The following is a 72,089-nucleotide window of genomic DNA, read 5'->3' on the forward strand; positions in this document are numbered from 1 at the left end:
GCATTCAAAAAGTTTTATTGCAGACTACTGGAGGCCATATATCTACTAAATATATCTACTCAATATGATATATCTACCAAATATGATATATCTACTCAATGTGATTATATCTATTAAATATGATATATCTACTCACTATGATGTATCTACTCACAATGATATATCTACTCACTATGATATATCTACCAAATATGTATATCTACTCAATATGATATATCTATTAAATATGATATATCTACTCAATATGACATATCGTTTAAATATGATATATCTACTCAATATGATATATCATCTAAATATATATAGTCTCAATATGATATATCTACTCAATATGATATATCTACTTTATTTTGAACTTGTGCATGCTTTTTCAACTCTTTGGTACAACTTGCACATTTTTACCATCGTTTCAGATGGAGTGACGTACTTTAAAGTTGTGTTTGGCAGTAATAACGACTGATGACACAAGTAAGCAGGATAACCTCTTCTTTCGCGAACACCTGATATCATCACTGTTTTGACAGTGATTCATGAGTGCATGTCATTACAACTATATTTATTCTAATGAGCTCTGTCCTGTGCTAGTTTTGATTTAGTAAACTGGTCTGAGAGTGGCAGTCCTCTTTGTGGCGATGCAGGGCGGATGTATTGTCCAGTAAAGGATCTCGGGATACTTGACGATACCACTAGAGCACATTGATTTATTAATCATCAGCTATTGAATGTCAAACTGGTAATTTTGACATATAGTCTTAGGAAGAAAACCAGCTATATTTGTTTATTAGTAGCAAGGGGTCTTTTATATAAACCATCCCACAGACAGGATAGCACATACCACGGCCATTGATTTCAAAATGATCGTAGACCCGTCGCGTATTGGAGACCGGTGTTAAAGAAATGCAAGTCCCAGGAACAGTGGTCCCATAGGACCTCCATACCTAAGGATCATTAATTCTACCCGGACTTGCATTCCGGATTTAATGTTGCTATTTTAGTTTCTATATAGTACACCCAAGACTTATATTCCTACTGGATTTAGATTCCTGTCACAGTGGAAGGAACGCTTGTCCGCTAGTAATACTGGTCCGCCTGGGTATTAATAGGAATCAGTATGTTATAGGGTACACTTCTGCACGAGTTAGCAGAAAAAAATAACGTAAAACACCTCCAGATTTTGCTTGTCCCCCCTCGTAGTGTAATGGATAGGTGTAGTGTTCTAAATACTAGCAATGTGGGTTCGAATCTCAAAGCCACGCAATTAAAAAAAATTTTACTTTAATATTACTCTATTGATTTTTTTTTACCACAATAGGCACGAGAGATAATGTTTGTAATCGTATTACACTTTGATTGGAACTTGAATCCAGTGCATATATCTGATATATTTGGCAACAGAAATGTTTTGGAATCTTTTAAATTCCATCCAGAATTAATTGTAAAATTTGTAAAACACTTTGACTTCTATACAAAGTTTTAAAATATACTTACCTTGATTCTATGTATTGTATTATACTTTTCACCCACAGCTCCTTACACTGTCTTTTTTACAAAAATATATATAACTAATATTTTCATATACACCCAATAGCCGATGTGTATTTTTGTACTGGGGTGTCGTTAAGCATCCATTCATTCATTCATTCATTCATTGTTTTTTTTTCAAACGTATATAAACCAACGCCTTCATACAAACACGTTCGTGCATTCAACATGACTGAAAATACGACACAAAAATGTCTTAAACCAGAAATAGAAGAACTTGTTTTTTATTTGCAAGATGGAATTTATGAAAGGGTAACAACAAACTCGAGGAAACGGACCATTAGAAGGACAGCCAAAACAACCTTCAAAGTAAGATACTATAAGTCAGCATTAGGAAGTATAGGTTCATATTTATACTCTATCATAACGCGTGTAACTTGTGTTTCTCACAATATTTGTTCGCCAGACTTTCATTCCTAGTAATACAAGATACTATAAGTCACATTATGAAGCATAGGTTCATATTTATACTTTGTCGTAACGCGTGTAACTTGTGTTTCTCACAATATTTGTCCGCCAGACTTTCATTACTCGTACTACAAGATACTATAAGTCACATTATGAAGTATAGTTTCATATTTATACTCTGTCGTAACGCGTGTAACTTGTGTTTCTCACAATATTTGTCCGCCAGACTTTCATTCCTCGTACTACAAGATACTATAAGTCACATTATGAAGCATAGGTTCATATTTATACTCTATCATAACGCGTGTAACTTGTGTTTCTCACAATATTTGTTCGCCAGACTTTCATTCCTAGTAATACAAGATACTATAAGTCACATTATGAAGCATAGGTTCATATTTATACTTTGTCGTAACGCGTGTAACTTGTGTTTCTCACAATATTTGTTCGCCAGACTTTCATTCCTAGTAATACAAGATACTATAAGTCACATTATGAAGCATAGGTTCATATTTATACTTTGTCGTAACGCGTGTAACTTGTGTTTCTCACAATATTTGTCCGCCAGACTTTCATTCCTCGTACTACAAGATACTATAAGTCACATTATGAAGCATAGGTTCATATTTATACTCTATCATAACGCGTGTAACTTGTGTTTCTCACAATATTTGTTCGCCAGACTTTCATTCCTTGTAATACAAGATACTATAAGTCACATTATGAAGCATAGGTTCATATTTATACTTTGTCGTAACGCGTGTAACTTGTGTTTCTCACAATATTTGTCCGCCAGACTTTCATTCCTCGTACTACAAGATACTATAAGTCACATTATGAAGTATAGTTTCATATTTATACTCTGTCGTAACGCGTGTAACTTGTGTTTCTCACAATATTTGTCCGCCAGACTTTCATTCCTCGTACTACAAGATACTATAAGTCACATTATGAAGTATAGTTTCATATTTATACTCTGTCATAACTCGTGTAACTTGTGTTTATACTCGGTCATAACGCGTGTAACTTGTGTTTATACTCTGTCATAACGCGTGTAACTTGTGTTTATACTCTGTCATAACGCGTGTAACTTGTGTTTATACTCTGTCATAACGCGTGTAACTTGTGTTTATACTCTGTAATAGCGCTTGTGTTTATACTCTGTCATAACGCGTGTAACTTGTGTTTATACTCTGACATAACGCGTGTAACTTGTGTTTATACTCTGTCGTAACGTGTGTAACTTGTGTTTATACTCTGTCGTAACGCGTGTAACTTGTGTTTATACTCTGTAATAACGCGTGTCACTTGTGTTTATACTCTGTGATAACGCGTGTAACTTGTGTTTATACTCTGTAATAGCGCGTGTAACTTGTGTTTATACTCTGTGATAACGCGTGTAACTTATATTTATACTCTGTAATAGCGCGTGTAACTTGTGTTTATACTCTGTGATAACGCGTGTAACTTGTGTTTATACTCTGTGATAGCGCGTGTAACTTGTGTTTATACTCTGTGATAACGCGTGTAACTTGTGTTTATACTCTGTGATAACGCGTGTAACTTGTGTTTATACTCTGTCGTAACGCGTGTAACTTGTGTTTATACTCTGTGATAGCGCGTGTAACTTGTGTTTATACTCTGTAATAGCGCGTGTAACTTGTGTTTATACTCTGTGATAACGCGTGTAACTTGTGTTTATACTCTGTGATAACGCGTGTAACTTGTGTTTATACTCTGTAATAGCGCTTGTGTTTATACTCTGTCATAACGCGTGTAACTTGTGTTTATACTCTGTCGTAACGCGTGTAACTTGTGTTTATACTCTGTCGTAACGTGTGTAACTTGTGTTTATACTCTGTCGTAACGCGTGTAACTTGTGTTTATACTCTGTAATAACGCGTGTAACTTGTGTTTATACTCTGTAATAGCGCGTGTAACTTGTGTTTATACTCTGTGATAACGCGTGTAACTTATATTTATACTCTGTAATAGCGCGTGTAACTTGTGTTTATACTCTGTGATAACGCGTGTAACTTGTGTTTATACTCTGTGATAGCGCGTGTAACTTGTGTTTATACTCTGTGATAACGCGTGTAACTTGTGTTGATACTCTGTGATAACGCGTGTAACTTGTGTTTCTACTCTGTCGTAACGCGTGTAACTTGTGTTTATACTCTGTGATAGCGCGTGTAACTTGTGTTTATACTCTGTAATAGCGCGTGTAACTTGTGTTTATACTCTGTGATAACGCGTGTAACTTGTGTTTATACTCTGTGATAACGCGTGTAACTTGTGTTTATACTCTGTGATAACGCGTGTAACTTGTGTTTATACTCTGTCGTAACGCGTGTAACTTGTGTTTATACTCTGTGATAACGCGTGTAACTTGTGTTTATACTCTGTCATAACGCGTGTAACTTGTGTTTATACTCTGTCGTAACGCGTGTAACTTGTGTTTATACTCTGTGATAACGCGTGTAACTTCTGTTTATATTCTGTGATAACGCGTGTAACTTGTGTTTATACTCTGTAATAACGCGTGTAACTTGCGTTTCTCACAATATTTGTCCATCAGACGTATGTTCCTAGTACTACAAGTCCGCCAGACTTTCATTCCTAGTACTACAAGTCCGCCGGACTCTCATTCCTAGTACTACAAGTCCGCCAGACTTTCATTCCTAGTACTACAAGTCCGCCAGACTCTCATTCCTAGTACTACAAGTCCGCCAGACTTTCATTCCTAGTACTACAAATACGCCAATAAGTCTTTTAAATGTTGATTATAAAATTATATCCAAAGTTCTTGCAAATGTTTAAAATTGGTTATGTCAGCTATTATTTGTCCTGAACAAACGTGTTGTGTTCTGGGTAGGGATATAGATGATAATATTATGTCAGTTCGTGATGTTATTGATTTTGTAGATATGAATAACCAGGATTTTTTAATTATTAAAATAGATCAAGAGAAGGCGTTTGATAGGGTATCGCATAGATTTATAGTCAAAGTTTTTAATAAATTTAATTTTGGTAATAAATTTATTTCTTGGATTAAAGTACTATATAATGATATTAAAAGTAGTGTTAAAATTAATGGTCATTTAACGCCTTTCTTTCCAGTTACTAGAGGTGTTAGACAGGGATGTCCCATTTCGATGATGCTCTATGTAATTGTTGCTGAACCTTTAAATAGTTTGTTCAAAAGTCAACAACAAATTAATGGAATAAAAATTAAACAATGAATTTAAATTTTTGTTATTTCAACATGCTCAGTCTGTTGAGGTGTTTTTCACACTTTCAATAATTTTTGTCTTGCTACGGGTGCAAAAGTTAATGTGGCAGGCTTGTATTGGTTGTCCCCTGCGCGTGCTGTAACCTCACCGTGGTGCAGGGGTGTAACATTCTCTTTGAGAATGGCCAATACAGCACAAAATTGAAGTTTTGAGTAAAATTCAGTATCCGTAAAATTCTGTGATATTTGTGTTTTTGCACAGTTCTTTACACTGTTTTTGTTTAAACCTTGAATTTTTATATTGATGTTGATCATCACTTTATTTATTTGCATTACCATAGTTTGATACCCAATAGCCGATGTATTTTTCGTGCTGGGGTGTCGTTAAACATTCATTCATTCATTCTTGTATTGGTTGTATATTGAGGTTATGGTAGGTTTAGGTTTTAATATAGTTAATTTGATATAGTTTGATAAAGTCTAGGTTTTAATGTATTTATTGAAATTGATTTTAGGCAAGTCTAACTTAAATAAAGCACAAACCATGCATGAGCAAAGTTCGGCTTCATCCCTGTTACTCCACACGTCCGTGTCTGTCTGTCTCCCCCTCCCCCCCCCCCCCCCCCCTCTCTCTCTCTCGCTCTCTCTCATTCTCTCTCTCTCTCTCTCTCTCTCTCTCTCTCTCTCTCTCTCTCTCTCGCACACACACACATACACACATGCATATGTATACACATATTGTTTAATAAGTGCTCTATATACAAGTGTATAGCGTTAACTATGTATCGTTTATGTATATACAATAATACCATGTACATCAATGATTCAAGGCCCCAACCTTGACCTTGCTTATGTTTCTGGGGACAATAAATAAATAAAAAAGTTCACTGACACATGAACTCTTTCTTTTGTCTGAGTATGAGCTTTTCCTTTTTTCTTTCTGCCTTAAGTCAGTTGCTATGTTCAATTGACTTGCTGACTTCAGATGTGCTGGTTGTGTTATAGTTTTTTAACTATTATTTGATCTGAAGACATCGAAACCCGAGTTTTCATCTGGTTAATGTTGGACCCAGATCCCATATATTTGGTAAGTTATTTGCAGTTAATATATATTAATGTCCTTACAGTTAGAACGTGCTAAATGTGAATGTTAGATATAACAATCACTTAGGTAAAACTATTATATGTATGTAAGCGCGGGAGTGTGTTTAAAGTATTCACATGAGTTGTATTTATTGCGTACGCTATGTGCAGTTCAGATATTGCCACGTGTAAGTGTACATTGTGATACATTGTCATAATTGATGATTGGATATTAATAATATGGATGATGATATACACGACGTAATGGCCATGAACAATATGTATGTACATGTGTAATATGTCGTGTTAGTCGGGTATATGTTTATGTATTTTATTTTAATTATTTCAGGGTTTTTAATTATTATTTCGGACACCACCCGAACCTGGAATAAATATGAGTTTTGAACCCTGAGCAGCTTTTGCATTTCCTTCAACTCTCAAAACCCATGCTGCAACATTAATATTGAAAAATCAAAAGTACTTTGGGCCATGCGTACGAGATCTTGGACGACGGCGCAATTGCCCCCCCCCCCCCCCCCCCCCACCACACACACTAGTGCAGAAGGAAATCCTCAAATTCGGGCGAAAACGATAGAGATATCCAAAATGCGTAGTGATTCGTTTGCAAACCTATGTAGCTGTTTGGCAGTAATGCTAATCTAAAAAAACAAAATGTAATTATCCATATCCGGGCATTTTCGTTTAATTCGGGCTAAAAACCAGCATGCCCCCCCCCCCCCCCCCATACAAAAATGGTAGACCGTACGTCTATGGTACGAAATACAAATATTACCATGCTAGTAGTAAATTAAATTTGGTCTACAATTCCATGCATTCCATTATTTGTTTTTCATCAGTATAATAATAAAAATATAAATTAATTAAGTAAATCAATTACGTAAATGTTTTTCTACTATGGAACAGCCAATAACCGGGTTTTTTTTGGGTTTTTGTTTGGGGGAAAGGGGTTTTTGGTACGCCCGCGCATGTGTAGTGTGTATTCATTCCACATATCCATAAATAATAAGAGTAGATGCCAATTCAATTAGTCGACGATATCAACGTATTGCCGCTTTGGAGTAGTACTAAACCAAATAACTGTGTATGTGTATAACGATGTTCACAAATATGTACATGCATTAAATGTATTTTGTTATACACCTTGTTTTAATAGAATTTTATTTATTGGTCTATTTATATGCTTATTATCAACCATCCTGTCACGTGAATGTTATAAATTGTATATGTATATATTCCTCCCACGCCGTTGTGTAGCAGTCTGAGTGTAAATAAATTATTGTCTTGTCTTGTGGTTATTTGGCTCCGTTTGACAACGGTATAGGTAGTACTAAACAAAATAATTTCTGGCTGGGTCAAAGTTGGAGGTGCACCCAACTTTTGATAGAGAAGTGAACACCACAAGTCTTGAGATTGGTGATAAATGTAAGTTTGTTGGTTGTAAACAAAACTTAGTTTCATTTTGGGGAACAAAATATATAACACATTTTATTTCATCTAGTACCGCTGTGTCAAGTAGTCTTGTGTTTGAAACATGTATGGGATACCTGTAAAAAAAAAGTACTAAAATTTTGTGCGGAACTAGGGTAGTCATAGACGCTACCTGTTATCTCTGAAATGAGCAGGTTGACCCCCAATTTCGTTCTGGTTCACTTTATGGGTGAGGGTGGTAGTATTTATATCCGTGGTGTTTATGTCGATTGATACGCTGCAGATAGAAGTTTTAGCCACATATGTTACTATTGCCGTCTATAGGATTTGATTAAACCGAGTTTATCTGACCGCAGAAATCGAACATTGTGGGTGTGGGTCTTTTTTCGTGTTTTTTGGCATGCTTCCATCAAATAACTATTCAAGTACGTCTATCATGGGCACAACCTCTGATATCGCAAGAAGGTTCTGCCCAAGTCATAGAGTGACTAAATCGAACCTAATTAAGGCATCACTTACATATCTAGATCCCACTCAATGGTCATGACGTCTTTCAGGTAATCCACGATGGATTGGCTGTTTACGGTTACCAGGCGACCGCCAATACTCTGACACACGTGAGATGCCGTGTTCCACGACTGTGGCGTTGTGTAATATATGTACTCCAGAGACGTTTCTGAAACAAAACAGTATATTTAATAATGACGGATTGGCTGTTAGTTCTTTTCGGTCCATCCAGTAATAAACCAACCAACCAACCAACAAGCACACAAAACATACGCATCTGCATGAAGTAGCTACAAAAGTGTAATATACACAAGTGTAACATGTTTTTCTTTGTCTGTGTGTGCATTCCCCGATGTAACTAAAATAAATAAATATTTATTTATTTATTTATGAACAAAGATAATATTTTCAAAAAGCGAAAGAACACTATGAATAGAAAAGAAAATTCAAATTTTGTGATAGTGCTGGGTTTTTTAATTGTGTCAGCATTGACGACTTTTGTAATACCGGTAGTGACACGTTTAATTATAATGTTGTTTTCGTTGAGTAAACAAACGCAATATCTGTTTTAAAAATCGTAAGAGAGAGAGAGAGAGAGAGAGAGAGAGAGAGAGAGAGAGAGAGAGAGAGAGAGAGAGAGAGAGAGCGCGCTTAATATTAGTGTTTTTCGGTATCGTCAATATCATATATTAGGAATAAAATAAAAAACATATATATATATATATATATATATATATATATATGTGTGTGTGTGTGTGTGTGTATATGTATATGTATTATATATGTATGTCTTTGCAGTAATTTTGTATCTCACCTAATCACCACAACTGGTTAAAGGCCATTGTGTGTGCTTTCCTGTCTGTGGGTAAGTGCATATATAAAAGATCCCTTGCTGTATTAGGATAAAATTGTAGCGGGTTTCCTCTGATGACTACGTGTCAGAATTATCACGTTTGAAATCCAATAGCTGATGATTAATTAATCAATGAGCTCTAGCGGTTTCGTTAACAAAAAAGCAAAACAAAACTTGCATCTCACCAGACCGATCTCGACAATACATTAAAACATGTTTTATTTTATAAACTAAATAATTTGTAATGTAAAATTGAAGACTGATTCAGTTCTTCAAAAAATAAATTAAACACCTGCAGCTGAGCAGTCGCCTAACCCGTCCCGTACGTATTGGTATGGTTCGCGGTTCGGTGGCCGCATAAATAGTCTTGCCAGATAATTTTAGAATTTGTATGCTCCCAAGTAACGTTATAAAAGGCGAAGTGTGATTGGTAAATATTTAAATTATTATTTACAGACAAAATGTCACCTGGACATGGAAATCCACGCAATGCTGTTAGATCTACTGATAGACCAGTAGAGCTAATTTTAATCAGATTGCTACATTCTGAGCATGTGCTCTGCATGTCGACTCATCTTAAAATGACGTTGTCTGGCCCATGGGATTCCTTTTATAGTCTGTTTAGAAATGCTTTTGCCGTTTCGGGGCTTTCCAACCCGTACCACGTTGTTGTTGTTGTTGTTGTTGTTGTCTTGGCTTGCTGTACCACCTGTTGTGTGAGGGAGACTATGACGATACTGGGTGTCGAAGATTTGTTCTGTTCCTCTTCTGAGCTGGCTTTTCCTAGCCTCGCCGAATTTCGTAGTGAGACTAAATTTACTTTGTGTTTGCAGTCTTTAGAAACGGGTCCACTTATCCATGTTGGGTACATGCAACTTGTACTGATCTGACATGTTGCTTCTTGGAAGGTTCTACCTCAAATGACGATGTTGCCCATTACCAGTTTACTTATGTACCTTCTCTCGCATGTGAATAAAGATATAGTACAGGAGTGTCAGTTTGAATGTGTCTGATACGTATGACCAGTGTCCCTCCTCCCAAGCATAAATCTCATTGTGCCATCGCGCGAGCTCCCAAGAAACATCATGACTAATATATGTCCCATACCACGACTCAACACCCATAGGGAAACGTCCAGGCACTCACCCAGGGGTACAAGGGATAAACAAGAAAACAAAACAGTTTTATTTACAACATACATATACAACATATACTCATGCCAAGGTCAAGGTCACGGGACAGTAGGACATGACTCCATATAGGCCTCCCTACTTCTTATCGTACTTCCATAACTCTCAGTGTCATGCCTTATGGAAGTACTATAATCATGGTTTATATATATATAAATATATATATATATATATATATATATATATATATATATATATATATATATGACAAATCACTTTTTGTATCAGGATCGAACCACCTCAGTTGATCCGTTCAATTGATTAGGTTTTCTCTCGTTCCAACCAGTGCACCACAACTGGTCAAAGGCCGTGGTATGTGTTTTCCTGTCTGGGATAGTGCATGTAAAAGATATCTTGCAGCATTAAGAAAATGTAGCGGATTTCCTCTGTTGACTACGTGTCAGAATTATCAAATGTTTGACATCCAATAGCCCATGATTAATATATCAATGTGCTTTAGTTGTATCGTTATACAAAACAAACATTTTCTTGTATCAGTAGTGTATTTTCCAAGTACAACGCCGTTATCATTTTGGGATAGATATGAATACTGAATTAATCAGGCGACTAGTCAGTGCGATAATATAATCATTGTTGGTGGCCTAAATCAAGACTTATTGTTCAGAACAACATCACGTACTGCACGAACCCATCGTACGTTGAAACCTGCTTAAAGTTATTAACACACCAACACTAAAGTTATTAACACAATGACACAGATAGTTACAGAGGAATTATTCTAGTAAGCTGTTTGGGAAAATTAATTACCTGTATCCTAAATAACAGATTAATAGATTTCGATAGAAAGAATAATGTTATCTCTAACGCACAGTTTGGGTTTACAAAAGATCTGTTCACTATATACTTAATACAGAGAACACTGAAAAATCGAAATCGCTTTTATTGTTGTTTTGTAGATGATAGCAAAGCTTTCGATTTTGTTAATAGATAAAACCTGTGGTATAAAATAATTCGACAGGGCGTCGAGGGTAGAATGGTTACTATTATACGGTCTTTATATGACAATGTTAAATGTGTAAAATATAATAATGTACTTTCAGACTTGTTTATATGCAAGAACGATTTATTTCAGGGAGAGGTTTCGTCTTCAATATTATTGTCTATGTATGAAAATGATTGTGAAATGCAGTTGCTTTCAGATAATTGCCCTTATATTGAGATACAAATGCTAAACATATTTTTAATAATGTATGCTAATGACATGGTGCTGCTGGCTGAAACGCCAGAGGGACTGCAAAAAATACTTGATTCACTATCTGATTATACTATTAAATGGGATTTGACTGTAAATACAACTAAGACAAAGACTGTGGTGTTTAGAAATAAGAGAAAATGTGTGAAAAAATTAGGAATGATTTTATAACGGTTGCCATATAGACGTTGGGGGTACATTTAATTACCTAGGCATATTATTATTTTATTATGAAAAAGTTAGTCGTACACAGAAGAGAGTTGCAAAACAGGGTCAAAAAGCTTTATTTTCAGTACTGAAAGTGTGTAATAATAATTATTTTAATATTGAAACAATGCTATCTGTGTTTGACACGTATGTTAATAGTATTCTTAGTTACGGATCTGAAGTCAAGACATTGAAAACATTCACATACAGTTCTGTAAAAGACTATTGGAGTTACAAAAAGAACTTGTAATGATTTTGTTTATAGTCAATTAGGACGATTCCCAGTGCAAATTATAAGAAAGTTACGGATTTTTAAATATTGGCTACAGCTGCGTAACACTAATAACAGTATATATGAGGAAATTTCATAATTTCATATTACAAGATTATCTTAGAAAACCATTGGACGTTTGTCGTTTAAAAAGAAATAACTAAAATCAGAATATGTGCACATAAATTAAATATAGAATTTGGCAGGTATAGAAATATTGAAAGATCACAGAGACAATGTACACTATGTGACAAAAATTAAATAGAAGACGAGTATCATTTTATCCTCCAGTGCCCACGATATAATGATTTAAGAATGAAATTTATTAAAACATATTATCATAGACGTGCAAGCGTCTGACAATGCTAAAGAACTTAATACTCTCGGAAAATATTTATTTGGAGCAAATGCCGTTAGAGATCAGCTATTGGAGCAAATTGGTTAATATTAACATAATAAGTCAATAGAACCTTAATTAATTTATTATTATTATTATTATTATTATTATTATTATTATTATTTACTAAATCACTCTCCACCATAAGCCTGTACATATCCTGTATATATTTATTATTTTGTTTTACATTGTATTATGCTGATATGTTGTAAAAACTTAAAGCTATACAGAACTTGAACTTGAACACACCAACAAGAGGACTCGGAACTCTACACTAATCGATCCTATTTTGATTACAAATTCTTGTGAAGTAAATGATAGCGGATATATTCCTCTTTTGTTTATTATAAACATTAGCTACCATAATGGACCTTAATTCACATTAACTTACTTGCAAAGTAATTATTCATCATTTAAAGCGACATTCCTAAGTTTGCTGAATTGTAAGATGTTTCCGACTAATAAAATATTTCCACGATTAAACTTACATATTAAATATATTTTCTTGTTGTGTATATCAGTGTCTGCATATTCAATGTGTTTCTGATCGTCTTAATATTTATAAGAAGCCCAAACTGGATTTTGTTTTCAAATAATTGCAGTAAAAAAAATATTTTAGGAAATAAAATGAAATTTAACCTACACCGACCGCGCATCAGGCAAGCACATTAGCACTGGGGCTACGTCTCGTCCCAATTAACAACTAACCCACTGTCCTGGACAGACCGCTCAGATAGGTCAGATGTGTGCCCAGGACAGCGTGCTTGAACCTTAATTGGATTATAAGCATGAAACTAAGTTGAGTTAATGATGACAACAGCAGAGCTGCTCTCCTTGGGTCTCTCTTTCATGTATAGAAAACGAATATTTATAATTGTTATCACATAATTGCCATGGTTTATTTTTAGCTGTTAAGCTGGAGACAACAATTAAAATCCATCGTATCCTTGATTGCTGTGATGTAGTTTCACACTAATTGGTTTGATTGCTAGCCCCTAAATAACTAAAGACTAAGTTATTGCAGAAATGGCAGGTGACACAATAACAATTAATTGAATCGTAGAACAGAACAAAACTTTAGTAAAGTTTGTTTTATTTAACGACGCCACTAGAGCACATTGATTTTTTATCTTATCATCGGCTATTGGACGTCAAACATATGGTCATTCTGACACTGTTTTTAGAGGAAACCCGCTGTCGCCACATAGGCTACTCTTTTTACGACATGGAGCAAGGGATCTTTTATTTGCGCTTCCCACAGGCAGGATAGCACAAACCATAGCCTTTGTTGAACCAGTTATGGATCACTGGTCGGTGCAAGTGGTTTACACCTACCCATTGAGCCTTGTGGACCACTCACTCAGGGTTTGGAGTCGGTATCTGGATTAAAAATCCCATGCCTCGACTGGGATCCGAACCCAGTACCTACCAGCCTGTAGACCGATGGCCTGCCACGACGCCACCGAGGCCGGTCAAAACTTTAGTTACACTTCGATCACCATACGGTGATACATGGAGGTGATTCACAAACATTTTGCATAGCTGCAGTAAAACAAAAATAGTACAATAAACTACAGAACAGTAGAACATAATATCGGATATACTGTAGTATATACCGAGTCAAATTAAAAAATTCACAACAGTTTCATCTTGGCTAATTAGCATATATGACAGAAGAACGTGTTAAATAAGGTAGTTTTTGTATGACGTCCAAAGAAAGAATAGGAATAAATGTTGAGTCAAAAATCTGTTCGATGCGCCCACAACATTCGTTAAAACCACAAACAGTGAAAATGGTAATTCACAAACAGGGTCGTCTCATGAAATCACAGGTCCAGTAGCACGTATGCCCTCCATGTGTACCCACAACTGCATGGCAACGCCTCTCATTGACTACCTGATGCAAGTAAAGACTGCATTAGGGATACGACGCCATTGTTCCACTAATGAGGAACCAAGTTCCTGCAAAGTCTGTGGAAGGTTCTTGAGAGTGCGCAGGTGTCTTCCCAGCACATCCCAGACGTGCTCGATGGGATTCAGGTCGGGCGACCTTGAAGGCCAATCCATGACATCGATGCCAACGTTCCTCAGGTAATCCCTTGTCAAGATAGCCGTGTGGGGTCAGGCTTTGTCATGCTGAAAGATCAGACTTGGACCATGAGCTGTCATGAAGGGCACAAGTGCCAGGGCTAGCACCTGGTCGCGGTATGCAGCAGCGTTGAGGTTGCAACGGATGACAAGAAGTTGATAAAGTCCATTTCCACAGAAAGCACCCCAAACCATTACACTTCCGCCTCCGAATCTGTCAACTTCACTGACACAACACTGAGCATGACGTTCACAACGTCGTCTCCATACCCTCTGCCTGCCATCGGTAAATCACAGTGTGAATCTTGATTCATCACTAAACACGACTCTATTCCATTCCTTCTGAGTCCATCGCAAGTGGCGTTGTGCCCACAGTTGACGTTGTCGTCGGTGAAATTGGGTCAAAGTGGGTCCAACATATAGGCGCCGTGCGTGGAGGTGAGTGATTTGCAGCCGATTTCGGATCGTAAATTGCACGGACACCCGACGAAGGAAAAATTCATTACTGGTTGCTGTAGCCGCCGTAAAACGGTTGCGGAGGTGACGTAACACAATATGTCTATCATCTGCCTGAGACGTCACAGGTGGTCTACCCGGTCGGGGGCGATCAGCTGTGGTGCCCGTTTGTTGTACTCGTACACGCAGATCATAAATTGCCCCTCCACTGCAACCCAACGACCTAGCAACGTCAGCTACTGACGTTCCCGCGTGCAACATGCCGACGGCACGTTCACGCTGCACATTTGTGAGGCGTGGCATCGAAACGGGTCGTAACAAATATCTTTTTAATGTGTTTTTTCGTTGTCAGACTACTGTGAGCAAGGAACGATATACATACGTGTGCTACTGTAGTCACGTGACCAGTGGCACGCGCAAAACTACTTTTGCCTCAATGGTGCTGTGCACGTGCTATGGATCGGGCCACGTGGGCTGTGATGGGCTTCAAATGGGGTGTAGACATTGCCATTACAATATTTATTCCTGAAAAATACCTGCTTGCAACACTCATTGACTTTATTCAAATTTTGGATTGCGAAGTTTTTAATTTGACTCAGTATATATACAATAATTCGAAATATCTACTTTTCAAACATATGTTTAAATACAGTTAATATCTATAAAAAAAAATCTGATACAGATATAGTGTAATACATTGGCAACATGATATATTTTATAATGTAATACATATACAATAATTCGAAATATCTACTTTTAAAAAATATCTATAAATACAGAATTAATATTATCAATAAAAATACATAGTTTTTGTTTAATAACAAGAGACTTTTAGAGAAGTAAAGAGTTGTTTCCATTTGACGGTGTTTGGCCTAGTACTGTGGTATTTACCTATTTATAATTTCCTTTTATTGTCAAAACATGGACACCGAAAAAGATAATAAAATTCATCACCTAAATTAGTTTTACACAGAGAACATAGTCTGTCTTTTCGTTCAACATATTGCCATCTCCCAGTTTCGATGAGTAAAAAATGATTACGAGTCCGGAAGCGACTTAAAATAATTAACATTTTATGAGGTAAATAAAGAAGATGCTTTTCAAACTCTATAAGAAATGTATTTTGTAGAGGTATTCAAGTTATCACGCCAGACTTGCAGCTATTGGTCGTTTAACCTTTGAGATATTATATTTATACACACTTTTTCCATTAATTATGTTATGACTTAACCAATAGTTTCCCAATCCAAGTGTGTTGAGAGTTTTGTTAACCCTTTGAATTTACCAGTTTGTTCGGTTGTATTTGTTAGAATATATTTGTATAATACAGCTGAAATTTTGTTTGATTTACCTGTTATCAATGAAGCCAAACAAGCTAAACAATCTAATCATTCTAGTTTTTATTTTAATTCTTAAAGATTAAATATCGAATTCGCCATAATTCATGGGTAATGGAGTACTTTTTCTAACTCGCAAGGTATATCTCAGGCAAATTTCACGACAAATGCTGATAACCGTAAACAAAAAATATACATTGTGAAAAAAACATGTAAACTGTATTGCATGTGTCAACATTACTTTTTGTAACAATGAATTTTACTTGTTGAATACATTTCAAAGTATCTAGTATACAACATGTTTCAAGGCGAGCATGTGCCCGAACTCAAGTTAATACGACCATTTCAGCTACATTTTAAATGTTAAAAGTTTATTTTGTTTAACAAAACCACTAGAGCACATTGATTAATTAATCATCGTCTATTGGATGCTAACCAACGCAACGAACCACCCCCCCCCCCCCATAATATTTTTTACGTGGCAGTATTAGGCTTTTCATATGATCCCCGTCGGTGGGCCCATTGGGCTATTTCTCGTTCAAGACAGTTCTCCACAACTGGTATAACAAAGGCCGCGGTATGTACTATTCTGTCTGTGGAATGGTGCATAGAAAAGATCCCTTGCTGCTAATCGAAAAGATTAGCCAATAAAATGGGGACAGGGAGTTTTCTCTCTTAATATCTGTTCAAGACGTTGAAAAGATTCATTTACAATTTTGTAAAAAGTTACTGGGTGTACGGAAAGGGACATGTAATGATTTTGTATATAGTGAATTAGGAAGATTTCCATTGTATATTATTAGAAAACTAAGAATTTTTAAATACTGGATCAAACTACGTAATACTAATTACTGCATATTAATGGCTATATATGAGGAAATGGATCAGCTTGATAACAATTGGTTAATGGATGTTAAACAGGAACTAAATGCACTTGGTTTAAATTATGTATGGAGTCTAACGGAAGTTGATAATAATACTTACAGTGTAATTAAGCAAAGATTGTGTGATGTGTTCAAGCAACAATCTTACAATAGAATAACAGCAACGTCAAAATGTAATTTGTATAAATATTTATTAACTGAATTTAAATTGCAAAGTTATCTTACAAAACCGTTGGACGTTACACAATTGAAAGAAATTACAAAATTTAGACTCTGCGCCCATAAATTAAATATAGAATTTGGTAGATACAGAAACATTGAAAGATCAGAAAGATTATGTACAGTATGTAATACAAATGAAGTAGAAGATGAGTACCATTTCATTCTACAATGTCCAAGATACAATGATATAAGAACACAATTTATAAAACAATATTATTATAAACGTCCAAGTGTTTTCAAGCTTATACAACTTTTAAGAACTGACAATAATAAGGATCTTAATAACCTTGGGAAATATTTACAACGGGCAAATAAGGTAAGAAATGAACTAGTGGAATAAAGACGTAATGCTAATAGTGATGTACAATGTAGTGCATCATACATGTGTATCCCGATAGCACCTCAAGTATTTTAAATTTTCTCTTATGTAATAACGACCTATATCTTTATGTGATATAAGTCAGCAGTACTGTGATACTTTGTATTATATATGTCTATAATGTTAAATCACTCTCCACCATTATCCTGTACATTACTGTGTACATATCTGTATAATATATGCTATATTGTTTGTATGATGCTGATGAGTTGTAAAACTTAAGGCAATAAAAGGAACTTGAACTTGTGTGGTTCTGAACCATATGTCCGACGCCACATAACCGTAAACAAAATGTGTTGCGTGCGTCGTTAAATAAAACATTTCTTTCTTTCTTTCGAAGAAGGTGGCCCGATAGACCATCCTTTTTGTAGCCTATATACAGTAATGTTGAGTAGCATTTTTAAACATTATTATTTACACATGACGTTTCGTTTTATTAAGCTACATGTATCTATCCAAATAAGATTTTACCACCAATAGATTACACAATAACCAGTGTTTTCCTCGTATGTTTAATGTTCTATGATGTACACCAACAGACCACACAATAACCAGTGTTTTCCTCGTATGTTTAGTGTTCTGTGATGTACACCAACAGACCACACAATAACCAGTGTTTTCCTCGTATGTTTAATGTTCTCTGATGTACACCAACAGACCACACAATAACCAGTGTTTTCCTCGTATGTTTAGTGTTCTGTGATGTACACCAACAGATCACACAATAACCAGTGTTTTCCTCGTATGTTTAGTGTTCTATGATGTACACCAACAGACCACACAATAACCAGTGTTTTCCTCGTATGTTTAATGTTCTATGATGTACACCAACAGATCACACAATAACCAGTGTTTTCCTCGTATGTTTAGTGTTCTGTGATGTACACCAACAGACCACACAATAACCAGTGTTTTCCTCGTATGTTTAATGTTCTCTGATGTACACCAACAGACCACACAATAACCAGTGTTTTCCTCGTATGTTTAGTGTTCTGTGATGTACACCAACAGACCACACAATAACCAGTGTTTTCCTCGTATGTTTAATGTTCTCTGATGTACACCAACAGACCACACAATAACCAGTGTTTTCCTCGTATGTTTAGTGTTCTGTGATGTACACCAACAGATCACACAATAACCAGTGTTTTCCTCGTATGTTTAGTGTTCTATGATGTACACCAACAGACCACACAATAACCAGTGTTTTCCTCGTATGTTTAATGTTCTATGATGTACACCAACAGATCACACAATAACCAGTGTTTTCCTCGTATGTTTAGTGTTCTGTGATGTACACCAACAGACCACACAATAACCAGTGTTTTCCTCGTATGTTTAATGTTCTCTGATGTACACCAACAGACCACACAATAACCAGTGTTTTCCTCGTATGTTTAGTGTTCTGTGATGTACACCAACAGATCACACAATAACCAGTGTTTTCCTCGTATGTTTAGTGTTCTATGATGTACACCAACAGACCACACAATAACCAGTGTTTTCCTCGTATGTTTAATGTTCTATGATGTACACCATTTCCGTTAATCAGTTTCAAAAAGATAATTCATTTCAAATTATTTTTAGCTGATATCTAATTACGGTTCAAGCACGCTGTGCTGGGCACAAACCTCAGCTATCTGGGCTGTCTGTCCAGGACAGTGGGTTAGTGGTTTGTTGTTATTGGTTAGTGAGAGAGAAGTGAGTGACCCTTACCTCTACTCACCGAGTCGTTACATTCGCTTTAGGTAGGAGCCGGTACCGGGAGACGAACACAGTACTTACGTATGATTGTTTTACTATTAAATCACCAAGATTAATAACATTTAATTTAGCCAAACTGTCAAACTGGATAGAGATCTACGCGACTTTGAATTTCCTTTTTAGCGAGTTAATAATGAAATATATTCGTTAAATTCAACACATACGAGGAATGTGGTCAATCAGAAAATATATTTGACATATGTGGTTTGTTTAAAAATACAGGTTGCCACCTCCTCTCCCCTCCCCTCCCACCGCCTTTAAAAAAAAAAAAAAAAACCCAACAAATAAACAACCCCCCAACGTCCCCTACCCCCCCCCCCCCCCCCCCCCCCCCCCCCACCACACAAAACAAAATTAATGTACATCTTTGTACTGGTTAAATCATTAATAACTTGGATAGTATTTAAATGAGGACAATACTATTTTGTAACTGATATCAGTTGGGTTTTATTCATTTGTGGTAAACCGTTTCAAGTAATACCAATAAGATACCATTGTAATCCTAGCTTAAATATCTATTCCAAGTTATTAATCGGTAAATAGGGGTGGGGTACAGAGATTGTTTTAATCCATCCAATACTTTTTTTTTTTTAATCAGTTTGGGCCACGCGATATTTTTATTTGTTATATTAAATGAAACTAAACGAAATTTACAATAGAAAGTCTAACATTTTAGTATACAAACCTGAATCAACGTGACAAACACAGAAACACAGGCAGAACGCAACAATCTGTAGTTTGAAGCAAAACATAAGGTTGGATATTACCAGACGCATCCGTTAGTTAGAACAACTCGAAACGGCTGACGACAAAACTCGTTCCTGATAACGCTATGTTACGTTGACGACAAAATAATAAGTTCTGAGTATATATATATATATATATATATAGATATTATATATACACGTGTAAATCAATTAAGGACCGCTTGAGTTATATTGCAGACAGACAGTTGACTACATGTAATTGCCCTTATCGACAGAACAGAACAGAACTTTATTACGCTCATGCCGTTACACAACGGCATATGAGGAACATGATATATAAACTGTAGCGACACGATAGGGTTTACAGGAGACAGTAGAACAATGGTATTAATACAAATGCAATACAGTAATAGAGATAATAGTATAATACAAATACAATAGAATAATAAAGGCAATAATAAAATCCAATTAGAATAAAGTAATGTATTGTCACATTATTGTAATTACTACCAAAATGTGCTAATCAGACGCGCGCATATATATATATATATATATATATATATAGATATAGATATAGATATATAGATATGTATACTTGGGTAGTGATAGCCATTGTAAATAATTATAGGCCGTTGTTCTTTTAGGGTTTACTGCATTTATCAACAATTTCACCGGCCTCGGTGGCGTCGTGGCAGGCCATCGGTCTACAGGTTGGTAGGTACTGGGTTCGGATCCCAGTCGAGGCATGGGATTTTTAATCCAGATACCGACTCCAAACCCTGAGTGAGTGCTCCTCAAGGCTCAATGGGTAGGTGTAAACCACTTGCACCGACCAGTGATCCATAACTGGTACAACAAAGGCCATGGTTTGTGCTATTCTGGGAAGCGCAAATAAAAGATCCCTTGCTGCCAATCGGAAGAGTAGACCATGTAATGGCGACAGCGGGTTTCCTCTCAAAATCTGTGTGGTCCTTAACCATATGTCTGACGCCATATAACCGTAAATAAAATGTGTTGAGTGCGTCGTTAAATAAAACACTTTTTTTTTTTTTTATCAATGTCATTTATTAATTTACATAATTTCTTGAGAACACCTATTTTGCTATTCGTCATTAGTTGATTAAATTTTAACATACTTGGTTTATTATAATACTATGGCTTAAGCAAAAGTGTACGGGAGTTAAATAAGTACATGTGAATAAATAGTGAAATTCGTCTCCAATGTCATTATTGTTACATAATGTGCCCTTTCGATCTTCTACCGGGGTGTTGTTCCAGCGTCCTATTTCGAATGGTAAGTAGTGGTTAGATGTTCTAAATTTGAGTAATATAGCCCAAAATGTTTGTGGTAATATAATAAGATATTTTTCTAATCTAAGATTTTCTTTAAATATAGTGTACGTTTTACCTCTTGATGATAAAGCTATGTTACTATTCTATTGTTGTAAATACTAGTCGTTTTGTCTTAATTTTACTTGCTTAAGAAGTATTTTTATGGATGAAAAATTCTGTGACATCCAAACATTTGTCATGCCTAGATGGTTAAATATATCTTCAACCATTTTTATCCTCTTATAACTATATCCACTTACAGAAGAGTCGAGTAAAATTAATTCATGCAGTAAAAACGATGCTTTTGTTTGTTTACCAGATACGATACTGGCCAAAAAACTTATAATTATTTGTTGAATAATTAAATTAAGGGGTCGTCTTCCTAGTTTTTCATATAACATGAATAGCGGATTCCTTGTTTTACTGGTAGGGTGTGTCTTAAGAATTTTATATGAATATTTTCAATGTTTTTGTTTATGAAAATAAAATTAATGTTCACAGGTAAGTTTCCAACAGATAGATAGATATCTTCCTTTCAGCTACAGGTATATTAAACCAATGAGGATTGTATCTCCAATACATGTACAAATTACAGCTTGCAGTTGGTGATAAATATTACTTCCATAAAACAAGTTAATTAAATAGAGATGGTAAGTTAACAAAAATTTACTTTAAAAATACAAGTTAAAATTATTCCAGTGTCAATTTAAATGTATATAATGTAATAAAGTTAGAAAGTTAGACAAGGGGACATGCTTTTAATGTTTTCTTGTCAAACCGCGAACGAGCCACAGAACAACCGTTGACGTCAGGTCAGGTCAGAGGGTTTAACGTGCACATTCCGAGCAAGCTGTTGTAGCGCACGGCTATCCTGGGCTCCTCCGTCCAGGACAGGAACGGTGGGGGTGGTGGAAGGAAGGACCACCTGCACTAGAAGGTGCAAGGGTGCACCAGCAGTCCGTCCAGGACAGGAAAGGTGGGGGTGGTGGAAGGAAGGACCACCTGCACTAGAAGGTGCAAGGGAGCACCAGCAGTCCGGCCGGGGCCGTTGACGTCCATTGACGTCAGCCTTTTATAATTTTTCATAGTACCACGTGACGTCATAACAGCCAATCAGAAATTACGTCACGCTAGGAAGAGATCTACCTTTACAAAATAAATATCATTTCATTTAATAATTACGTTATGCACGCAATTGCTCAATAAATAAAGTAATTGCTTTTTGGTCCAGCTTCTGTTTGCAACTTACAGTTTGTAAATGCACACTCTAAATCCTGAGAAACTTCAACTTTTATAAATATTAGCCCACAGCAAAAGCATTACAAACTTGACATAATTAATACTGGAAATTTCTAAAGTGCATAAACATAAAACTAACATGTCTTAATTGCTTGTCTAAAATTAGCGTAAAACAATTTCACACAAAAAGCCTTTAGAATATTTATACAAACGACATTATTGACCAGGCACAGAAACACGCTATTGTGCATTGCAAATACATTGGGAATTCAGGCTAATAATAAAAACAAAGTCTAATGTGCATAAACATGATACTATCACTACACATTTGCTTTTTTTGTTAGTGTCTAATTTCAATATAAAATAGTTTTAATGAAAAAGCCTTTGGGAATATTGTAAAAACTGCATTTTTATACTGTTGTTTACAAACATTGTGTACCGATATATCAGACCTTAGCAACTAGTATGCGTAAACAGGTTCTCAGCGTACAAGGATATAGTTCCCACAAATACTAATATTACAGTAATCAGTTTTACAGTTATTACCTCACTTAATAAAATGATTTGCCATAATGTATAAACAATATTAGGATACGTTTAACTAAGAAAATACCTATCGATCGTACAAGTTTTGGAGGAAAATAAACTTTACTGAAGGGCAAGGTCAATCCAGGCAGCCATGTTAAAACAGTCGATCAAACGGCAATTTATCCCAGGTTTATTTATGAGCCAATGGGATGTTTTCAGTGTGTAAGTACACACACTTTGCAATTATGGAAATATTTACATCAATAATATTAATGTCAACGTTGTCATAGGTTTTATATGCACAGGAATTTGGGAATTAAATAAAGACCGCAAGACCAAAACATGGACTTCAAACATTAAATTAACACATTTAGCGATCGTAATATACTAAAATCCCATAAATAAATTACGGCAACTATTTACAAACATATTTTCATACACTATAAACATATTATTATGAAATACAAGTAAATGTAGCTCGCATTGTGTATCTAAACCAGGCGCGTACCTGCCTGTACGCAAGTACGCAGTGGCATCCACATAATTTTTCAAGAAAAAAAGAACATTTTACAAATTGCCGCATTAAAACTTGCGATTTCCAAGTTTATTTATAGGTGTAAAATTAGTTCTTAAAGTCGCCAGAGTGCACCATATGACGTCTAAGTTTCAAAAAAATTCTGGGGTGGGGCTGGGGGATGCCCCCAGACCCTCCTACAACACTCGCACATTCGGTGCTCGACTGTAAATTTGGAATCCACATCAAAAATGGCTGGGTACGCCCCTGCAAACGATCACTAATAACAATAGTTACGCAACTTCGATTTTGTCTATAGTGCGCGACACGACAAATTGCACTGCTAAGAATTTCATTAAACAATAACTATAATAAATGGCATAGTTCCAGACATTACAGAATACAAGCAAATATGCAAATAATTACTACTAAATGTAAAAATAAATATTCTGTTTTGTCCAATATTAGTGAAACTTGTTGGACAGCCATGACAATATATATGTATGTATATATATAATATTATTATACATGTGTGTACGTGTATGTGTCTGTGTGTACATGTGTGTGTAGGTGTAGGTGTATATAATATTACACGTATGTGTATTATACGCGTGCGTGTGTTATATGCACCATCCCACAATAGAAAAGCACATACCACGGCAATTGATATACCAGTCGTGGTGCACATGGCTGAAATTAGAAATAGCCCAAGGGCACACCGACGGGGAGCGATCGCAGAACATTATTAAATATACTATTAATAATAAAGGTGCATTCACTGTCGGTCTAATCATTCCTTGGTTAACGACATCTACGATTGAAACTTACTTCGTTCTTCGTTTACAACATGTCATAAAACAAGTAGACTTGATTGTTCAAAATTAATCCTTTAACTGAATCACTAAAGGCTTATTTTCAAAATTAATACACGTCTACAGATTTAGCCGACACCGGTAACTTGGGCATTATGTGACACTGTCGGCTTGCGACGAAATCAATGATGCCACCTGGCTATGTATTACGGCAACTGTGATTATGTAGTGTCGTTGTGAAGAAGAGTTTTCACACGTCGGATACATGTTTGTTCCTAATTTGCTTTGTTGGAGTCGGAAGGTGTAAATTCCGGGCTAATGAACAGAATAACATTACTGTACGTTTGTTCCCGACAATTTATGGTCGGATGGTGTAAATGTAGTAACGACTTCGTTGTAACGAAGTCTGGCTGTATATGTGTATACACGTATGTGTATATGTGTTTATATGTATATATATGTATTTATTACACCGCGGTGACGGAGATACCCGTGAGAGATTTTTCATATCCCACAATGTGAGATATGCTTTTTGAGAGGTCATGACCTCCGATCACATGATCCACGGAATTACTTTAACTCATTCATAAACAACATGCCATTAAAACTTTACGTTCGTGGCTAGATGCAATTAATCAAATAAAAAAAATAATAATACATTTTACATATAAAACTTTGTTTTTCGTTATGAAACAAGAATAGTTTACATTATTAAATAAATAAACAAAAATATTTGAAAAGAAATGTTTCACGTCTGCTGTGGCTTACGTGTCTTCGCAGCGTTAAAATGACACACTCTAGCCACATCTGTGTAAACGACTACGTTAAAATCGATGGTCAGGAGAGGGGACGGGTAACTTCAATTGTCCCCCCCCCCCCCCCCTCTCGCCACACACACACACACACAGAGAGACACATTGAAACCTCTCAAAACCGGACTCTCTGTAAACCGTACTTCCCTCAAAACCGTACGTTTTTCGCGGCCCCTTTTTAAATATCTGCACAGAAGAGAACCTCTCTAAACCGGATACCTCTATAACCAGACTTTTCACATGGTCACGAGGGTGTTAGAGGACTTTCACTGATTTTATTTATTAGCTCAAATTATAAATAAAATTGCTTTCTTTTAGGAATTTTCAGAATATTTTGAACATTAAAACTGTGTTGTTCTGGTTGATGCAAACACGGTGGCTCCACAGTGTTCGGTTGTCGACCTTAATGTTCACTTTGAATATTTTTTTTAATAACAATAATGATGACTGCTCCACCTCTGTAAGTTTCTATTGATATAAGTTTCTGATGTGATGGACAATCGCCGGTACGTCAGCTATGATCAACAATATGAATGGCAAACACATGAATACACCGGCCGTGTAACCCATTGTCGTCGATGATCGGCGATGATCGGGTGCACTCGTTTTTTTCCGTACAGTGGTAGAAAGCCTGTTCGTGTTCACTATTAATTTGTCGACGATTTCTTCGAGAACTTCGGTCAGTTCCGTCTGTGAAAGATTGGCGTTTGAAAACGACGTACAGAAAACGTCAGAAGCGTTAGGTGTTTGACTGACAGATGACGTCACATCTGGAGAAACCCCAGCGGTAGAAACTGGGATTGTTTTTACGTGAACTGTGTTCATAGAAGTTGTAATGACTGGCGTTGGTGTCACGGTGACGGTGTTGACAACAGTTGTTGTGACTGGAGTTGGTGTCAAGGTAACGGTGTTGACAGCAGTTGAAATGACGGGGGTGGTTGTGTTAACGGTGGTGGCAACAGTGGTTATGGATGGAGTTGGTGTCAAGGTAACGGTGTTGAAAACAGTTGAAATGACTGGGGTTACTGTGGTGACGGTGTTGACAACGGTTGTTGTGACTGGTGTTGGTGTTATGGTAACGATGTTAACAACAGTTGTAGTTACTGGTACTGGTGTCATGGTAACGGTGTTAACAACAGTTGTAGTTACTGGTACTGGTGTCATGGTAACGGTGTTAACAACAGTTGTAGTTACTGGTACTGGTGTCATGGTAACGGTAGCCTGGGTCGCACTAGGACAGACCGTACTCAGACCTGAAGAAAATATATGATTATAAACAAGTAAATAAATAAATAAATAAATAAATTGTTAATTTTAGCAGAAGTAAAGTTTTCTGTGAGTATCAATATAACAAACATTGCATATATAGGAATTAAACGTTTAAACTATTTTTTGGACGTGGCAAATATAACATGAATTTTTCTCGCACACCTGTTAAAGAGATTACCCGATGTAGCTAAACATCGTCTCTGGCACATGCTGGAGATAACTTGAATGTTATGACTGGTCACTCCACTGGTCACCACAGCCATGTTATTCGATGAAATAAGGATGACTGAAATTGATTTTTATGTGACGTATAAGTTAACTGCTGCATGAGTGTTGTAAATGCGTTTTAGATGGAAAATACGTATATATTTATTTCAAACCTGGTTTTTAAGGATATGTATGAAATATAATACTACATTCGTTATCGTTATATATCATTTATTTTACATCTTTCGCTCGGTACATACGTTTTAAAACAACTCGTTGTAAGATAAATGGTATCCATCAGCCACTCATGTAGTACTGTCTGTGGCGCCAAATGCCGTAAATTGAGAGCTAGATAACGCAAAATTCCGGAAAGTGACCGGCCTCGGTGGCGTCGTGGCAGGCCATCGGTCTACAGGCTGGTAGGTACTGGGTTCGGATCCCAGTCGAGGCATGGGATTTTTAATCCAGATACCGACTCCAAACCCTGAGTGAGTGCTCCGCAAGGCTCAATGAGTAGGTGTAAACCACTTGCACCGACCAGTGACCCATAACTGGTTCAACAAAGGCCATGGTTTGTGCTATCCTGCCTGTGGGAAGCGCAAATAAAAGATCCCTTGCTGCCAATCGGAAGAGTAGCCCATGTAGTGGCGACAGCGGGTTTCCTCTTAAAATCTGTGTGGTCCTTAACCATATGTCTGACGCCATATAACCGTAAATAAAATGTGTTGAGTGCGTCGTTAAATAAAACACTTCTTTCTTTCCGGAAAGTGTTTCAATTTTATTTTTAATTAATTAATTTCCTGGAAAGTTCTGGAATTTTATTATTTTATTATTTTATTTTGTTGTTGCTTCACTTAATAAGAATTATTTGCAAAATATATTTATAAATAATCGCGTTTGACGTCTGGTTCCAAACTATATCCTTCAAGTAACGGAAATTATAAGAGGTCGACAGCCATTGGTCAGCTTTTAAAATATATACAAAATGAGAAGGCGTGGACATATATGAACACAACTTATCACTGGTTGAATAAATTATGTAACTGTCAGCAGTCTTGTTTCTGACGTTTGTGAGTTGGAAACTACTGTCAAAGATAAACAATTCAGTAGATAGCTAAGACGACTCATTACACATCAAGACGGTATCAACATGTGAAGGCAATACACCGATACACCACCAAATATTTCATATTTGAGTAAAATTTAAAATAATCACAACCACAGATTTTACCAAATAATTGTCCCTCTCTTCTTGTTTTCCCCCATTCTTATCTTTACACGATAATCTATGATATTTTCATTTCATTTTTGTGCTTATATACAATTAAGTTTAAAGCACGCTGTCCTGGGCACACACCTCAGCTATCTGGGCTGTGGGATAGTTTTTAATTGTTAGTGGCTAGTGAGAGTGAAGAGGGTGTAGTGGTCTTACACCTACCCATTAAGTTGTTAAAACTCGCTCTGTTTGGGAGCCGGTACCGGGCTGCGAACCCTGTACCTACCAGCCTTAGGTTTAACCACGACACCACCGATATTAACCTGGGTTCCGTTCAACCAGCCGTTTGTCGCTGAATTTTAGCAAAACTATTTTGACTGGCTCTCAAAGTGGCCATATGGTTGAATGTGTAGCATACAAACTATCTAGCAAGAGTTGGCGACAAACGGCTGAGTGAACGCGCATTTGTTATTTACTGGGAGGGACGTAGCTCAGTGGTACAGCGCTCGCTCGATGCGCGGTCGGTCTGGGATTGATCGCCGTCGGTGGGCCCATTGGGCTATTTCTCGCCACAGCCAGTGCACCACGACTGGTATATCAAAGGCCGTGGTATGTGCTATCCTGTCTGTGGTATGGTGCATATAAAAGATCCCTTGCTGGTAATCGGAAAGAGTAGCCCATGAAGTGGCGACAGCGGGTTTCCTCTCTCAATATATGTGTGGTCCTTAACCATATGTCTGACGCCATATAACCGCAATTAAAATGTGTTGAGTGCGTCGTTAAATAAAACATTTTTCTTTCTGTTATTTTTTATTGCGTTGTAGAAGAGAAGTCTAGACGAGTTACCTCCCATGTTATGGTTTCCAAAACTAGAGAACGATTCCAAAGTATTGGTAGCTAAACATTTGGAAACTAGTTTCATTGGTTCCCAATGTATTTTACATGAATCCAAAAGTTCTCATAGTGAAAACGCATACGCACACGCTTATACACTAAACACACACACACACACACACACACACACACACACACACACACGTGCATAGACATTCACACACAAAGACACGCACACACATTCACACACTTATAAACTCGCTTATACACCCACACACATACCTGTAATTAGAACACACACACACATACACACACACACACACACACACACACACCTGTAATTAGAACACACACACACACACATACCTGTAATTAGAACACACACACACACACCTGTAATTAGAACACACACACCTGTAATTAGAACACACACACATACACACCTGTAATTAGAACACACACACACACACACACATACCTGTAATTAGAACACACACACACCTGTAATTAGAACACACACATACATGTAATTAGAACACCCCCACACACACATACCTGTAATTAGAACACACACACACACACACACACATACACACCTGTAATTAGAACACCCCCACACACACACATACCTGTAATTAGAACACACACACACCTGTAATTAGAACACACACATACATGTAATTAGAACACACACACACACACACACACATACCTGTAATTAGAACACACACACACACCTGTAATTAGAACACACACACACACACGTAATTAGAACACACACACATACATGTAATTAGAACACACACACACACATGTAATTAGAACACACACACACACCTGTAATTAGAACACACACACACACACACATATACACACACACATACCTGTAATTAGAACACACACACACATACCTGTAATTAGAACACACACACACACACACACATATACATGTAATTAGAACACACACACACACATACCTGTAATTAGAACACACACACACACATACCTGTAATTAGAACACACACACACACACACACACATACATGTAATTAGAACACACACACACACACACACACATACCTGTAATTAGAACACACACACACACCTGTAATTAGAACACACACACACACACGTAATTAGAACACACACACATACATGTAATTAGAACACACACACACACATGTAATTAGAACACACACACACACCTGTAATTAGAACACACACACACACACACATATACACACACACATACCTGTAATTAGAACACACACACACATACCTGTAATTAGAACACACACACACACACACATATACATGTAATTAGAACACACACACACACATACCTGTAATTAGAACACACACACACACATACCTGTAATTAGAACACACACACACACACATACACATACCTGTAATTAGAACACACACACGCACACACACATCTGTAATTAGAACACACACACACACACATACCTGTAATTAGAACACACACACACACACACACACACACACACACACACATACCTGTAATTAGAACACACACACACACACACACACCTGTAATTAGAACTAACACACACACACATACACACACACATACCTGTAATTAGAACACACACACGCGCACACATACCTGTAATTAGAACACACACACACACACCTGTAATTAGAACACACACACATACCTGTAATTAGAACACACACACACACATACCTGTAATTAGAACACACACACATACCTGTAATTAGAACACACACACACACACACACATATACCTGTAATTAGAACACACACACACACATACACACACACACACACACACACACATACACACACACACATACACACACACACACACACACACACACCTGTAATTAGAACACACACAATTTAAATAATTGAAATCAGTTGATACTTAATCAGTCCGGACGGATCGACAGAGGCTAATGTTAGTCTCATCATCAAAATCATCATTAACATCATCATTATCATAATCATCATTAACATCATCATCATCATTAATATAATCATCATTAACATCATCATTATCATCATAATCATCATTAATATCATCATTAATATCATCATCATCATTTCTCGTTCCAACCAGTGCACCACAACTGTTCAAAGTGGTATGTGCTTTCCTGTCTATGGGAAAGTGCGTATAAAAGATCCCTTGCTGCATTAAAAAAAAAAAAGGTAGTGGGTTTCCTCTGATGACTACATGTTAGAATTACCCAATATTTGACATCCAATAGCCGATTATAATTAATCAATGTTGCATACCTTGGTTAATAGATTCATCCCTGGGTTGGCACGGAGTAGGAGAGTTGTTGTTATCGTCAGTTGTTTGATAGGAATCGGTGTTTGTGTTGTTCACTGAATCTGACAAAGAAACAACATAACATATGTTGGAAATCACAGGTTTTATAAATGATACGAAAATTGACTTTGACTACGTAAGTGACCAGGGAAATTTCATATTGGGGATCTAAATTGTCAGGCAGATAAATTCGTTACGGTCTGGACAATCCGGAATTCGTTATGGTCAGGACAGTTATGCTATAAACTATCTCTAAAAGTGAGTATCTTACTGGAATTGCCAGGCCTCTCGCAGATGAACTTGTCACGACCCCTACATCCCTCTCTATCCCACTCCAAGCTGCTGCCTCTCTGTCGTTGGCATTGGCTTGAATAAGAATACACTCCATCGCTAGTACCCTCGAAGTTCTCCCACACGTTCTTGTCTAGCCTGGAACACTGCGGGTCGGACCAGGTTAATGATCTATCTGGAGCTCTGTGCAGCCCAATCCAAATGACTTCGCTATCACTGGAAGAGTAAGAAAGTACATCAACACATTTCACAGGCGTTGGGAGCGGCCATAGGCGTACGGTGCTCCTATTTTTGTAGGGTGGGTGGGCTGATTTTGTGCGAATTAAACGAAAATGCCCGAATCTGGATAACATTATTTATTCTTATTAGCATAATTGCAAAACAGCTATATTGGGTTGCAAATGAATCACTAGTCGTATTTATATGGTTTACATCTAATATGGGTAGAGTCATGAAAGTACATGGTGAAAAGGTTTGATGCATGCTCATTTTGCCCGAATATTCCCCATGCCCCCAGTCTCGTAACCTTATGGAAGCAGCGTGGGTGTGGTGGGTGGATGGGGGAGGGCAAGGAGCGCAGCCACAAACTCAATGTTAAACATTCTACATTGTTTTATAAAAGTTAAATTTTTGTTTTGTTTAACAACACCACAAGAGCACATTGATTTATTAATCATTGGCTGTTGGATATCAAACATTTGGTCATTCTAACATTTAGTCTCAGAGTAAACCCGCTACGTGTTTCCATTAGTAGCAAGTGATCTTTCACATGCAGCATCCGACGGCGTTTAATATACCTGTCGTGGTGCAATGGCTACAATGAGAAATAGCCGAATGGGCCACCGACGGGGATTGATTCCAGACCGACTGTGCATCAAGCGAGCGCTTTACCACTGGGCTACGTTCCGCCCCTTAGTTTTATAAGAACTTTTTATATATAGATGATTTGTCACGAGTGTTTTTTAATATGGAAAATATCAACCGAGTCTATGTTAATCGGTATTTGTCGAGGCTCTGCCGAGATAAATACCGATTAACTAGACGGGGCTAATATTTTACATATTACATATTTACACTTCTAAAATTATCTTTTAATTCGATATTTAGTCAATCAAAGTTCTAATGTGGCCTCACCGGAAATATGACGTGACGCTCTTTAACTCAAATTTGATAAAAACGTTACGCTCAGGTATACAAGTTCTTTATTGCTTAAAGTTATACAACTTATAAGCTTTAAAACCCCCAGCAAAATATAATAAATACATATTTACAATATTTGATAATGGTGGGGAGCGCTATAGCACTATCTAAAACACATTCATGCATGAAAAATCAATACATATCTGAAATAAATTAAATAAACTCTACACATAAGCATGATAAATAATTACGTGGGTAGTAATATGGAATATATTAAATACAAAGACATCACTTGCGTAAGGAAACTAAAGACGCACACAACATATATCTTTGAAAAAGTGAAATAAAATAATAAAATCATAAAAAATAAATTAATTAATGAACAAATAAAGAGAGGCTATTTCATGGGGTTTTTCGAATACGATTTTTATGTCATTGAGTGATGTGTGAAAACCATATTTGGTTTTCACACATCACGAGTTGACATAAAAATCGTATTCGGAAAAAAACCATGAAATGGTCTATTTATTATATACATATTTCCTAATTTTTGATAATATCTTTCGCTTTTTGGTAATATCTTTTGGTTATCCTATCGAAAACACATAACGTCATGATATATTTCATCCTATGGAACTTTGCCAGAAAATTTACTTGACCATAGACTTTTAAAAAGAAATTTGAATAAAATTTATCTTTATTAACATTTATTTGACAATACTGCGGTGCAAACATACCTGACAAAGCGATCATCCAAAAACTCCCACAAAAACGCCGAAGTCGAACGCCGTTAAATTCTTACACTTACACTCGATGACACTACATTGTGTCATCATTATTTAGCTTCGTATTCAATTCGTGTTAGATATTTTATCGTAATTGCACTTCGTATCCCTTTTTTAAATGTACAATTGTTTAAATTACATTTTTTTTTTTTTTTCAAAAAACGATCAGATGCATTGGTAATCATCAAATTTAAGTACGAAGAAACGAGACAAAGGGAGATAATTTGATCACGCACTTTTACAAAAAAGTAAATACGATTTCTATATTTTCACTGTAGCTAAAATACAGTGAAAATATGACTTTTCACCGGATATGACTTTTATGGTTTCCGTAGATCTATATATTTCATTGCTATGTATATAATAAACAAATAAACTAAACTAAAATATAATAAAATAAAATAATAAAAAATTAATAATGAAAGAAAACAATATATACCGTAATTTCCTGCGCATTGCCCGCGGGCTATGTGATTTAAAACATCAAAAAATGCCTCCTGCGGACTATCTGGCGGTGCGGACTATGTGATCATTATTCGTTTTATTTTGTTAATAAACATGCGGGCTGATAAAACAAAATCATAAAAGTAAATAATAATACCGGTATGCAAAATATTATTTTAAACACAATTAACGGTGTTAAACATAAAACACAGTGACAGTTCAGTCCCATCCGTCGAATGCGGAGTCTTCCGATTCACTAACGAAAAGCTGCAACTGAGTTTCTTCTAAGCGACCTTCTATGGTGGACAGGGGAATATCGTCATCACTGCTGTCACTATCACAAGGTTCTGATGCTTCTAATATTCCAGCTTTATGGAATGCTTTAATAATTATCTTTCTATCAACAGACTCCCATGCCTTCAGCACCCAATTCACAACTTTGACATAAGAAGCTCTGCGCATGCGTCCCGTTTTTGTGTACGTGTGCAGTCCTTCAGACATCCAAGCTTCTCATTGCTCTCTTACTTTAACCTTGAATACATGGTTCACCGTCAAATCTAGTGGCTGTAATTTTTTTGTTAATCCACCTGGAATTATCGCTATATGAGTATTCAGCGTTTTCAGTTCACTTTTGACACTTTCAAGTTTATGAGCTGACATGCTATCCATAACTAGACGGCACTTTGCCTGACTAAAAAATTACCCTGCCCGCTTTTTCCAAACACCTTGTGTCTAAACAGACATTTCTTCTTCATTCGTCCAACCCTTTTTGTTGCAACGTACAACAACACCAGGGGGAAAGTTACTTTCGGAACTGTAATCCGCTTAAATATCACCATTGGGCGTAGTTTTTCACCATTAGCCATACAAGCGAGTACTAGTGAAATGGGTTTTTTCATTGCCAGTCGTTACAATAGTCACGGTTTTGGAACCAACACAGTCAACTGTTCTGTTAGGGGGAGGGGGGGGGGGGGGCGTCAAAACACATGGGCACTTCATCCATATTACCAATTAAATTATATGGAATAACTGGTTACTGTCTTAAGATATCGGCTTTATCCTGCGAAGGTTAGAATGGCGAATGCAGCGAGTCTCTGCGAAGCTGCATTCGCCATTCGACCTGAGCAGGATAAAGCCGATATCTTACAACAGTAACCAGTTATTTCTTTTATTCTGCAATCCTACAGGAATAGTTGAAAATCATTATTTATTCCATTTTTCTTTACGCAAATCGAGTATTGTCAACCTAGCAAGGCTTTTTGAATGTGACAGAATGTAGCTAGCGTCTTACAAAGAATGACGCCATGTATCTTGTATGGCGTCAAACGGCTAGCTACATTCTGTCACATTCAAAAAGTGTTTCTAAACTCCAATTCATAAACAAATATACAAGTTTTGTATTGTTATCACAAAACTAAAATTTATTTGCATTTACTGTACATGTATTAAAACAAATGATTTAAAGAGTATGTTTATTGAACATCTAGTCTGAAATACTCGAGTCGAGTCGGGCTTATGTCACGTGACCTATATTTTTGGCCACTGACCAAAACTATAGAGACTTATCTAGTCATCATATCTTGACAATGAATACAGTGAATGACCAGTTGACAGCCAGACATTATTAACCGAGTTAAGATATATAGAATACTATACGAGTTTTCGCTAGATATCATTTTTACGAAACGAGTGAACTTCCCAAACGTATCTGACCGAACGATACGTTTGGGAAGTTCACGAGTTTCGTAAAAATTATATCTAGCGAAAACGAGTGTGGTATTTTATTTATTACCCTCCTTTAAATCACGCAAATTATGAAAAATAAATCAATCAATCAATCAATTTTGCATTTCTAGACCGGATGTTGATTTGCATAACTAGCCGGTGCACGACTGCGTACTGCCGCATTGAGAAACAGTTCGTTGTACTTCCGCTACTTCTCAGTGACGTTTTCAGGAGACAATAACAATTTGTTGACCAACAATCCAGCCAATAAGAGAATAACAAGTGTTTTTGCAGTTAAAAACGTGTAGCTTGCAAAAGCAGCTGAGTTCACGGGAAAACTAAAGTTATAACTTTAAGGTCGACGACAGTCACTTTTCGCGTCCTTGTTTTGGCTTTGTACACAATAAATATAGCATATCTTACCGTAATTTCACTTGAAATCCATATTTCGTAAAAGGTACAATTTTTTAATCACAGAATTTTCTTCAAACACATTCAGGCGCTTCAGTAATGTTCGAAAAAAAAAATCAATAGGAATTTTGCATTGTATCATGTACCCAGTTTGTGGTTATTGTAAGGAGGTGCAAAGTGACGTCATTGGAATTCTGACGTCATTCAAATTCAAAATTAGCTATATTATTACAATGCATCGCCATATTAAAATAAAAACTGGTCTACTAACCTTGACCCCTGTTAAATTTCTACAACAAGCAAACAACACTGTTTACAGGTCGGTATATTTTACTTTTCATAATTCTACAAAAAATATTAAGTTTAAGTTTTAAAAAATAAAAAACTACCTTTTGTCAAATATATCATATGAAAAAAATTAACGTTGGATATGTTTCATTTATTGTGTACGAAGCCAAAACAAGGGTCCAAAAAGTGACTGTCGTAGACCTTAATAATGATGAATTCACAAATCACAACTGACAATAACAATTTGTAGACCAAAAATCCACATAATAAATAAAATAAATATGTTTAATTATTGTTCTGTTAATTATTTTATTTTTATTTTTTATTTAAAAATATTTCTCGCGCGGTCCAGTTTACATCAACCTTTAATGAATGACATTTGTAGTAAAAGTTGTGGATGTTACTGACCTTGACATTAATTATGAATAAAAAAAATAGTCCCGTTATGCTAATAAGCTCGCTGTCCAACCAATCGAGTTGACTCTGTTCCCTGTTGACAAATCAAAATACAGTTTGTAATACGCACCTGGTGGTGCGTACGAAATTTGTACGACACTGCTATATCTTAACCAGGAGGGTAATAAATAGAGAATAATACATGAGTTTCCGTTTGATACCATTTATCTTACAACGAGTTGTAAGATAAATGGTATCAAACGGACACGAATGTAGTATTCTATTTCTTACATACCTCGAAAAAATGAAAATGTAAACAATATAATGAACTAAATTATGTTGTTACAGAACGTAGCCTAACTGGGTCATGGCGTATGGAGTGTAAAGTGACGTCACCCCATTTCATTTCCACCGGAGTCAGAATGTAAAGTGACGTCACTCCACTTTCGATCGCTTTGGTTACTGGGTCATGACCTCTCAGAGCTGCCAGTTGTATGTCTTGAAATTGTTAACACACGTACATGTGTAAACAAATATGTGTTATCAAAAATAACGAATGATGTTCTCACCAATGGGTGTGTAAGAAAGGTAAATATCAAATGGGTTTATTGCATGGATATTATGGGTAAGTTATGGGATGAATTTATTTATTTAGTTATCATATCGTATCCCATGTAATAAAAGTATGTGATATTTTTCAGATCACATACTTTCATAATTCGATGACCTTGCAAATTAAATGTTATTGAATTCAGTGGAGCGATGATTTATGGAGGCACATTTAATATAAACTTAAACTTTTCAGCAACGAATAATTCCATGAACATCAATAAAAGAAAACACACCGATGACGACTCGGACACCGAGTGAACAATTCTTGACATTTTTCTTCGTTGATAAAACTGGCACGCTGAAGGTTTTCTGACGTATTACGATCAAATGAAATATTATACTGTTCGTGAATTTTAGCTATTACATTGTCTTTAAAAGGCATTTCAAACAATATCATTAAAATTATAGGTAACTTTTCACTCGTTCTTTCTTATTTCTGTTTATTGTTTAAATAGAACTATATTCCTATGTGTAATAATTGGTGGTTCTTCGGTCCGCGTAGTAACACAGCTGACCTAGTTGTGTAAATTTAGAACTCCCCGTCATTAGCTAACAGTGTTACAATTTCTAAATTATTATTTGGAAAAAAATTTCCAATTTAGGGTATGTAATAAATACAAAACTACATATATGTGGTTTTCTTATTTCTGTATTCCACGAGTGTATTTCCTGCCGGAAACCCCTCTGCCTGCATATATATATATGTATATACATATATGTATATATATATATGTATATGTATATGTATATGTAAATGTGTGTATATATATATATATATATATATATATATATATATATATATATATATATATATATATATATATATATATATATATATGTGTGTGTGTATATGTATATATATATATGTATGTATGTATGTATGTATGTATGTATATATATATATATATATATATATATATATATATATATATATATATATATATATATATTTAAGAATTGACCGCAATTATTTTTTGGTTTTTAAAATCAATGCGTATAGATTTACATGTCTACTCTGCTATAGCATTTTCCATAAATTTATCGTATACATTTTATTTTCATTACTGCTTTTGTAGCGTTCACGTGTATTTTCTTTATATATATATATATATATATATATATATATATATATACACACTCTTCAAAAAAGTAGGGAAACCTGAAATATTAATGTTAATATCAACTATTAGACCAAACATACGTTTTGACCACAGACATCCTAGTAGAGAACGTTCAGGTCTGTTTATCAACACACCGAAACACATTCCATAGCTTGCACATGCACCATTCAGTTGCCCCGTACACGTGCGTGGGGTGTCATTCTCGATTTTGACAATATCCAGGAAGGTCGAGTAATCACTGTGGAACATTGTTTCTGTCAATCTTTTTCATTCTGTTGATCATACAGTTGTTATTGTTTTGTTTTTAGTCATTTGTATTGTTTGAATTTGCGATTTACTGTCAACTTTCAAATTTCACTTCTGACCTCAATCGTCCTTCAAGATCTTTGGTTGTTATAAAACCTACTGTAATACTGAACTACCGGTTGTAATGTTTGCCCAATTAATTCACTAATATCGTATAACCATTCCTCACAGCTAATATACCTTACAATTTTGGCCATTGTAAATTCTTATTAGTTCCCCTACTTTTTTGAAGAGTACACACACACACACACACACACACACACATATATATATATATATATATATATATATATATATATATATATGTGTGTGTGTGTGTGTGTGTATGTATCTGTGTGTGTGTGCGTGTGTGTGTATGTGTGTCTATGTGTGTGTGTATATATATATATATATATATATATATATATATATATATATATATATATATATATATATATATATATATTACGTTGAGTTTGAGATTATATGATAAAGAATACATTACCCTCGCGTGTTTTTGTATCGTCAAAATCATACTTTTATATTACTATTTATTAGGACTAAAAATAATGTAGAATACAATTTGTGTTCCTAATATGTGATATTGACTATAGTGAAACATACCTTTCTATATATACCATTTGACTGTATAGAACTGTTATATACAGGTAAATAAAACATGACTTGTTTCAAAAATGGAAAATAAGAATAAAAAAACATAAATATTTTTATTACATAAAAATATTATTCAAAGCATAAATTGAAAACGTTTTGTTGGAAATCATTCTATTATTCACCTTTCGAAACATCCATTTATCTTTGATCGCGTTCCACTGCATTCTGTTAGCTATACAATTAGTCCACAAGACGCCAAGAGTACCGAAAAGTAAGAAATCGTTATACATTGACACAAGGACAAGTTTGCAATGTGCAATGGTTGAACAAACATCGTGGCAGATTGTTGCAAACTGATCGTGTCTTATCTTATTTACAATTGACATGTTCCTTGATTTCATTAGTTTAAAATATAAAACATAACAGTCATTAGTATTGCAACATTTTAATTATATATTTGACCTAAATATTTACTGAGGAACACCAAATTCCTACTGTATGTGGACTACGAGAAAAATTATTTGCCAATTGATTAAATTGGTGGCTATTTTAAATTGCCATATGGTTGCCTATTTAAAGTGTAATATGTTTGCCATGACTGGATGACCATAAATCTAAATAATTAGATTCACTGACTACCGAAATGTACATAAACAACAAAATTGTGCTTCTACCTTAACCGGCAGTTTAGATATAAGAAACATATATTAAAATATTGGCCATTTTGAATTTCACGATAGCTGCCATGATTAAATGACTACAAAAATAAACCAACCAATTCACGCGCAACAGAAATGTATATAGACTAAAAACAATTGCCCTTCTACATTAACCTGGTATTGAGATATATGAATTTCAAGATGGTTGCCTTGACTGAATTACTATATAAATGAATTCAACCAATACATGAAGTACAGACATGTACACGGACAAAAAACGTGCTTCCACGTTAACCGGGAGTTAAAATATTTGACAAATATATTAAAAGGTATTCATTTTTAATTTCAAGATCAGACAACAATATTCTGGGTGGGTTTTTTTTGTTTTTGTTTTTTTTTACAAAATATTCAACTCAGCGCATAGATTTAAACTGAGACCAAATTATTTTTCAGTGGAAAGTAGGAGTAAAGATGGAGAAAAAATATATTGAAATGACGTTTTAATAGACCCCAAAAATATGTTTCTATGTTAAACGGGAGTGGAAATATATAAAGAAAATATATGAAAATGACAGCCATCATGCGGTTGATCTGTTCCATGGGGATACGCTGCTAATCCTGCCGCAAAGCTTTCGAACGTTCCGCCAACGTTTCTGGTTGCTGACGTCGTCTCCTCCCTTGTCTGCCTGACTGGTTCCACAGATGCTCTATCGGGGAGAGATCCTATGAGAGAGCCGGCCACGGTAACACATACACGTTATGTTGACGGAGGAAGTCCATGTTGATGTTTGCGACGTGGGCGCGAGCGTTGTCCTGTTGGAGTGTCTCTCTGTTAGCTGTCGTAAAAGGTAACACGTGTGGAATGAGGATTTGTTCTTGATAGCGCTGAGCGTTTAGTGTTCCATTGACAAACATGAGTTCCGTGCGACCGTGTTTTATAATCCCGCCCACACCATAACGCTTCCTCCCCCATAACGTAAAGTAAACCGAGTCTCGTCTGTAAACAAGACTTCCTGCCAGTCACCAATCCTCCATCGTAGGTGACGTCGCGACCACTCCAGACGTTGAGTCAGCATAGATCCTCGGTAGAGTCTTCTTGCGCGTAGGCCTGCTTCAGCCAAACGAACGCCGTACAGTTCTAGGAGAAATCCTGCGCAGACCAGGAATTCACAGATACAGTATGTGAAGTCATTTCGAACCGATTATGCAGATGACATAACCGGATGAATCTGTCATGTCTCGGCGTGGTTAACTTATCCTAGATCTACCTGATCTTTGTCGGTCAGCAGTTGTGTTGGTCATCAAATATCGCTGCCATAGTCAGGAAATTGGTGATCTTTGCCACGTGACCGGCCTCGGTGGCGTCGTGGCAGGCCATCGGTCTACAGGCTGGTAGGTACTGGGTTCGGATCCCAGTCGAGGCATGGGATTTTTAATCCAGATACCGACTCGAAACCCTGAGTGAGTGCTCCGCAAGGCTCAATGGGTAGGTGTAAACCACTTGCACCGACCAGTGATCCATAATTGGTTCAACAAAGGCCATGGTTTGTGCTATCCTGCCTGTGGGAAGTGCAAATAAAAGATCCCTTGCTGCCTGTCGTAAAAAGAGTAGCCTATGTGGCGACAGCGGGTTTCCTATAAAAACAGTGTCAGAATGACCATATGTTTGACGTCCAATAGCCGATGATAAGATACAAAAATCAATGTGCTCTAGTGGCGTCGTTAAATAAAAAACAAACTTTTCTTTGCCACGTGATATCGTCGGGCAACGTCTACCTGTGTTGCACCAGCCTGCAACATACCAATTGCTCGTTCCCTGGTACTGTTGTCAAGACGCGGCATCGTTGTACAGTTTCTCCGAAAAGGAATTTGATGTTTTTTTGGTTTGAAGTTATCCTAGCAAACATTTCCACCAAACTGGCGATCAAAATCGGATGCACGATGAATGTCACGAAACCCACGTGCGTATCTTTCCTAGTTAGCGCTACCTCTATTGATTGTGAATCGAGGTTGCCATGTATATTTCATGCATATAAGGCATACGCATCGGATAAAATTATAAATCTCTTTTTTTATTGCAAATGATAAAAAATGTTTCACTAATTACTGGTGTAACGCTTCATTTGTCCCTCAATATATGTCCGCAACGGCCACTTTCTGTTGGTTCCATTTTCACGCACACTTGAGTTGAAAATGCGTCGTGTTTTTGCTTTGCTTTATGCACAGGAAACGGATCCAGTCATTTGAAGTCGTTGCCTCATTCACCCAATCACACTCTGACTGACATTAAAGTGCCTCGTAACTTCTCGTTGACTGTGTTCAACCTGTATCCTAATCATTTGAAGTCGTTGCCTCATTCACCCAATCACACTCTGACTGACATTAAAGTGCCTCGTAACTTCTCGTTGACTGTGTTCAACCTGTATCCCAATCATTTGAAGTCGTTGCCTCATTCACCCAATCACACTCTGACTGACATTAAAGTGCCTCGTAACTTCTCGTTGACTGTGTTCAACCTGTATCCCAATCATTTGAAGTCGTTGCCTCATCCACCCAATCACACTCTGACTGACATTAAAGTGCCTCGTAACTTCTCGTTGACTGTGTTCAACCTGTATCCTAATCATTTGAAGTCGTTGCCTCATTCACCCAATCACACTCTGACTGACATTAAAGTGCCTCGTAATTTCTCGTTGACTGTGTTCAACCTGTATCCTAATCATTTGAAGTCGTTGCCTCATTCACCCAATCACACTCTGACTGACATTAAAGTGCCTCGTAATTTCTCGTTGACTGTGTTCAACCTGTATCCTAATCATTTGAAGTCGTTGCCTCATTCACCCAATCACACTCTGACTGACATTAAAGTGCCTCGTAACTTCTCGTTGACTGTGTTCAACCTGTATCCTAACTACTCCATTGCCCTTCTCAACATTAGTCAAAACTCGACGCATTTTAAACTGAAGTGTGCGTGAATATGTGGATGGCAATCATGCACACTTTTATACCCATGGTGAGAACGAATTGCACGGGCACAACACAGAATTTCAGACATGGGTGCGTTGAGACAACACATTTGTTGGGGTGATAGTAGGTACATGAGTTTGCATAACTTTTACCATTTTGTTGTGACTCTAACCGGAAGTACCAGTACTCATATTGAAATCCCCACTCTGGCACATAATTAGTGTTTTGGGCGGGCATCGCTAAGATGTGTGGTACTAACAATATGAGTGACCCTTTATATATATAACATGTAATTTTCATAGTTCACACTCATTACTCTATATGGATATTTGCCACATTCAGTGAAACTTGTAGGCCCATAGGTCAAATATTATTAAAATAGCAACAATAGTAAGTTACAAATGCGACGCCATTGTTTACTTGAAAATGTGGTCAATATCTCCACCGTCTTGCCCACAAACTGCCCTCAAACGTTTTTATCCATGAGGAATGATTTTATGATTTCTTCCGACGTGATTTCTTCCCATTTCTCTCCTAGTTTGTGATAAGGTGTGATATGATATAATATGTTTAAATTATGTTGATAACTAGTGGTGATGTTCTTGAAGATGAAGATGAAAATGATGAAGATTATAATAATAATAATGATGATGATGATGATGATATTGGTGGTAATGATGTTGTTATTGAAGAAGAAAACGACGTATAGTGATGATGATGGTGGTGCTGCTGCTGCTGATGATGATGATAGTAGTAATAGTGGCGGTGTTACTAGTAGTGATGATGATGAAGATGATGATGACAGTAGTGGTTGTGGTTGTTAGTAGTGATGATGATGATAATGGTGGTGGTGGTGTTAAAATAATAAATACATTTTTTAAATCGTTTGGAATTTGAGAAAGCCTTGAATAGCTATACTGACTTCCAAAAGAAACTTTACAAGGTTTGAAATTGTATTATAGAAAACCAACAAACGGTACGGTGGGATCTAAAACTCACAATACTTCGAGATACATGCAACGTGTTTATAAGGTGGTTTCTAAATTTATTAAATTATTCAAATTTTATGTATGTAAAGTTTCTTTTGAACGTCAGTATATTAACTTATGTAAAACTTACATATTTAATCCCCATTCATTAAGCATGATATTTTTCAGTAAATCCACTGTAGACTGGCTGTTTACGGTTACCAGGCGACCACCAATACTGTGACACACGTGAGATGCCGTGTTCCACGACTGGGCTTGTGAGTAGTAAATGTACTCCAGAGAACTTCCTAAAATAAAATGGAGTTGTGTATTTTCACTACCAAGTGTTTTAACTCTACATAGCCAATGGTTAATTCATAAATGTGCTCTAATGGTGTCGTTAAACAAAACAAACTTTAATTTGAACCTTTCTACATACAACAAGGAAAGACGATATTTCTTTTCTAAATGTGTGACATCGGTACGAAACTATATATATATATATATATATATATAGAGAGAGAGAGAGAGAGAGAGAGAGAGAGAGAGAGAGAGAGAGAGAGAGAGAGAGAGAGAGGTAGGTTATTACCAGAGTGTTTTTCGGTATCGTCAATATCATATATTAGGAATAACAATTGTATTATGCGAGCCTCTGGCGAGCATAATATATTATTTTTATTCCTAATATATGATATTGACGATACCGAAATACACGAGGGTAATAATCTATTTATCATATCAGCTCAAGCTTAATACAACGTGTTTTTGTAAACTGTACACGCAACTTTAGTTCCAGTCCGCCATTACTAGATATTCAAATGACGTAAGAATATGTGGCGCGGTGTATTTTTGAATGGAAATGACGTCAAACTCGAATGACGTCATTTTGGATATCCTTGCATCAAACTAAAGTTATGCCTAACGTTTTTTGTTTTCTGAACGCTGGACAGCTTTCAGTGTCAAATTGCCATTGAAATGTTTTTATTTGATGACTATGAATGCATACGTCAATCATGGAGTGTCAACCAAGTACGTTTGCTTAAATGTCAATAAACCTAGTGCCGAGACCTCGACTAATTTACATCTAATTTACAAAGTTATCAAATTCTTAAAGTATGTGATATGAAAAATATCACATACTTTGATTGCACTGAAAATGTAAGATATTATATGATATATATATATATATATATATATATATATATATATATATATATATATATATATACACACACACACACACACACACACACACACACACACACACACACACACACACACACACACACACACACACACACACACACACACACACACAAAACTATAGTGTTTCCCACAGGGAACGCCTTTTTTTACATACTATGGAATTTACTACAAGCTATTTATTTCTGAGCTGACTGTTTTATAAATTGCACACAAAAATAATTAGTTTTTTCTTCCTTTTTTATCTTTTTTTTTGTTTGTTTGTTATTTCCAAACATTTTTACTTTTCTTCTTACGTCAAACCAAACTGAAATTATTGACAAAACACATTTTTGTAGCAGAATGGGACGGACTATAGATGATCTTTTTTAAAGTCTTGAGCTACTAAAATATCTCAAAATATCCCAGAGTGCCTTTAAATTGCAAAGGGATATAACACACAACACTTTAACAACATTTAATCCAAAATCGAAATTTAAATGATTTAAATTGTTATAACCAATAGTCAAATAGCCCTACAGACGCACACAAATCTGATAATTTAAAATATGTATCCACATATTTACTTGACACCCAATAGAATAGAATAGAATACAATAGAATACAATACAATACAATTCAATACAATCTTTATTGCAACTATTGTATGATTACACTGGTTAAGGGAACAGATTCCCATTAAAAAAGACAAAGCAAACATGTGAACTAGTCATAAAAACAGTATTGATTTATTTTATTTATTTATTATTATTATTATTTTATTTCAAATAAATTTAATTACAAAGTCTATAACATTTCTCTTTTACAAACCTGATTCAACGAGACACATAAAAACGTAGAGACACAAAGAAAAAGTCCGTGTTTTGAAACAAGACATAACGCTGGACTTTGCAAGACGCGTCCGTTATTTAAGAAAACTACTTGAAATGGCTAACGATCGAAACCGCCCGTGGTGATGCTGTGTCGGTTTTAACAGTCAATAACACGTGCATTGGATGTATATTGCTTCACTAGAACCAAGTATATTGTGTTGTATGTGTAAGTGATCGATTGCATTAATAATTAACTACTTGAATGATGTACTTGTACGAATGCGGTTCTGTTCTATCTGTCGTTATATAAGAATTGTTTGCCTTTTTCTGAATTTATCGATGTTTAACAGTCATAAATTGAATAAAATTACATAGCGTAGCAAAACGATTTTATGCTAAATTTGTGACTGTTATCGGGTAATTTAGGAGATAACCATGTGACGTTTTTCTCATATTCTGTCGTTTGACGGTCTGAATTATGCATAAATCAGCCTATTGGACTATTTCTCGTTGCAGCCAGTGCACCACGACTGGTATATCAAAAACCGTGGTATGTGATATCCTGTCTGTGGGATGGTGCATATAAAAGATCCCTTCCTAATAATGGAAACATGAAAGGGTTTTCTCCATAAGACTACACGTCAAATTACCAAACGTTATACATTCAATAGCCGACGATTAATACATCAATGTGTTCTAGTGATGTCGTTAAACAAAACAAACTTTTCATCCATAGATAAATTCACAAACAAAAAAGGTCAAATAATTGTTACAATTACAAACAACACAACTAATTTAGTTAAAATTAATCTAAATAATTTTCTAACGTCCTTTCTATGACCAGGTTTATGTAATGACATCCCATTTGACGTCATTTTGGAGGATAACACTTTTTTTCGGAGTAAGCGGTATAACAGCGGAGCGTGTGTCCTTATAAATGGACAGACAGAATAACTGGGTAATTAAAAATGGATAGACAGAATAACTACTGTGGGGAGAGTGGGTCCTTATAGATGGATAGACAAAATAACTATTGTGGGAAGAGTTTTTATAAATGGACAGACAGATTAACTACTGTGGGGAAAGTGTCCTCTTATAGATGGACAGACATAATAACTACTGTGGGGAGAGTGTGTCCTTATAAATGGACAGACAGAATAACTACTGTGGGAAGAGTGTATCCTTATAGATGGACAGACAGAATAACTACTGTGGGGAAAGTGTCTTCTTATAGATGGACAGACATAATAACTACTGTGGGGAGAGTGTGTCCTTATAAATGGACATACAGAATAACTACTGTGGGGAGAGTGTGTCCTTATAGATGGACAGACAGAATAACTACTGTGGGGAGAGTGTGTCCTTATAAATGGACATGCAGAATAACTACTGTGGGGAGAGTGTGTCCTTATAGATGGACAGACAGAATAACCACTGTGGGGAGAGTGTGTCCTTATAAATGGACAGACAGAATAACCACTGTGGGGAGAGTGTCCTCTTATAGATGGACAGACATAATAACTACTGTGGGGAGAGTGTGTCCTTATAAATGGACAGACAGAATAACTACTGTGGGAAGAGTGTATCCTTATAGATGGACAGACAGAATAACTACTGTGGGGAAAGTGTCTTCTTATAGATGGACAGACATAATAACTACTGTGGAGAGAGTGTGTCCTTATAAATGGACATACAGAATAACTACTGTGGAGAGAGTGTGTCCTTATAAATGGACATGCAGAATAACTACTGTGGGGAGAGTGTGTCCTTATAAATGGACATGCAGAATAACTACTGTGGGGAGAGCGTGTCCTTATAGATGGACAGACAGAATAACCACTGTGGGGAGAGTGTGTCCTTATAAATGGACAGACAGAATAACCACTGTGGGGAGAGTGTGTCCTTATAGATGGACAGACAGAATAACTACTGTGGAAAGAGTGTGTCCGTATAGATGGACAGACAGAATAACTACTGTGGGGAGAGTGTGTCCTTATAAATGGACAGACAGAATAACTACTGTGGGGAGAGTGTGTCCTTATAGATGGACAGACAGAATAACTACTGTGGGGAGAGTGTGTCCTTATACATGGACAGACAGAATAACTACTGTGGGAAGAGTGTGTCCTTATAGATGGACAGACAGAATAACCACTGTGGGGAGAGTGTGTCCTTATAAATGGACAGACAGAATAACCACTGTGGGGAGAGTGTGTCCTTATAAATGGACAGACATAATAACTACTGTGGGAAGAGTGTGTCCTTATAGATGGACAGACAGAATAACCACTGTGGGGAGAGTGTGTCCTTATAAATGGACAGACAGAATAACCACTGTGGGGAGAGTGTGTCCTTATAGATGGACAGACAGAATAACCACTGTGGGGAGAGTGTGTCTTATAAATGGACAGACAGAATAACCACTGTGGGGAGAGTGTGTCCTTATAAATGGACAGACAGATTAACTACTGTGGGGAGAGTGTCTTCTTATAGATGGACAGACATAATAACTACTGTGGGGAGAGTGTGTCCTTATAAATGGACAGACAGAATAACTACTGTGGGAAGAGTGTGTCCTTATAGATGGACAGACATAATAACTACTGTGGGGAGAGTGGGTCCTTATACATGGACAGACATAATAACTACTGTGGGGAGAGTGGGTCCTTATACATGGACAGACATAATAACTACTGTGGGGAGAGTGGGTCCTTATACATGGACAGACAGAATAACTACTGTGGGGAGAATGGGTCCTGATAAATGGACAGACAGAATAACTACTGTGGGAAATGCCACGTGGAGACCAAGTATATGATAAACATACACAAAGACAATAAATAAAATTCTATAGGAACAAGCTGTATGAAAACAAACACTTTGAATACATGTACATATATATGAACATCGCTATACACATACCACAAGCAGGTGTTCATAAATATAGATATAATCTTGATATACATCGTATGTCACCAAGTATATAATCAAATATGTCATTGTAAAAATTATAAATATATATTTGTGTTTAGTTTGGTACGGGACGTTTAAAAGTTACTAATAATTTCATTTATAAAATATGCTAATTTCTTTAATATTCCGATCTCGGTATTGTTCATTAATTCTTTAAATTTATAATACTTGGTGGTTTATAGTAATACGAATGTATATACTGGACCCTTGAATTATGAAAGAATTACAAATAAAATGCCAGTGAAACATATATTGTTTATGTAGTATAGTGTACAAAGTCTCTCATTTATAGGTATATTATACATACGATCAGTTTCAAAGAGTAAGTAATGGTTAGATGTTCTAAATTTTATGATCACTTACCACAGCTTTTCAGGAAGTATACTAAAATAAGTTTCAAAAGTAATTTTTCTTTATATAGCTCGTAACTTTTCCCTCTCGATGATTGTAATAAGTTATTTCTCCATGTTTGTAAATATTGATCGTATTGCCTTTGTTTGGTTTCTTGCGAGAGACAGTTTATTGATGTGAAAGACTGATGTATTCATTCATTGCTCATTCCTAAGTTATCGAAAATGTTTTTGATAGCGATGCTCCAATTATAGTTAGTTCCGTTAGTAAGATGATCATTTAACATACTTTTGTTAATAAGAAAGACAGTTTTGATTCTTTTCCTGATATAAGCGGTGCCCAATAGCATATCATTCTTCTACGAAATGTATAAGTAATTCAACTGGCATTCTTCCTAGCTCTCCGTATAACATGAACAATGGTGCTGCTTTCTTCACAGGCAAAATATGTCGAAAGAAGTTGATTTGTACAGAGTTAAATATATCTCATTTTTCTCGTGCGCCCAAATTTTGCACCCATATAATAAGATTGGAAGGACCATCGAGTAGAACAATTTAAGTTTGCAATCATTTGATAGATATATATAGTATTCCTTTGATTTTGCTAGTACAAAGTACATAGCCTTGGTAGCCTGTTGACTTAACCTGCTCTTGGTGGTTCGGAAGTTATTTAATTTACCAAAAGTAATTCCTAAATAAATGTATTCGTTCACTTTTTCGAAACGTCGTAGTCTGATATTTTGTTAACATGCAACCCCTTTCAAGTTATTTTTTTAAATACGTTTCAGTCAAAAGCCGTTTAGAAGCTATTAGTATTATCGTGTAGAAACTACTACCGGAAGTCGGATAATAGTAGGTACTTCTTGAGAATGGCATAGGCCTTCGGGCAGGTTAGAAGCTGTGTATTCCCATTGCACATGTCCAGTGTTTAAGTATGGACGAGAAATCGAAGCTTAGTAAGGCAGCACTTAAATTCATATTCTATTCCATTCATATTCTATGACGTCTATGAGTGAATTCCAGGTGGAATCGCTGTTTACGGTTACCAAGCGACCACCAATACCCCGACACACGTAAGATTCCGTGTTCCACGACTGTTTGTCAGAATAATAGATGTACTCCAGAGAATTTCCTTTAAAAAGCAGAACATTGTTGACAATTAAAGTGACAGGAAAGAATGAAGAAAATGTTTTATTTAACGACACGCTCGACACATTTTATTTATAGTTAAATGGTGTCGGACATATGTTTAAGGACCACACATATACTGAGAGAGGATACCCGCTGTCGCCACTTCATGGGCTACTCATTTTCGATTAGCAGCAAGGGATATTTTATATGCACCATCCCATAAACAGAATAACACATACCACGGCCTTTGATATACCAGTCGTGGTACACTGGCTGGAGCGATAAATAGCCCAAATGAGCCCACCGACGGTGTGTTGTCCACTGTTACATGTAGAGTTGTTTTCGATCACAGAAACCCAGACATTATTGAGATGTTATTGTTTAGATTATCGATTTCTGTATATCCGAAATGTTTCTGATCATCCGGGAGTTTCTAATACCACTAAATGTATGTTTCATATTTTGAAAACGCACGTACTTACTGAGAAGTAACGATCATGGGTACGATCTCGGTCTGTTTCGGAAGGGGACTCTTATTTCACTCCATTGTAACTTTATCCAAAGATGCTACACATTCGAAGATTAACCGAACTTAGTGTTCATTTTCACGTGTTGATCCTAGGCCTGCGACCTCTGTTATTTTATTATTTTTAGGTTTAACGAAGAAAGAAACAAATAAACAAACAAACTATTGTCAAATGCTTTATTTTCGCGTGTAATTTATTTTCGCGTTTGAATAAAATTCCTGAAAATAAATTCCACGCGAAATTAAAGACAAACTGTATGAATCGGCGAAACCATTTGCGCACGTTTGCCATCTTTTGTTATATGTTTGTGCATATCCAGATAGACCTGAAACAAATATATATTTATTTCCGAATCAAAATAGCATAACAAACATAGCGCCCCCCCCCCCCCCCATTTTTTAATATTATGAAAATTAATGGGCCAAAGATGAAAGTGATTCTCATTATTAATGAAATATTCCCGTCTCGAACAACATTAAGAAGAAAACATATTTTATTGAAACATATTTGTTGAAACGTGTGTTGTTAAAACACGTTTAGTTGAAACATATTTAGTTGAAACATATTTTATTGATGTATATTTTATTGAAACATATTTAGTTGAAACATATTTTATTGAAACATATTTAGTTGAAACATATTTTATTGAAACATATTTAGTTGAAACATATTTAATTGAAACATATCTAAACAAAAGATCACAGTAGAGCATTTATAGTCAACGTGACAAATCAAGAAACATAGGCAGAATGCTAGAATCCATGTTTTGAAAAAATACATATCGCTCAACATGCAGATGCGTCCGTTATTTAAGAAAACATCTTGAAATGGCTGATGATCGAAATCTCCCCTGGTGATGCTGTGTCGTATTTAACAGTCAATAACACGTGCATTGGGTGTATATTGCTTTACTAGAACCAAGCATATTTTGTTGTATGTGTAAGTGATTGATTGCATTAATTAATTATTTAGTGTACTCTGTAAGTGTACTCATTGTTCGAATGCGGTTCTGTACTATCTATGATGTTATATGAGATTTATTTTGTAATTTTTTTCTGAATTTATCGATGTTAAACAGTTACAAATTGAATAAAATCGAATAGCCTTAGCTGTAATCTCACACGAAAAATAAAGTGAAACATTTTTTATGATTACAAACAAGACAACTTATTGAGTTAAAACTCATCTAAATCAACTTTTATCCTCCTTTCCATGACTTGTGTTACGTAATAACATCCCAATTGACATAATGACGTCATTTTGGAGGATAACATTTAGTTTGTTTGGAGTAACTCGTATAACAGCGGAGAGTGTGTTCTTATAAATGGACAGACAGAATAACTACTGTGGGAAATGCCACGTGAACCCAAAGTATAATATTTAAAAATCTACATAGTTTAACGCCATTGTTCGATACCCGTTGTCATTTACATGTTACCTCATAAAGGCATTATTATGCAGCCCAAGAAAACATTCAACTGTCTTAGGCCCAAAATGGAGGTCTGTGTTGAACAACTAATATCAGGTTTTCGTCATACATCTTCTTAAAGGTCCACAATCATGGCACATTATTAATACACAGTACACGTATATAAAAAAAATACATAAACATTACAGTATTAAAAATAAAAAACAAAAATACCATCCCAGCTATTAATAAAGTGACTTTTTTAAAACGCTTGGGGAAAACCCCCACTGCTCAGTCGATTTGACTCGCATCAGACCTGTGACGTAGCATCAGGTGTTCTGTTAGTAGGTCAACATGCCGAGAATGATTGTTCGAAAAAACAGCTGATTCCTAAAATCCCAGTCTCACATACACGAATTATATCCCGAATGGGCCCGATTTAAGAATTCTTGGTGATTCTTGGATACACGTACTGAGACCGTAGAGTGTTCTTGGCCTTTCGTCAGTATTCTTGAATGTTCTGGATCGACTCCCGACTGTTTTGAACATGTTCAAAACTGTCGGGATTAATCGTGAATAAAGTTGAAGTCGTAACTCAATCTTACGAGTTCTTGAGGGCATCGTGCGTAACCGTAGTATATTCGTAGTCGCATTCGGGATATTCGTGGTTAAACGTGGAGTATTCGTACGTCTATTGAAGGGTCTTTCTCTGCCTCTGGTTCTCCACGGGTACGCTGGCTCGTCCCTCGTCTCTTGCGGCCAGTTGCTGACTTCTTGAAGAGCGGCATGGTGATGTTCCCTGCATGCAGGCAGAACGTCGAATAAAATTTAGCCTTTTCGGCAGCCTTGATATAAGCGTCTTGCTGTAGTCGTACTGGTTCTTGAGGCAATCGTACTGATTCGTGTAGCAGTCGTGCGGATTCGTTGGCGTATCGTAGTAATTCTTGACGCGTTCCGTATTAATCGTTATGATTCGTAGCGTATTCGGGAAGGCATCCTAGGTAATACGTAGTAGTTCGTCCCGATTCGTAATAAATCGGGTTCAAGATTGTAATGGTATTGTATTAGTTCCTGCAGCAGTCGTGAGCATTCGTACGCAGTTCGGGAAAGAAGCCGAATCCTGCAAATTTTGCCGCAAAAAATCGGGAGCAATCGGGGCTGCATAGGATCGTGTATATTCCTGGACATTCGGGGTATAAGTCGTGTATGTGAGACTGGGGCTTAACAGACGCTACTTTGGACAATTTGGTCTTAACACATTTGTACATCTACTCTAATGGTACCTCGATTGGTGATAAAATGGTATATAGGCACGTTAACCTAGTTACCTACCTACCTGTGAAAAACAGGCCACAAATTCAGTCCTGACTTTTTAAAGTGAGATATTAACATTTGACTGTAATAAAAATATGTGTTCAGATTAGAACGCATTTAAAACAACAAGCAGAATAAATAACATTATTTTACTGATTAATATCACATAAAATAGGGATCTGAATTTATTGTCTTAGACAGATCAGTATGATGCAATGCAGGTATGAACACATACAAATAATAATACGATTTATCTTGCTACCTACACCCGTTACTACAGGTGTTGTTCCTTGTTTTCAGAGGCGCGATTATTTCATAACACTTGCTGTGGTGTCCTAATTACCGGGAACCTGCCGTCAATTGTTAAAAGGTGACCACTGGCAGACAGTAGGTATGATCGCATGCCGGTGTACACAGAATGGCGGTTTAGATAGATGCCGGTTTGGACAGAGTCCACTCTGTGTATGTGTGCGTGCGTGCGTGCGTGCGTGCGTGCGTGTATATATATATATATATATATATATATATATATATATACACACACACACGCACACGCACACGCACGCACAAAATGTTCGTATTTATATATGAAATACAAGCCCCATATTTTTTATCATTCTAGGCTTGGTACCCTCCACTGGCGTAGGCAGGATTTTATATTGGGATTGCGGGGGGGGGGGGGGGGGGGAGGGGGAGGAACCCACACTATGTATATACATGTGTATATATGATTTTATAAAATTTAATAGTTTTTTTAAAAGTTTGATGGGGGTGGGGGGGTGTTCCCGTAGGCCCCCTCCCTACGCCACTGCAGGGACGGCGCATGGCCTAACACTTTTAAAAGAGCCACTTTTGTGGGTTATATTTGTTGTGTCTGTGAAAATGTCCTCAATTGAATTTGAAAGAAGAGTCGTACCACTATATTTTACACTGCCGCCCTGCTCTGGTACCCTCCCCGCTTCCTCCCCCCTCACCCTTTTGAGCTCTAGTTTAGCTCGTGCTTGTCGTGGTTTCTTGTTTGTTGTATCATACGTAATCGTAGAACATGTGCCGGTGGGGATACAGGCTTTGTACAGATATGTTTTAAAAAATATAATAATAAAAAAAAAAAAATTAATAATAATACAAAAATAGGTGTCAAATTTATCGACCACCTTAAATAATTGTCGTAATCCCCAGGGATGAAGTGGTCACTGCAGATCCTATCCCATCGTGAAAAACTGCTGCTTTAATACATCCAAACACTAAACAATGGTTCACCATATTTTACATTTGAAAATTATCTCCAAAAAATATTCCATCCATACAATTCAATTCAACATAATAAAATGTTCGCGTTTTAAAAATACACGTGTTCCACCTTCCCAGTAAAATGTTTGAAAGGCTACGAATCACCTTTCATGTTATGCCGGTTAGTGCGTCACGGGGTCACGTGACTCGGCTCTTCGAGTCAACAGGCGTTTTGGCAAGCGATGGGAACAACGCGACTTTGTATTGCGAATATATTAAAAACGGGTAAATTTTTAAAAATTTATTTCATTGATACTTTATATATATTGTAAAAGGTATACGTAGATACCAAAGAACAGTGAATTACGTTTTTGATAAATGTTGACCTTTAAAATATCTGAAGAAATTGACGGGAAAAATCGTGCATGTTCTATTCTGTGCGCGTCTGGTCGAGTCCGTATGAGTGTGTGGGAGTATGTTCAAACAGAATGAATGAATGAATGAATGTTTAACGACACCCCAGCACGAAAAAATACATCGGCTATTGGGTGTCAAACTATGGTAAATGCAAATAAATAAAGTGATGATCAACATCAATATAAAATTTGAAGGTTTAAACAAAAACAGTGTAAAGAACAGTGTAAAGAACAGTGTAAAGAACTGTGCAAAAACACAAATATCACAGAATTTTACGGATACTGAATTTTACTGAAAACTTAAATTTTGTGCTGTATTGGCCATTCTCAAAGAAAATGTTATACCCCTGCACCACGGTGAGGTTACAGCACGCGCAGGGGATGTTCAAACAGCGTATCCGCAATGTAGTTCCTTTGCACCACAGGCGTACGGACTCCAATTGTGCCTGAAGTTAACGAAAATGCCCGAATCTGGATAACATTTATTCATATTGGCATTACTGCCAAACAGCTATAAAGCGTTGAAAACGAATCACTACGTATGTTTATCTCGATTACAATTAATTTTGAGGGTAGAATGATGGGAAAATATGTTTAAAAGGCCTCAGGTTGGCACATTTTGCACGAATATAGTTTTCAATTTAAGGGTTTACTCCAGGACTAAAGGAGGGGGTTCAGTTGCCCCTTGCCCTTGTGTCTACTCCCCCACCAAAACCCCCCCCCCCCCCCCCCCCCCCCCCGTCTCGTACGTTTATACCTTGCACGAGTTTTCACATGCACTCAATGTTCTGTCACAATCCGACAATATGCGTCTGTGCGGGTTTAGTTGAAACCCAGCGTTAAAGTCACTAGCGCTTGACTCTGGGAAGTGGTATATAGAAAATACTAAACGAGTTCCCGTTAAAAACCATCCACGTATATTTATTTATACGACGAATGCATATTCTGTTGTGCATCACGAATGCACTCAATAACACACGGGTTGTAATGGAAAAAAAAATGGCATTTTACCGGAACGAGAGCACGCTTCTGTTTATTGCAATACACTGGATGATCACGGAACAAGAAGTTGAACTCTACTTCTAATATTTATAAGCGAAACATTTGAATGTTCAAACGCAAGACCAAGAAAGATAAAGTGCAATCAATCAACCAATCAATGAATCGAGCGTCTGGCTTAATAATAGTTGGTCGCTTGGTTGTATTATTCCTGTTTTAAAGAAAGGAAATATTAACTCTGGTCATCTTCCTGGGGAGGGGCGGGACGTAGCCCAATGCTAAAGCGTTCGCTTAATGCGCGGTCGGTCTAGGATCGATCCCCGTCGGTGGTACCATTGAGCTATTTCTCGTTCCAGCCAGTGCTCCACAACTGGTGTAACAAAGGCCGTGGTATGTGCTATCCTGTCTGTGGGATGGTGCATATAAAAGATCCCTTGCTGCTAATCGGAAAGAGTAGCCCATGAAGAGACGACAGCGGGTTTCCTTTCTCAATATATGTGTGGTCCTTAACCATATGTCTGATGCCATATAACAGTAAATAAAATGTGTTGAGTGCGTCGTTAAATAAAACATTTCCTTCATCTTCCTGGGAAAACTTTTACCTCGGCTTTAAATGAACGATTTTTTAAATTCGATCTGGAAAATGGCATCATCACTGACGCACGGTTTGGTTGCAGGAAACAATATGTCTACTATTGATGCTGCTTTCATTCTGCAATCTTTTATAAATAGGATATTGAATAATAGAAAGCGCTTATATTGTTGTTTTATAGATTACAAAAAAGCTTTGGATTTTATTAATAGACAGAACTTATGGTATAAAATGATCCAACAGGGCTTTGAGGGTAACATGCTGAACATTGCACAGTCCTTAGATGAAAGTGTTAAATGGTGTATACAATATAACAAAGAAATGTCACATTTGTTTGCTTGTAATAACGGATTAGGTATGTTAACGATTGTGAAATGTACTTTTCATCAGACAATTGTCCTTGTGTTGAGATACAGACTTTAAATCTATTTTTAATAATGTACACTGATAATATGGTATGTTAGCTTAAAGCGCAGACGGATTACACAATTTTTTTTATTAATGCTCTCTCAAAGTATACTAACAAATGGGATTTAACTGCAAATATCAATAAGACTAAAATTGTTGGGTTTTTTTAGAAAAGGAGGTAGAATTCGAAATAATGAAAAGTGGGTTTACAATGATTATGAATTAGAGGTAGCAAATGAATTTGTTTATTTAGGATTAATATTTTTCTACTCTGGTAAATTTAGTCGTACACAGAAACGAGATGCTGAACAAGGACGCAAAGCCCTGTTTCCAATGTTAAATGTGTGTAATAAGAATTTTTGTATATAATAATAATAATAAGCTTAAAACCAAACACAAAACATAATTTGTTGCGTATATATTATCCATATATGGTAAATATCGCATTTCTCCACTCTTTATGGCATGGGCTATAATAATACATTGAAAACTGTTATAGCACAGTTCTGACGTCACTATAGTTGATATAGAAGCTGCAAGCTTGTAACGGACGCGGCTATGATATTGTCATCATTCCCGTCACGTTAACTAGTGATACTAGATGAAATTAAAAAAAAGAAAGAGTAAAGTTTGTTTTATTTAACGACGCCACTAGGGCACATTGATTTTTTATCTTATCGGCTATTGGACGTCAAATATATCGTCATTCTGACACCTTTTTTTTTAGAGGGAACCCGCTGTCGCCACATAGGCTACTGTTTTATGACAGGCAGCAAGGGATCTTTTATTTGCGCTTCCCACAGGCAGGATAGCACAAACCATGGCCTTTGTTGAACCAGTTATAGATCACTGGTCGGTGCAAGTGGCTTACACCTACCCGTTGAGCCTTGCGGAGCACTCACTCAGGGTTTGGAGTCTGTATCAGGATTAAAAATCCCATGCCTCGACTGGGATCCGAACCCAGTACCTACCAGCCTGTAGACCGATGGCCTAACCACGACGCCACCGAGGCCGGTCAAGATGAAACTAATTTGTTTTACGCTCACATTTATCACCAATGACAGGACTTGTGGTATTAACTGCTCTATCAAATGTGGGGTGAACTTTGACCCAGTCGGAAGTTATTTGGTTTAGTACTACCTTTTATTAGTATTGTCAAAGCCAGTCCGTTGTGTAGTGTATTGTGTATATCTTAAACACAGACCCATCTTATCTCCCTGCTACGCATTGCAGAATTTTTCAATAGTTTTGGCAAACCACCCGAGTATTATGATTTATCATTTGTATCATTTCTTAAAAAGCATTCTACATCTATGTTTGCAATAGCAAATAAGTTCAAACTCCAGAGCCTGTGGATTTTATTATGTACATTATTTACTACAATTATTAGTCCCCAATGTGGATTGTAAGATAGAGAGTGGGCGAGAGAGACAGTAATAAAAACAGATCGACAGAGACAGAGACAGACCGAGACATATAGACACACATAGAGAGTGAGAGAGAGAAAAACAGAACAAGACAGAGAGGGGGGGGGGGGGGCAGGAAGGAGGGGGGGGGCAGGAAGGAGGGGGGGTTCGGGATGTGTGTGTCTTAGAACATGTCCAAAGCACGTTAAAGTTTCATCACTAATATAAAACAACAGCATCAAACCCCCAACAAAACAAAACAAAAGCAAAAAGACAAATTCAGTGTATTGGTTCGTAATAGTCACTCAACAGATTAACAAGAACACTTTCACAAGTGATCAAAACATCATAAAAAATGTTTTACGTAAATTAACAATAATAAATTACAGTTTATTATTATTTATTAACAAACGTTATTTGCACGAATGTAAACTACCATATATTGTGTATTGGCTTCTAATAGTCATTCAGTGTGTATTTATTTGTAATAGTCATATATTGTGTATTTGTTTGTAATGTGTACTGGCTTGTGATAGTCACTCAGTGTGTATTGGCTTGTAATAGCCACTCAGTGTGTATTGGCTTGCAATAGCGACTTAATGTGTATTTGCTTCTAATAGTCATTTATTGTGTATTAGTTTGTAATAGTCATTCGATTGTGTATTTGCTTGTAATAGACATTCAGTGTGTATTACATGTAATATTCACTCAGTAGCACCATTTTAATATCCAGTTCTTTTTCTTAGAATTCTTTCTCCTGCTGCAGACAGAATCTGATGTCCTCGCCCTCTGTCTGTCTGGTCTCTCGTGTGTACAGCGGGCGCTGGTTTGGAATTGCACAACATTTACCCCTGTTCCAAATAAACAAAACAAAAATATATTCAGTTTCTTGTAATTTAATTATACTACTACTACTACTACTACTACTACTGCTGCTGCTGCTGCTACTACTACTACTACTACTCTGCTGCTGCTGCTGCTGCTGCTACTACTACTACTACTACTACTACTACTGCTACTGCTACTGCTACTGCTACTACTACTACTAACTACTACTAACTACTGCTACTGCTGATACTGCTGATAATAATATTATTACTACGATTATTACTACATGTACTATTGCTATTGCTACTAATACTAATACCACTAGATACTAGTACTACTACTAGATACTGCTGCTACTATTACTTCTGCTACTACTACTACTACTACTACTACTACTACTACTAATAATAATAATAATTACAATAATAATAATAATAATAAACATTTAAATATACCTATTTTTAATAAACTATAAGCTATATTAAGTAAAATTTACTTTGTGCCTGTATAATTCACGGAAATCTCATTGGCTGTATTATCTCGACGAACCAAATAAGGATTAAGACACGCCCCTTCACACCATTTCACTCGCGTTACTTTCCTGCAACTAACAGCATTATTCTAGCACCAATGTTTAGACCAAAGTCAACGACAATATTTAACAATGAGTTTGTCTTCGTTCATAGTAATTTCACTTCAGATCAACATTTTGTTTTTAAATTACAATATTTGCCAAGATTATTGTCAGTTCCATATTAACCAGACAATGATGTTTACACGCTGGTCACAAACAAATTTACGTTTTAAAAGAGATTGAAAAACAAATAGTCCAACTGTCATTGATAAGATGTTTATTGGGCGGGACGTAGCCAAGTGGTAAAGTGCTCGCTTGATGCGTGGTTTGCCTTGGATCGAAGTAGAATAATTGGTACGTAGCGGGGATAACAATGGGAATACAGTGGATACGCCTCCAGTACAATGGATATGCACCTCCAGTACAATGGATGCAGCCTCCAGTACAATGGATATACACCTCCGGTACAATGGATGCAGCCTCCGGTAAAATGGATGCAGCCTCCAGTACAATGGATATGCCTCCAGTACAATGGATATGCACGTCCGGTAGAACGGATGCAGTCTCCAGTGCAATGGATATGCACCTCCGGTAAAATGAATGCAGCCTCCAGTACAATGGATATGCACCTCCAGTACAATGGATGCAGCCTCCAGTACAATGGATATACCTTCAGTACAATGGATATGCACCTCCGGTAGAACGGATGCAGCCTCCAGTACAATGGATATGCACCTCCGGTACAATGGATGCAGCCTCCAGTACAATGGATACGCCTCCAGTACAATGGATATGCACTTCCGGTACAACGGATGAAGCCCCCAGTACATTATAGATGTTCTGTATTGTTCTGACTTAGTACAATGGAGACATCCCCTATTGTTTGCCTCGAGTACAATGGAAACATCCCCTATTGTTTGCCTCGAGTACAATGGAGACATCCCCTATTGTTTGCCTCGAGTACAATGGAGACATCCCCCATTGTTTGCCTCGAGTACAATGGAGACATCCCCTATTGTTTGCCTCGAGTACAATGGATATGCCTCCAGTACAATGGATATGCACCTCCAGTACAATGGATGCAGCCTCCAGTACAATGGATATGCACCTCCGGTACAATGGATGCAGCCTCCAGTACAATGGATACGCCTCCAGTACAATGGATATGCACCTCCGGTACAACGGATGCAGCCCCCAGTACATTATAAATGTTCTGTATTGTTCTGCCTTAGTACAATGAAGACATCCCCTATTGTTCGATTCTAGTACAATGGAGACATACCCTATTGTTTGCCTCGAGTACAATGGAGACATCCCCTATTGTTTGCCTCGAGTACAATGGATATGCCTCCAGTACAATGGATATGCACCTCCGGTACAATGGATGCAGCCATGGATGCAGCCTCCAGTACAATGGATATACACCTCTGGTACAATGGATGCAGCCTCAAGTACAATGGATACGCCTCCAGTACAATGGATATGCACTTCCGGTAAAACGGATGCAGCCCCCAGTACATTATAAATGTTCTGTATTGTTCTGCCTTAGTACAATGGAGACATCCCCTATTGTTTGCCTCGAGTACAATGAAGACATCCCCTATTGTTTGCCTCGAGTACAATGAAGACATCCCCTATTGTTTGCCTCTGGTACAATGGAGACATCCCCTATTGTTTGCCTCGAGTACAATGGAGACATCCCCTATTGTTTGCCTCGAGTACAATGGAGACATCAACTATTGTTTGCCTCGAGTACAATGGAGACATCCCCTAATGTTTGCCTCTAGTACAATAGAGACATCCCCTATTGTTTGCCTCTAGTACAATGGGACATCTCTTATTGTTCGGAGTTAGAAATGCAGCTATTGTTCGCCAATAGTAGATGAACTACTTTTGGGATTTTATTTATAGATGCTATGTAAACCTGGTTAATTTTGTTGAAATTTGTAATGAGAACAATGGGTACGATGACCTCCTTTTGAAAAGCGGGGTTTTGAAAGGTTTTATTAATAGCTGTTGAAATACTCTTTTGGGTAGGAAAACCAGTTGAAACCAATTTCATTCGTTAGCATTATCCAATCGCAACTAGTATTTTAACGAATGCATTTGAATATGAGTTATAAGATAAAGAAAAGTGTAATTATTTATTATTTTGTAACGATTGCGTTAGAAGATGAACACTCACGACAAGAAACAGGCTATTTACTTCAGTTGGAAATATGTTTTACGATCGGAATGGTTTGGATGAAGCCACAGTGAACAATTCCAGTCAATGGTTTAAGAGTCGTATTGAATGTGTGATGGATGCCAAACGTTCCTTGTGTGATTTGACGAGCAGTACCAAGCTAATTATCATCAAAGAAAATACGTCCAACTCGTATTCTTGTTGATGACTTTATACAATTGCTAACAGAAAATGCTTGACAAATCTGTTAATTCTGAGTTACGCGTTTCAAGTGTGCAAACTGATTCAACGATTATGTAAAGAAATGTGTATGGGATGCACATTCAATGAGGAGAAAACTCACACCTGTAAAACACTGTCCTACGAGGATATGATCGGACGCTACTACACGACTGCATGGGTTGAACTGAACGAAGATGTCGTCATTGACAGGTGGATACGTCTTGTTCGTGCAGATACTGTTTTGTTAGATACTCCAGTAGTATTGTTGTGTCAGTATCAATGCATAGTCTATTTGGATATTGATATTAAAACTGTAGAGTGGTTGGACATTTTAAAAGAACAAATACGTAAAATTCTACGTTTGGAAAATCTACTTTTAAGATAAGATGTATAAACTACACTAGTTCAGTTCAGTCATGGCACGACTTGTAAACATAAGATGTATAAACTACACCAGTTCAGTTCAGTCATGGCACGGCTTGTAAAGATAAGATGTATAAACTACACTAGTTCAGTTCAGTCCTGGCACGACTTGTAAAGATAAGATGTATAAACTACACTAGTTCAGTTCAGTCCTGGCACGACTTGTAAAGATAAGATGTATAAACTACACTAGTTCAGTTCAGTCCTGGCACGACTTGTAAAGATAAGATGTATAAACTACACTAGTTCAGTTCAGTCATGGCACGACTTGTAAAGATAAGATGTATAAACTACACCAGTTCAGTTCAGTCATGGCACGACTTGTAAAGATAAGATGTATAAACTACACCAGTTCAGTTCAGTCCTGGCACGACTTGTAAAGATAAGATGTATAAACTACACTAGTTCAGTTCAGTCCTGGCACGACTTGTAAAGATAAGATGTATAAACTACACTAGTTCAGTTCAGTCCTGACACGACTTGTAAAGATAAGATGTATAAACTACACTAGTTCAGTTCAGTCCTGGCACGACTTGTAAAGATAAGATGTATAAACTACACTAGTTCAGTTCAGTCCTGGCACGACTTGTAAAGATAAGATGTATAAACTACACCAGTTCAGTTCAGTCCTGGCACGACTTGTAAAGATAAGATGTATAAACTACACTAGTTCAGTTCAGTCCTGGCACGACTTGTAAAGATAAGATGTATAAACTACACCAGTTCAGTTCAGTCCTGGCACGACTTGTAAAGATAAGATGTATAAACTACACCAGTTCAGTTCAGTCCTGGCACGACTTGTAAAGATAAGATGTATAAACTACACCAGTTCAGTTCAGTCCTGGCACGACTTGTAAAGATAAGATGTATAAACTACACTAGTTCAGTTCAGTCCTGGCACGACTTGTAAAGATAAGATGTATAAACTACACTAGTACAGATAAGATGTATAAACTACACTAGTTCAGTTCAGTCATGGCACGACTTGTAAAGATAAGATGTATAAGCTACACTAGTTCAGTTCAGTCCTGGCACGACTTGTAAAGATAAGATGTATAAACTACACTAGTTCAGTTCAGTCCTGGCACGACTTGTAAAGATAAGATGTATAAACTACACTAGTTCAGTTCAGTCCTGGCACGACTTGTAAAGATAAGATGTATAAACTACACCAGTTCAGTTCAGTCATGGCACGACTTGTAAAGATAAGATGTATAAACTACACCAGTTCAGTTCAGTCATGGCACGACTTGTAAAGATAAGATGTATAAACTACACCAGTTCAGTTCAGTCCTGGCACGACTTGTAAAGATAAGATGTATAAACTACACCAGTTCAGTTCAGTCCTGGCACGACTTGTAAAGATAAGATGTATAAACTACACTAGTTCAGTTCAGTCATGGCACGACTTGTAAAGATAAGATGTATAAACTACACTAGTTCAGTTCAGTCATGGCACGACTTGTAAAGATAAGATGTATAAACTACACTAGTTCAGTTCAGTCCTGGCACGACTTGTAAAGATAAGATGTATAAACTACACTAGTTCAGTTCAGTCCTGGCACGACTTGTAAAGATAAGATGTATAAACTACACTAGTTCAGTTCAGTCCTGGCACGACTTGTAAAGATAAGATGTATAAACTACACTAGTTCAGTTCAGTCCTGGCACGACTTGTAAAGATAAGATGTATAAACTACACTAGTACAGATAAGATGTATAAACTACACTAGTTCAGTTCCTGGCACGACTTGTAAAGATAAGATGTATAAACTACACTAGTTCAGTTCAGTCCTGGCACGACTTGTAAAGATAAGATGTATAAACTACACTAGTTCAGTTCAGTCCTGGCACGACTTGTAAAGATAAGATGTATAAACTACACTAGTTCAGTTCAGTCCTGGCACGACTTGTAAAGATAAGATGTATAAACTACACTAGTTCAGTTCAGTCCTGGCACGACTTGTAAAGATAAGATGTATAAACTACACTAGTTCAGTTCAGTCCTGGCACGACTTGTAAAGATAAGATGTATAAACTACACTAGTTCAGTTCAGTCCTGGCACGACTTGTAAAGATAAGATGTATAAACTACATAGTTCAGTTCACTGGCACGACTTGTAAAGATAAGATGTATAAACTACACAGTTCAGTTCAGTCCTGGCACACGACTTGTAAAGATAAGATGTATAAACTACACTAGTTCAGTTCAGTCCTGGCACGACTTGTAAAGATAAGATGTATAAACTACACTAGTTCAGTTCAGTCCTGGCACGACTTGTAAAGATAAGATGTATAAACTACACTAGTTCAGTTCAGTCCTGGCACGACTTGTAAAGATAAGATGTATAAACTACACTAGTTCAGTTCAGTCCTGGCACGACTTGTAAAGATAAGATGTATAAACTACACTAGTTCAGTTCAGTCCTGGCACGACTTGTAAAGATAAGATGTATAAACTACATAAGTTCACTGGCACGACTTGTAAAGATAAGATGTATAAACTACACTAGTTCAGTTCAGTCATGGCACGACTTGTAAAGATAAGATGTATAAACTACACTAGTTCAGTTCAGTCCTGGCACGACTTGTAAAGATAAGATGTATAAACTACACTAGTTCAGTTCAGTCCTGGCACGACTTGTAAAGATAAGATGTATAAACTACACTAGTTCAGTTCAGTCCTGGCACGACTTGTAAAGATAAGATGTATAAACTACACTAGTTCAGTTCAGTCCTGGCACGACTTGTAAAGATAAGATGTATAAACTACACTAGTTCAGTTCAGTCCTGGCACGACTTGTAAAGATAAGATGTATAAACTACACTGGCACGACTTGTAAAGATAAGATGTTCAGTTCAGTTCAGTCTGGCACGACTTGTAAAGATAAGATGTATAAACTACACTAGTTCAGTTCAGTCCTGGCACGACTTGTAAAGATAAGATGTATAAACTACACTAGTTCAGTTCAGTCCTGGCACGACTTGTAAAGATAAGATGTATAAACTACACTAGTTCAGTTCAGTCCTGGCACGACTTGTAAAGATAAGATGTATAAACTACACTAGTTCAGTTCAGTCCTGGCACGACTTGTAAAGATAAGATGTATAAACTACACTAGTTCAGTTCAGTCCTGGCACGACTTGTAAAGATAAGATGTATAAACTACACTAGTTCAGTTCAGTCATGGCACGACTTGTAAAGATAAGATGTATAAACTACACTAGTTCAGTTCAGTCCTGGCACGACTTGTAAAGATAAGATGTATAAACTACACTAGTTCAGTTCAGTCCTGGCACGACTTGTAAAGATAAGATGTATAAACTACACTAGTTCAGTTCAGTCCTGGCACGACTTGTAAAGATAAGATGTATAAACTACACTAGTTCAGTTCAGTCCTGGCACGACTTGTAAAGATAAGATGTATAAACTACACTAGTTCAGTTCAGTCCTGGCACGACTTGTAAAGATAAGATGTATAAACTACACTAGTTCAGTTCAGTCCTGGCACGACTTGTAAAGATAAGATGTATAAACTACACTAGTTCAGTTCAGTCCTGGCACGACTTGTAAAGATAAGATGTATAAACTACACTAGTTCAGTTCAGTCCTGGCACGACTTGTAAAGATAAGATGTATAAACTACACTAGTTCAGTTCAGTCCTGGCACGACTTGTAAAGATAAGATGTATAAACTACACTAGTTCAGTTCAGTCCTGGCACGACTTGTAAAGATAAGATGTATAAACTACACTAGTTCAGTTCAGTCCTGGCACGACTTGTAAAGATAAGATGTATAAACTACACTAGTTCAGTTCAGTCCTGGCACGACTTGTAAAGATAAGATGTATAAACTACACTAGTTCAGTTCAGTCCTGGCACGACTTGTAAAGATAAGATGTATAAACTACACTAGTTCAGTTCAGTCCTGGCACGACTTGTAAAGATAAGATGTATAAACTACACTAGTTCAGTTCAGTCCTGGCACGACTTGTAAAGATAAGATGTCAGTTCAGTCCTGGCACGATAAGATAAGTATAAACTACACTAGTTCAGTTCAGTCCTGGCACGACTTGTAAAGATAAGATGTATAAACTACACTAGTACAGTTCAGTCCTGGCACGACTTGTAAAGATAAGATGTATAAACTACACTAGTTCAGTTCAGTCCTGGCACGACTTGTAAAGATAAGATGTATAAACTACACTAGTTCAGTTCAGTCCTGGCACGACTTGTAAAGATAAGATGTATAAACTACACTAGTTCAGTTCAGTCCTGGCACGACTTGTAAAGATAAGATGTATAAACTACACTAGTTCAGTTCAGTCCTGGCACGACTTGTAAAGATAAGATGTATAAACTACACTAGTTCAGTTCAGTCCTGGCACGACTTGTAAAGATAAGATGTATAAACTACACTAGTTCAGTTCAGTCCTGGCACGACTTGTAAAGATAAGATGTATAAACTACACTAGTTCAGTTCAGTGGCACGACTTGTAAAGATAAGATGTATAAACTACACTAGTTCAGTTCAGTCCTGGCACGACTTGTAAAGATAAGATGTATAAACTACACTAGTTCAGTTCAGTCCTGGCACGACTTGTAAAGATAAGATGTATAAACTACACTAGTTCAGTTCAGTCCTGGCACGACTTGTAAAGATAAGATGTATAAACTACACTAGTTCAGTTCAGTCTGGCACGACTTGTAAAGATAAGATGTATAAACTCAGTTCAGTTCAGTCATGGCACGACTTGTAAAGATAAGATGTATAAACTACACTAGTTCAGTTCAGTCCTGGCACGACTTGTAAAGATAAGATGTATAAACTACACTAGTTCAGTTCAGTCCTGGCACGACTTGTAAAGATAAGATGTATAAACTACACTAGTTCAGTTCAGTCCTGGCACGACTTGTAAAGATAAGATGTATAAACTACACTAGTTCAGTTCAGTCCTGGCACGACTTGTAAAGATAAGATGTATAAACTACACTAGTTCAGTTCAGTCCTGGCACGACTTGTAAAGATAAGATGTATAAACTACACTAGTTCAGTTCAGTCATGGCACGACTTGTAAAGATAAGATGTATAAACTACACTAGTTCAGTTCAGTCCTGGCACGACTTGTAAAGATAAGATGTATAAACTACACTAGTTCAGTTCAGTCAGTCCTGGCACGACTTGTAAAGATAAGATGTATAAACTACACTAGTTCAGTTCAGTCCTGGCACGACTTGTAAAGATAAGATGTATAAACTACACTAGTTCAGTTCAGTCCTGGCACGACTTGTAAAGATAAGATGTATAAACTACACTAGTTCAGTTCAGTCATGGCACGACTTGTAAAGATAAGATGTATAAACTACACTAGTTCAGTTCAGTCCTGGCACGACTTGTAAAGATAAGATGTATAAACTACACTAGTTCAGTTCAGTCCTGGCACGACTTGTAAAGATAAGATGTATAAACTACACTAGTTCAGTTCAGTCCTGGCACGACTTGTAAAGATAAGATGTATAAACTACACTAGTTCAGTTCAGTCCTGGCACGACTTGTAAAGATAAGATGTATAAACTACACTAGTTCAGTTCAGTCCTGGCACGACTTGTAAAGATAAGATGTATAAACTACACTAGTTCAGTTCAGTCCTGGCACGACTTGTAAAGATAAGATGTATAAACTACACTAGTTCAGTTCAGTCCTGGCACGACTTGTAAAGATAAGATGTATAAACTACACTAGTTCAGTTCAGTCCTGGCACGACTTGTAAAGATAAGATGTATAAACTACACTAGTTCAGTTCAGTCCTGGCACGACTTGTAAAGATAAGATGTATAAACTACACTAGTTCAGTTCAGTCCTGGCACGACTTGTAAAGATAAGATGTATAAACTACACTAGTACAGATAAGATGTATAAACTACACTAGTTCAGTTCAGTCCTGGCACGACTTGTAAAGATAAGATGTATAAACTACACTAGTTCAGTTCAGTCCTGGCACGACTTGTAAAGATAAGATGTATAAACTACACTAGTTCAGTTCAGTCCTGGCACGACTTGTAAAGATAAGATGTATAAACTACACTAGTTCAGTTCAGTCCTGGCACGACTTGTAAAGATAAGATGTATAAACTACACTAGTTCAGTTCAGTCCTGGTCCTGGCACGACTTGTAAAGATAAGACGACTTGGCACGACTTGTAAAGATAAGATGTATAAACTACACTAGTTCAGTTCAGTCCTGGCACGACTTGTAAAGATAAGATGTATAAACTACACTAGTTCAGTTCAGTCCTGGCGACTTGTAAAGATAAGATGACTTGTAAAGATAAGATGTATAAACTACACTAGTTCAGTTCAGTCCTGGCACGACTTGTAAAGATAAGATGTATAAACTACACTAGTTCAGTTCAGTCCTGGCACGACTTGTAAAGATAAGATGTATAAACTACACTAGTTCAGTTCAGTCCTGGCACGACTTGTAAAGATAAGATGTATAAACTACACTAGTTCAGTTCAGTCCTGGCACGACTTGTAAAGATAAGATGTATAAACTACACTAGTTCAGTTCAGTCCTGGCACGACTTGTAAAGATAAGATGTATAAACTACACTAGTTCAGTTCAGTCCTGGCACGACTTGTAAAGATAAGATGTATAAACTACACTAGTTCAGTTCAGTCCTGGCACGACTTGTAAAGATAAGATGTATAAACTACACTAGTTCAGTTCACTGGCACGACTAGTTCAGTTCAGTCCTGGCACGACTTGTAAAGATAAGATGTATAAACTAGTTCAGTTCAGTCCTGGCACGACTTGTAAAGATAAGATGTATAAACTACACTAGTTCAGTTCAGTCCTGGCACGACTTGTAAAGATAAGATGTATAAACTACACTAGTTCAGTTCAGTCCTGGCACGACTTGTAAAGATAAGATGTATAAACTACACTAGTTCAGTTCAGTCCTGGCACGACTTGTAAAGATAAGATGTATAAACTACACTAGTTCAGTTCAGTTCCTGGCACGACTTGTAAAGATAAGATGTATAAACTACACTAGTTCAGTTCAGTCCTGGCACGACTTGTAAAGATAAGATGTATAAACTACACTAGTTCAGTTCAGTCCTGGCACGACTTGTAAAGATAAGATGTATAAACTACACTAGTTCAGTTCAGTCCTGGCACGACTTGTAAAGATAAGATGTATAAACTACACTAGTTCAGTTCAGTCCTGGCACGACTTGTAAAGATAAGATGTATAAACTACACTAGTTCAGTTCAGTCCTGGCACGACTTGTAAAGATAAGATGTATAAACTACACTAAGTTCACTACACTTGTAAAGATAAGATGTATAAACTACACTAGTTCAGTTCCTGGCACGACTTGTAAAGATAAGATGTATAACTACTACACTAGTTCAGTTCAGTCCTGGCACGACTTGTAAAGATAAGATGTATAAACTACACTAGTTCAGTTCAGTCCTGGCACGACTTGTAAAGATAAGATGTATAAACTACACTAGTTCAGTTCAGTCCTGGCACGACTTGTAAAGATAAGATGTATAAACTACACTAGTTCAGTTCAGTCCTGGCACGACTTGTAAAGATAAGATGTATAAACTACACTAGTTCAGTTCAGTCCTGGCACGACTTGTAAAGATAAGATGTATAAACTACACTAGTTCAGTTCAGTCCTGGCACGACTTGTAAAGATAAGATGTATAAACTACACTAGTTCAGTTCAGTCCTGGCACGACTTGTAAAGATAAGATGTATAAACTACACTAGTTCAGTTCAGTCCTGGCACGACTTGTAAAGATAAGATGTATAAACTACACTAGTTCAGTTCAGTCCTGGCACGACTTGTAAAGATAAGATGTATAAACTACACTAGTTCAGTTCAGTCCTGGCACGACTTGTAAAGATAAGATGTATAAACTACACTAGTTCAGTTCAGTCCTGGCACGACTTGTAAAGATAAGATGTATAAACTACACTAGTTCAGTTCAGTCCTGGCACGACTTGTAAAGATAAGATGTATAAACTACACTAGTTCAGTTCAGTCCTGGCACGACTTGTAAAGATAAGATGTATAAACTACACTAGTTCAGTTCAGTCCTGGCACGACTTGTAAAGATAAGATGTATAAACTACACTAGTTCAGTTCAGTCCTGGCACGACTTGTAAAGATAAGATGTATAAACTACACTAGTTCAGTTCAGTCCTGGCACGACTTGTAAAGATAAGATGTATAAACTACACTAGTTCAGTTCAGTCCTGGCACGACTTGTAAAGATAAGATGTATAAACTACACTAGTTCAGTTCAGTCCTGGCACGACTTGTAAAGATAAGATGTATAAACTACACTAGTTCAGTTCAGTCCTGGCACGACTTGTGAAGATAAGATGTATAAACTACACTAGTTCAGTTCAGTCCTGGCACGACTTGTAAAGATAAGATGTATAAACTACACTAGTTCAGTTCAGTCCTGGCACGACTTGTAAAGATAAGATGTATAAACTACACTAGTTCAGTTCAGTCCTGGCACGACTTGTGATAAGATAAGATGTATAAACTACACTAGTTCAGTTCAGTCCTGGCACGACTTGTAAAGATAAGATGTATAAACTACACTAGTTCAGTTCAGTCCTGGCACGACTTGTAAAGATAAGATGTATAAACTACACTAGTTCAGTTCAGTCCTGGCACGACTTGTAAAGATAAGATGTATAAACTACACTAGTTCAGTTCAGTCCTGGCACGACTTGTAAAGATAAGATGTATAAACTACACTAGTTCAGTTCAGTCCTGGCACGACTTGTAAAGATAAGATGTATAAACTACACTAGTTCAGTTCAGTCCTGGCACGACTTGTAAAGATAAGATGTATAAACTACACTAGTTCAGTTCAGTCCTGGCACGACTTGTAAAGATAAGATGTATAAACTACACTAGTTCAGTTCAGTCCTGGCACGACTTGTAAAGATAAGATGTATAAACTACACTAGTTCAGTTCAGTCCTGGCACGACTTGTAAAGATAAGATGTATAAACTACACTAGTTCAGTTCAGTCCTGGCACGACTTGTAAAGATAAGATGTATAA

The 72,089-nt window shown here is 36.7% G+C and overlaps 1 protein-coding gene and 1 long non-coding RNA gene across 3 annotated transcripts; one reads left to right on the forward strand and one right to left on the reverse strand.

Annotated features, from left to right (window-relative positions):
• Nucleotides 1–25,324: 25,324 nt before the first annotated feature.
• Nucleotides 25,325–33,485, reverse strand: LOC121389622 (galactose-specific cell agglutination protein gsf2-like). Its single transcript, XM_041521262.1, has 4 exons — nt 33,445–33,485; nt 31,548–31,783; nt 31,240–31,338; nt 25,325–26,679 (listed from the first exon to the last, which is right to left on the reverse strand). The coding sequence occupies exon 4, from the start codon at nt 26,633–26,635 to the stop codon at nt 25,895–25,897; it is 741 nt and encodes a 246-aa protein (XP_041377196.1). The 5' UTR covers nt 26,636–26,679; nt 31,240–31,338; nt 31,548–31,783; nt 33,445–33,485; the 3' UTR covers nt 25,325–25,894.
• Nucleotides 33,486–36,371: 2,886 nt separating this feature from the next.
• LOC121389628 lies at nt 36,372–59,628 on the forward strand. 2 transcript variants are annotated; one of them, XR_005960096.1, is made up of 4 exons: nt 36,372–36,391; nt 44,173–44,261; nt 54,002–54,092; nt 59,499–59,628. It is a non-coding gene; the product is annotated as an uncharacterized LOC121389628 (long non-coding RNA). The 2 variants fall into 2 exon arrangements; XR_005960095.1 differs by lacking the exon at nt 36,372–36,391 and adding an exon at nt 37,005–37,344.
• Nucleotides 59,629–72,089: the final 12,461 nt, after the last annotated feature.

This window comes from Gigantopelta aegis, chromosome 15, assembly GCF_016097555.1.
Source record: "Gigantopelta aegis isolate Gae_Host chromosome 15, Gae_host_genome, whole genome shotgun sequence".
Classification (NCBI taxonomy): domain Eukaryota; kingdom Metazoa; phylum Mollusca; class Gastropoda; order Neomphalida; family Peltospiridae; genus Gigantopelta; species Gigantopelta aegis.

Excerpts from the sequence above, each read along its gene's own strand:
- LOC121389622 (XM_041521262.1), bottom strand. The coding sequence starts at position 26,635 with ATGACACCAGTACCAGTAACTACAACTGTTGTTAACACCGTTACCATG.